We start from the raw sequence: 71,346 nt of genomic DNA, 5'->3' as shown, positions 1-71,346 counted from the left end.
TCTCTCTCCCCCCGCTATAGATTTTGGCCGGGCGGCCTGGTGGCGGCCGTGACACGGCGGTGGTGGCGGGTTGGCTGCGGTGAGCGAGGCGGCATCGGCGCCGCCGAGCCGGGCGGGGCAGGACAACCAGATGGGCGGGGTAGGCGGCGGGGGCGAGCGGCCGGCGAAGTTAGGGGAGGGCGGGCTTGTCCGGCGGGGCTGGTTGGTGGGTGGGAAGGTCGCCGGCGAGGTCTCCGACGGCCTGGGCGGTAGCCGAGGTGGGTGGGAGAGGGGATGGCCGGGGAAGAAGATGAACAGTGTATGGGGATGGCGTGTGCACCAGCAGCGCTGCGAGCGCACGCGCGCTGGGGAAGAGCGCCGTTGTCCACTGTCTGTTGTTATAGTAGTCATGGTCAAAAAAACATTTCTATATGAACCACGGTGAAAAATGTGGCTATAATCATGGCAAATAGCATTGACAATAACCCTTCTGATATAACCTACGTGAATACTCGATACGCAGTTTCAGTGCAAGATAGTTTCAGTGCGAGATAGCAGTTCCTTAACCTCTTTACAAAAAATGGTTCACTAATATTCTCAGACATATAGCACCAGAATAAACCTCCCGCGGCAACGCGCGGGGGGCTGCTAGTGGGTGATAAAATCATGGATCACACAAGTATTAATTAAAAAATAAAACTAATTTTGTTATATTCTACAAACCAGATCTACTCGATATAGGTCGATAAAAATTAGAGTAATTACATAAGTATTAAAAAAGTGAAACTAACTTTGTTAGGTTTTTAAAAAACTGTATCATCGATAAATATCAAGAAACGGGTTTTATATTTTCCACGTAATTAGATTTGTATAGATTTCTTAATATATTTGTTTAAGCTGCAAGTCAATTGCGTCGCTGTATGCATGGTGTCTCCAATGCAATGCACAAGCATATATCTAGTACGGAGTACTAACTAATAAAACAAACGGTGATGTTGCTTATAGGTCATCCGTCCGTCCGGACGCCCGCTCGCTTTGTGCCTTGCTCACGCCGCCCCCGCCCTTGGTCGTGCCTCTACTCCGGAACGGACCCCGCCCTCGGCCGCGCCGCCCTCGACACCCTCCCGCCCCCGCCTAGACTCGCGCCTCCCGTCACGACCACACTCCATCTGCCTGTCCCTGCCCCTGACGAGGTCCGTGCTGTCGACGAGCTCTACACCGGCGTCGACGTCCGCGTCAACGAACCTCCATTCGTCCAAGCAGCAAGCAAATGCTACGCTGAAAGTGCATATTGCAATAGTATATTTCAAGTGTTTCAGAGGTTTGTTGCAAGTGTTGTATATTGATATTGTAAAAGTAGACCAGAGTGGTTGCACATGTTGTAATGGTTATATACATATATTTTAAGTGTATGTTTCAAATGTTTTATCTGTTTCAGACGAATATTGCAAGTGTTTTTATCTAGATGTTATATATACATGCATGTCGCAAGTATATATTTCAAGTGTTTTTAGGTGTTTCATACGTATGTTTGCGAGTGTTTCATCTTGATGTTGCATATGCTTGCAATGGTTTTCAAATATTTTTAGACGTTTTCGCAAGTGTTTTAGACGCATATTTGGGTGTTTCATTTACCTTCTTTTGTACGTTGTAACTATTGCATCTTGATTTTTCAAAAATAGATCAGGTGTTGTACATGGGATGTGTGTGGTAAGCAACCAGCGGCGTGGACGATGTTCAGGGCAGCGTGGGCGATGTCCGGGACGGCGCGGGCCCACTGCTGATGCGCTCCCTCGCAAGCCCGATGCGCTATACACTCAGGCCCTATTCGGTTGGCTGGAAAAACGGCTGATACTGATGCTGATTTATTATAAGAGAAAAATACTCTTATTTCACTGAAACGGTATGGGCTGATAAGTTGTGAAAATTTTACATTTTAGTACTTTCTAAAAACTACTTCTACAAATAGACTCCTCATAAAACCTTTTTCATAAATAGACCAAAGCTCAGCGTCAAATAATAAAACGCCCAGATCTTCACATGGGCGCTATGTCAGACTGCGCCGAAGTCTGCCACGTCAATGCCAACGTGGCGTGTCCAGGCCAAACCTCGGCGTATGGTCAATCAACGCCGACATTCACACACCGGCGTTTAGTCCTCTCACGCCGAGATCTGGGCACTTTGAAACGCGAGGCAGGGACTTCAGCGATCTGCGCTGTCTATTGCCTTCGTGCATGCATAATCTTTCCTTCCATAATGACTGATTTGACCCTTCAACCATACAAAACTTTGCACATTTAGGGTCTGTTTAGTTAACAAAATTTTTCACACCAAAGTGTTATATCGAATCTTACGGCACATGGAGTACTAAATATAGACGAAAAAAAACTAATTGCACAGTTAGGTGAGAAAATCGTGAGATAAAACTTTCGAACCTAATTAGTCCATAATTAGACACTAATTGCCAAATACAAACGAACGTGCTACAGTAGCCAAAATCAAAAAAATTCGTCATCTAAACGCGGCCTTAGCCTGACGAGATAACTTGCTGCGCCTGATGACCTGACACTGATGCATAATAGATTAATCAAAATACTTGTTAATGATCTATTTATCTTGTTCACAAATTAACCTAGCCATTAGATATGTTTCAGGCTTTCATAGGCTAACAAACAAATCTATATCTAATATTAAAGAGGCAAAATTTCCCTCCACCCATTTTTTTCGTTGGCCAATCTGTTGCGAGTTGCTGCCTCCGTGTCCTTTGCTGGATTGTTTTTTTTTCATTTTTTTCCGTTTCCACTTCCCTCGCGTTTAGTATCTTGACCATTTTTTCTTCTTTTTTTGTCTCCTGTTATATTGTTATATAAACAGAAAAAATAAATAATAATGATAGTATTATGTGTCTTTGATCTCTAATTTATCGTTTCCTAATAAATAGATATTTTTGTCACTAATCAATCTAGATCAGCAGATGGTACAACTATAACTAATCTAAAATAGTTTTGTCATCCAAGCTAATCTATATCTATATATTGATGCTTCTATATATACCTTAACAATATCAAAAAAACGCCCAAAATTTTATCTTGTTTCTTCCTACACCCCTATCGGGATATGACTCATACGAGTTAAAATAGCTTCTAGCGATGATGAATACATGGTCTCATTCCAATACGTATTGGGTTACATCCTCCATATCTCATATTTGACCTGGACTTGTGACCCCCTCTACCAACTCGCATCCAGCGATGATGCAATGTTCGGTTCATATACATATTGGATTCCGTTGCAACGCACGTGTACTTTTGCTAGTAAGCTATAAAAGCTGATGTTGGGGGGAGGTGCCCCTAGCAGGGCACCCCGCCTGATGTTTGGCCTTTTTCGGGCCCTCGCAACCTCTTCGCTGCCGCACTAACCCCTTGCGGCGAAGGTTTTCCCGCGTTCTCTTCTTTCAGGCATTCGCACGGGAGATGGCCGAGGCGAGGGTGATGCTTGATGGGAGAACACGAAGCCGACGGAGGCCCAGAGGACCCTCGATGGGCTCTGCGACGAGCGAAAGGTTTCTCCAATGGTTTTCCAAAAAGTATTAGCCTATCATTAATTTATATTTAGTTGATTTGTTAATTATTTAAAAAGTTACTTTTTAAGATATACATATACCTAAGATATACTTTCTCCTAGTGGCCAAAAAGTATTGGGAGCACCAAATAAAGGTTTCTCCAACGGTTTTCCAAAAATCACTCCTAAAAGGTTGAAGGTGATTTTACATGATCCCGAACTATTTCTAAATCACCCTAACCAGTTTTATACTTTGTTTCTCTCTTGTACATTTATATCAATAACCCTATCCTACTTCTTATTTTTTCCACGTCCTTCAACCTTACGTTGGCTCGATGGATGCGCGCATATTTATCCGCACAACTGGGTCGATTTTTCCATGTGCCAAAAAATTGGGAGGTGTGATTAGGAGTTATTGGAGATATATTTTTTAATGTTGGAGACAATCTACCATGCCATAATTTTAGCAACATTAAAAAATATATCTCCAACAACTCCTAATCACACCTCCCAATTTTTTGGCACATGGAAAAATCGACCCAGTTGTGCGGATAAATACGCGCGCATCCATCGAGCCAACGTAAGGTTGAAGGATGTGGAAAAAAACAAGAAGTAGGACAGGGCTCTTGATATAAATGTACAAGAGAGAAACAAAGTATAAAACTGGCTAGGGTGATTTAGAAATAGTTTGGGATCATGTAAAATCACCTCCAACCTTTTAGGAGTGATTTTTGGAAAACCGTTGGAGAAACCTTTATTTGGTGCTCCCAGTACTTTTTGACCACTGGGAGAAAGTATATCTTAGGTATATGTATATCTTAAAAAGTAACTTTTTAAATAATTAACAAATCAACTAAATATAAATTAATGATAGGCTAATACTTTTTGGAAAACCGTTGGAGAAACCTTTCGCTCGTCGCAGAGCCCATCGAGGGTCCTCTGGGCCTCCGCCGGCTTCGTGTTCTCCCATCAAGCATCACCCTCGCCTCGGCCATCTCCCGTGCGAATGCCTGAAAGAAGAGAACACGGGGAAACCTTCGCCGCAAGGGGTTAGTGCGGCAGCGAAGAGGTTGCGAGGGCCCGAAAAAGGCCAAACATTAGGCGGGGTGCCCTGCTAGGGGCACCTCCCCCCAACATCAGCTTTTATAGCTTACTAGCAAAAGTACACGTGCGTTGCAACGGAATCCAATATGTATATGAACCGAACATTGCATCATCGCTAGATGCGAGTTGGTAGAGGGGGTCACAAGTCCGGGTCAAATATGAGATATGGAGGATGTAACCCAATACGTATTGGAATGAGACAATGTATTCATCATCGCTAGAAGCTATTTTAACTCGTATGAGTCATATCCCGATAGGGGTGTAGGAAGAAACAAGATAAATTTTTGGGCGTTTTTTTTATATTGTTAAGGTATACGATGCATCAATATATAGATATAGATTAGCTCGGATGACAAAACTATTTTAGATTAGTTATAGTTGTACCATCTGCTGATCTAGATTGATTAGTGACAAAAATATCTATTTATTAGGAAATGATAAATTAGAGATCAAAGACATATAATACTATCATTATTATTTATTTTTTCTGTTTATATAACAATATAACAGGAGACAAAAAAAAGAAGAAAACGTGGTCAAGATACTAATCGTGAGGGAAGTGGAACCGGAAAAAAATGAAAAAAAAAATCCAGCAAAGGACACGGAGGCAGCCACTCGCAACAGATTGGCCAACGAAAAAAATGGGTGGAGAGAAATTTTGCCTCTTTAATATTAGGTATAGATTTGTTTGTTAGCCTATGAAAGCCTGAAACATATCTAATGGCTAGGTTAATTTGTGAACAAGATAAATAGATCATTAACAAGTATTTTGATTAATCTATTATGCATCAGTGTCAGGTCATCAGGCGCAGCAAGTTATGGCCCAATTTAGATGGCAAAAATTTTGGCAAAATGACACTGTAGTATTTTTCGTTGTTATTTGGCAATTATTGTCCAATCATAGTCTAATTAGGCTTAAAAGATTCGTCTCGTGGATTTCGTCTAAACTGTGTAATTAGTTTTATTTTTTATTTACATTTAATGCTTCATGCATGCGTCCAAAGATTCGATGTGACAGAAAATCTTGAAAATTTTGGCGTTTTGGAGGGGAACTAAACAGGCCCTATCTCGTCAGGCTAGATGTGCAAAGTTTTGTATGGTTGAAGGGTCAAATCAGTCATTATGGAAGGAAAGATTATGCATGCACGAAGGCAATAGACAGCGCAGATCGCCGAAGTCCCTGCCCGCGCAAACAGAAAGTCGCCCAGGAAGCAAACCAAAAGTGCCCAGATCTCGGCGTGAGAGGACTAAACGCCGGTGTGTGATTGTCGGCGTTGATTGACCATACGCCGAGGTTTGGGCTGGACACGCCACGTTGGCATTGACGTGGCAGACTTTGGCGTAGTTTGACATAGCGCCCATGCGAAGATCTCGGTGTTTTATTATTTGACGCCGAGAGTTTGGTCTATTTATGAAAAAAGTTTGATGAGGAGTCTATTTATAGAAGTAGTTTTTATAAAAGACTAAAATGTAAAATTTTCACCTGATAAGTTCAAGCGAACGTGGCCTCGTTTGCTCCATTCACGCGCGGTAGCGTCCGGACTGCTAGCGACCCTAGCAAAGTCCGTAAAACAAATAAACAATAGTGTCTGACCGACTCGCCTACCACTGCAAGTCCGTGGACCAGAGTACGCGGTAAAAAAGGAGTGATGAACAACGGTTTCTCATAGTCAGTCCAGTCGTATTCTCAAATCTCAATCAATGTGATTCGGATACGATCTGTGGCATCGTTCAATCAGGCAAGAAAGATTGTCAGACACGATACAACTGGTCGAGGACATGAATGAACATCGCTAATTCACAATCGTCAACATGACTACAACTCCTCTGCATGCATGTGCATCACTTTCGGTTTCAGAGATTCGATATTTGCAGTGCTGCAATGGTTGCGAATCGCCCCCACTCGGCACGGCCAAACGAGCCGGTTGAGTGGCGATTCATCTAACGGAACTTTCCAAGCAGCCAGCCTTGTTTCATCACTAGCGTCCGTCTGCAAACTGAGAAATGAAGGACTTAGGATCAGTAACAATCAATCTCTTTCGCTCAAGAAAAACGGAATATGGTCATCCTGCCTTTTGCCCGGAAAGGTAACGCTTGTCAGCAAAGCGTTCCCTAATGGGTAATTTCTGATAACTATACACCCATAATTAACCCATGTATGTATTCTTATCTAATAATAATGCCGTCATCGAGTCAATCTCAAATGCAAAATACTCATACGTCATACAGAACAGCAGCATTGGCTGATCTGCAACGTCTCTCTAGCCGCACAAGGTGGTCGGCCAATTCGCCATCCAATACATGATGCCTCGCCTGCGTCAGTAAAAAGAATTACGACTCTCATGGTCGTTGGTTGGTTGCTCGTGCGCTCGTCTTCTCGGGTACCAAATTAACAATGTTTTGTTGCGCTGCATCCATCGAATAGGAGAAAAACAAGGAGAAAATTATGCCATGTAATTGCAACTTGGCTCTTTCTGCATCTCTAAGCCTTCACCGCATAAGTAAAACAGCCGGTGTGATCTCAATCTCTGAAAGAAACACTGGTAACAATGTTTTTTTTTTTTTGAGATGAGCCATATTAAAACGTTGCTAATGTACCTTGTCAGGCTGAGCTTGCCAACGTTCTGTAACGATTGGTGGTGCGTACTTCACTCTTGTCAGAAACACAAGGACACTCTGATCTGATGGCCCTTTTACGGTTTTACCATGCATGTTCTTGGCCATGTGAATTCTGAGCGGCGCACCATTGCTCCGGGCCACAGGTTGGCTAGCTCTGGTTCGTTCCCGGTGCTGTAATTGCAGTTTGAAGACGCCATGGATCCACGCATCTGCACCCTACTGGCGATAAGTGGCGGACCATGGATTTTTATTTCCTTTTTTTTTATATGGCAGGACCGGGTTTTTTTTTTTTGATGATTGGACCAGGACCATGGATGTTCTGCCACTACTTAGCTTCCTTTAACTTTCGAGGTTTTTAGCTGTGTACCATTATAAAAGTTGATAATTATATATAATCTACTAAAAAAGTTGAGTTCTTATAGGTGCCATTGCTCTGAACTCTTTTTCCCTTCATGCCACTTCCGTTAGATTTAGCCCTAGCGGTGTCAAATCGTGGGTGCGAAAAGTCAAAAATACCCTCAGGTCTAAATACACAATTAATTTTTTTGAGCATGTTAATGATCTCAAATGAAAAAACTCAAAACTAGAAAGGCGTAGATCTCAACAATATCTATAATTTTTGTAAAAAATTATCTTTCATTTAATTCCATACAAAAAAAATGATTTGATATGATTAATATGTCTTAGAAAAATCACATTTTTATACATAATTAAATGAAAATAATTTTTATATAAATATTGTAGATCTCAATGAGACCTATAACTTTTTAGTTTTGAGTTTTTTCATTTAAGATCGTTCAAATGCTCAAAAAAATTAATTACATATTCAAATCTAATGGTATTTTTGACTTTTTACGCCCGCAGTTTGACACCGTTAGTGCTAAATCTGACGGAAGTGGCGTGTAGGGTAAAAGAGTTCAGAGCAGTGGCACCTGTGAGAACTCAAATTTTTTAATGGCTTTGAGTAATTATCAACTTTTATAATGGCACACAGCTAAAAGCCTCTTAACTTTCTCTAGGGCGGCGCCTCCCATCCCCAGCCGCCGGGACCGCCCTCCTCAGCCTTTCGCCCTCGTCGTCGCCGGAGCAGGCTACCGGATGCCCGTGCAACTGCTAGGATGGCGGCGGCCGGGCCTTTCTCCTCCTCCTCTCTCTCTTTCTCTGAGGATGGCAACCATGGCGCGACGGCCGCCGGCGGATGGCGGTGACGGTGGCTTCCTCCTAGCCGTCGGAGCACAGATCCACGGCCTCGTCGCTCGGATTCGGCGAGTGAAAGGTCCTAATATGGCTAGAGGGGGATGAATAGCCTATTTAAAAATCTACAAATCAACTAGAGCAATTTGATTAGTATGACAAATAGCGAAATACAAACTTGCTCTAGCTCTACAAGGGTTGCAAGCCACCTATCCAATAATTCTAGTTGCAATGATTACTAGGCACACAACTTGCAATGTTACTACTCACTAAGAGCTCTCAATCTTACTACTCTAAAGAGCTCCACTAGATGAACTTAAAATAACAAAGCAAGCTCTCAATTCTAATTACACTAAAGAGCTTGCCACAACTAGTTTGCAAGAATATAAATAAGTGAGTAGGGTGATTATACCGCCGTGTAGAGGAGTGAACCAATCACAAGGTGAATATTAAATCAATCACCGAGAGAATACAAAATGACAAGAGACAACCAATTTTCTCCTGAGGTTCACATGCTTGCCAACACACTACGTCTCCGTTGTGTCGACCAACACTTGGTGATTCGGCGGCTAAGAGGTGTTGCACAAACCTCGTCCACATAATTTGGACACCGCAAGAACCTACCCACAAGTGAGGTAACTCAATGACACAAGCAATCCACTAGAGTTACCTTTCGACTCTCCGCCGGGGAAGGTACAAATCCCCTCACAATCATCGGAGATGGTCATAAACAATCACCGACTCGTGCCAATCCTCCTCCGCTGCACCAAGCCATCTAGATGGTGGCAACCACCAAGAGCAACTAGTGAATCCTGCAGCAAAACACGAACACCAAGTGCCTCTAGATGCAATCACTCAAGCAATGCACTTGGATTCTCTCCCAATCTCACAATGATGATGAAACAATGATAGAGATGAGTGGGAGGGCTTTGGCTAAGCTCATAAGGTTGCTATGTCAATGCAAATGGTCAAGAGGGTGAGCTTGAGCCGGCCATGGGGCTTAAATAGAAGCCTCCATGAAATGGAGTCATTGGGCTACTCACTGCACTGAACACGGGCCGACCGGATGCTCCGGTCAGATTGACCGAACGCTGGACCTCAGCATCCGGTCGCGCAATACACGCCACGTGTCCCCTTTCTTCAAATACTGAGTGTCTGATCCCAACGGTTAAGTGAAGACCGGGCGCGCTGCTGCGAAGTGGCCGAACGCTGGACCTTAGCGTCCGGCCATTTCCAATAAGGTTCCATTCGCGCAAAATCACGACCGGACGCGTCCGGTCATGCTCGACCAGACTCACTCAGCGTCCGGTCACTCAACATTTCCTCTGTGCACCTCATGTCAGCGTACGTCAGCACTGACCGAACACGGACCCTGAGCGTCCGGTCACTCTTTGCGCCAGCGTCCGGTCACAAGACTGAGACACGTGCACACTGCTACTACTGACCGGACGTAGGACCCTAGCGTTCGGTCACTGCGCCACCAGCGTCCGGTCACTCTGTGAACCCCTATCTTTTCTATATAGGGCATCGATGGCACCATCGGACTGTCCGCACTCTACGGGAGAACACTCCGCCGGTGAAGTTTCTAACCCTTGCTCAAATGTGCCACCACCAAGTGTATCACCTTTGTGCATGTGTGTTAGCATATTTTCACAAATACTTTCAAGGGTGTTAGCTCTCCACTAGATTCTAAATGCATATGCAATGAGTTAGAGCATCTAGTGGCACTTTGATAACCGCATTTCAATATAAGTTTCACCCCTCTTAATAGTACGGCTATCGATCCTAAATATGATCACACTCACTAAGTGTCTCGGTCACTTAAAACAAAATGGCTCCTACTATTTATACCTTTGCCTTGAGCCTTTTGTTTTTCTCTTTCTTCTTTTTCAAGTTCAAGCGTTTGATCATCACCATGCCATCATCATCGTCATGATCTTTGCCATTGCTTCACCACTTAGAGTAGTGCTACCTATCTCATAATCACTTTGATAAACTAGGTTAGCACTTAGGGTTTCATCAATTAACTAAAACCAAACTAGAGCTTTCAGTGAGGCAGGGAACGGATCTGGTGAGTCCGAGTCCTGGTGCGTTCGTGGCACAGCTTCAAGCCATGGAGGCACCTGTACGTGCGGCGGCAGCGAGATGCTCAGTGGACCGGCCGGCGGTGCTTCTGCGCGACAGCCACAGTTCAGGTGGTAGCGGTGGCACGGAGGTGGCAGGAGGTCAGCGGTGCGGCGGCCGCGGGTGTGCAATGGCTGTACGACGACGGTGCAATGATGCGGTGGTGGTACAGCGGGAGGGCGGTAGTGCGGCGGTGGTACAGCGGGAGCACGACAGCGCGGTGTGCCGCGGGTGCGACAGTGGCTACGGGGCGGGCTCGTGGGATTGCGCGGTTGCTTCGGCAGCCCTATGGGTGGCTGCGACGGCCCTATGTGCGCAAAGGCGATGGTGGTCCGGCGGCCCTGTGCGCGTGGAGGCGGCAGAGCTGTGGCAGTTCGTCGACGACACCGTGGTGGCGTGGCCGGCCGAGGTTTGGCTAGGTGTGCTCCAGCGGTGCCGTGGTGGCGCTGGCTGGCAGTGGCCTGGCAATGGCACCCCCGTGGTGCCATGGTGCACCACGACTGGCGGTGCCAGGTCAGGATGGAGGCTACAGATCCGCTACCTCCAAGGACGGATTCGGCGGTCCTTGGGCCGGATATGCTCCGGTGGAGATCGACGGCGGTGGCGATGCGCAGCGGGAGGTTATCGTCGGCACGGTAGCGGCGATAGGCCATGGGCCACATGGCTGAGACGGTGAGGACGCCGATGGTTGCGTGGAGGCCGGCGCGGGTGGCAGGAGCAGTCAGCGTGCGCGGCATGGAGGCTCGCAGATGGCGAGTGTCGCACGGAGACGGCGAGGAGGCGGAAGCGGTGGACAGCCGGCGACGGCGGAGATGTTGTGGTGGAAGAAGCGGGTGGTGGCCAAGTCATGGATTCGAGGTGCAAGTGTTAGCTATGGCGGAAGGCGACAGAGGTCATTCATGCAGTGATTAGGGGCTTGGCTTCTATGCGGCCATTGTTGGGCGACGGTTTTGGGATGGGGTGCCACAAGTGTTCGCAAAGTTGGCGAGGAGGCCGGCGCGGGAGTCTGTCTAGTAGAAGTGCAGTGTCTGATGATCTGGGTGATTTCTGATGGCAGCTAGAGGCCCTGCTTGTCTTTTCTGCCATCTTGATGAAGCGGCTTGGTTGCCAAATGCTACGATGTGGGCAAATCTTGGGGGTGGCGGTCGACTGGGCGACGACCAGAGGCAGCTTTCGACTTGGCGGCTTGCAGCGGACCGCAGTGGCTAGCCTTGCATGGCAAGGGTTAGTCCGGTGCAGAACAACGTCGACAGATGGCGCAAGCGGAGACGATGGCATGACGGCTACATGGCTTGCAGTGGATCATGACGGTTAGCACTGCATGGCAGCGGCTGACTCGGTGTGGTACATCATCGGTAATGACAGCATAGGCGGTGACAATGGTGTGTCTTCATGTCGCGTGTCATCCTTTGTTGTTGTTGCATCGTGGCGGCCAGTTTGGTTTGGCGGTGTTGCACGGCGCGTGTTGAGGTCTCAATCCAACCAACCGTTGTCGATAGTTGAGCTAGTTATTTTTTGTTGTTTTTTGTTGTTGCTATCAATAGTTGTTGTTTTCATAGCTCTGTTGTACTGTCCAGTCTGGGTTATTCTTCTTTTTTAATATGATCGATAGCTCTCCTGTCTGATTCGTTAAAAAAAGACCATGGATTTTTACGTAGTGTACGTCTTGACAATTTTTACATGTATAATGCTTTATTATAATTCTATTAAACAGCTCCAAAACTGCCGTGAAATCCACTACATATCTAATCCACATACACCAGATTTATACGACTCTCTAGTACACTGGTCGATCAAATTTTCGTTTTCCACTTCTCACTCTTGTTATGGAACTTGAACTTTGCCTCCTTTGTCTTCTTCCTTCATACATAAAAGACTTCAAACTCTATAGTACACTGGTCAATCAAATAGTCGAGGAGAATGCTGGCTATTTTTTTATAGGGCAAGTATGAGAATCGCCTATGTTCATGCCATTTGTGCAAGTTTATCCTAAAATTCGGGTTTGTAATTTTCAGATCGTTTTGCATCCATGATTTTGAGCACATGTGCACAAGTCTACTTATCTCCCCTTTTGTTGATGAGCCTGATAAAAGGTGTCTCGGTCACCAAATTTTACAAAAAATAGGAGGGGTAAGCCCAATTTTAGCATGGGATAAGAGAACGAAATTTCAACATGAACAAAATCAAAAGCATAAAAAGAGATATAACTATCTAAACAGGGCACACTACCTGGAGTAAGATCATATCTGACGATCTAATCTAAGAGCCGTGACCTGCGACAAAGAATCGGTTTCCATACACATATGTGATCCCCTCACCATTGCTGCTTCTGCTTGTAGACCAGCGTAACAAATTTCGGCCTCTGCAAGAATCTGTTTTTACTGCCTTATACTTTGGTTTTTTTCCCCTATCCCTATGTAATAAAAAGGCCACGGAAGCGCAGTGTCCTCCGCCTCGTGGTCATGGCTGCCCCCGCAGAAGCTCATGCCGCTGCCGCTGCCGCTGCCGCGGGCCTCCGCCTGGACTACGATGTCATCGTGGTGGGCGCGGGCATCATGGGAAGCTGCGCGGCGCACGCGGCCGCGTCCCGCGGGGCGCACACCCTGCTCCTGGAGCGCTTCGACCTGCTCCACCAGCTCGGCTCCTCGCACGGCGACTCCCGCATCATCCGCGACGCCTACGTGAAGGCGCAGTACCCACCCATGGTGCGCCTCGCCCGCCGCCTGTGGGCGGACGCGGAGGCGGAGTCCGGGTACCGCGTGCTCACCCCCGCCCCGCACCTCTCCATGGGCCCGCGCGGCAACGCCGCGCTGCTCGCCGCCATCAAGAGCGCCGGCGCGGAGGACGTGGACCTAAGCCAGATGTGGGGAGGCGCGTTCCAGGCACCGGCGGAAGGGTGGGTGACCGCGGTGAGCGAGCGCGGCGGCGGCGTGCTGAACGCGACCAAAGCGGTGGCCATGTTCCAGGCGCTCGCCGTCAAGATGGGCGCCGTGGTCAGGGACAACGCCGAGGTCGTGGACATCAGGAAGGGGCCGGAGGGAGGCGTCGTGGTGACGACGAGCGCCGGCGAGGAGTTCTGCGGCGCCAAGTGCGTCGTGACGGTGGGCGCGTGGACGACCAAGCTTCTCAGGTCCGTCGCCGGCGTGGAGATCCCCATCCAGCCGCTGCACACGCTGACCCTCTACTGGCGCATCAAGCCCGGCTGCGAGCGCGGCCTGACGGCGAAGGCTGGCTTCCCGACGTTCTCCAGCTACGGCGACACGCCCGTTTACGGCACGCCGTCGCTTGAGCTCCCGGGCCTCATCAAGATCAGCTGCGACGGCGGGCCGCCGTGCGACCCGGACAACCGCGACTGGGCCTCCGGCGACAGAGAGATCACCGACCGGGTGGCTAGGTGGATCCAGGAGTTCATGCCGGGCCACGTGGACCCCGCCCGCGGGCCGGTCGTCCGGCAGTCGTGCATATGCTCCATGACGCCAGACAAGGACTTCGTCATCGACTGGCTGGGTGGGGAGTTCGGGGAGGACGTGGTGGTCGGGGCCGGGTTCTCTGGGCACGGCTTCAAGATGGGGCCGGCGGTGGGGAGGATCCTGGCTGAGATGGCCATCGACGGCGAGGCCAGGACTGCAGTGGAGGCCGGCGTGGAACTCGGCCACTTCAAGATCAACAGGTTCAACGGTAATAAGGACAATTAGTTTATTATTAATATAAAATAAATAATAGTGACCTCGGATCTTGTGTGCCCTCTACTGGTACTGGGTATGTCGCGTGCTCGACGCATTGAAATTGAAATAAACTTGAACTAATTGGGTGAACAAGTTGCTTGAAGACAAATAAGTCGAACTTGTATTGTTCTCCGAAAGTTGAAGGGAGTGTCTACCTGTCATTCGGTTGTTTCGTAGGCTTTCAACAACCGTGTGATTACAGCTCAAGAAAACAACCGATGCAGTAATAGTAAAGATCCGAGTGTTTCAACAGGTTACAACACAAATTTTGAGCCATTAGATTTTAATCTGATGCCTTCTTGATTTTTACTGTTTTGTTGCTTTTGTGGGCCCGTTGCCTAGGTGGAAAGATCAAATCCACAGGCTTCATGAAGCCCAATTGTGCCATCTAAATATGTTTTGTGCTGTTTTTTTATTGTTGTCTAACAAGCACGATGGTAAAAGACACGCTTGGGCTAGACAGGATGGTAAAAGACACGTTTGAAAACTATTCCCTTTCTCATGTAATATAGTGTATTCTAGCATTTAAAATTTGTCCTCAAATACAATACATTCTAGAGGACAAAAACCAATTTTACATTAAATATTTTTCATTTATCAACCAATTATCATTAATTATGTTGATGATAGCGTCTGATTAGGAAATAAAATAAGAGTACATGCGTTATTTATGTTTTCTCTTAATTTGTCTTAAAATTCCTAGAATGCACTATATTACAGGACAGATGGAGTAAAAGACAAATTAAATTTAGAAAGGCTAAAAATTGCAAATCTCATAGCCCATACTACAAGTGCAGGTTCAGGTATAGGTGGTAACCATTATAGGCAAAACACACCATCAGGCCACACCATCTCACAACCAACCATATCAGGTAAGAGAGATCTGCAATGAGCTCTGAAAACATATAAGGTTCATCGCTGATACACAGTCGACACATTGTTTCCATCCACATGGCCATTAGGAAATCTTTCATTATTTGGTTCATTCAATGCATGGGCATCATCTCTAGAACCGTTCAGTAGAGGAGCAGAATCTGATAGTCCTTGCGCATCTTTTGGCTCTAGTGGGGTCTCTTCAGCGAAGTACAGGGTAATAGACACACAAAACAAAAAGAAATACCTGCAAAATTCAGCTTGCTAAGCTTTGGCATACAAAGTCCTTAAAAGGGCATAGAACATCTAAGAAGGATCCTTAGTGCATAAGTACTAGCTTCAAATTCCAAGGGCAGTTACAGAATTTCTAAAAACTTACAACTGCAACTAAGAAAGCTGCTTTCAAATTACCACAAGCTTCACAGCAGGCTCTTGTCATTAGAAAAGGAAACCACCTGCACAAAGAACAAGCAGGCAAGCTCAATTCTCGTAAAGAAGTAGATTTTGTTGACTAGGGAGAGTTTGGGAGAAATTATACATGAACTTGATGGGCCAAGAAGCACCTAATAAAGAGGACCAAATGTCAAAAGATGACATGAAGAGCTATACATGCCATCATTGTTTTTTATAAGCTTATCTGACTATGCGAGGATTTTCATCATGAAAACGAAAACTGAAAAGGTAAGAGAGCAAACTTACAAGATTGCTAGTTTCCTCTACTACTTTTACAGAATAACAACAACAACAGAGCCAAACTTTAAAAAAATGACAGCAAAAAACTACTAACTGGACACCAAATTATTAAAACAACCCTAAAACAAAACAAGTTGTGACTAGGAATCAAATTAAAAAAACAAAAACAATAAAAAAATCCAACTGGAGGCCAAATTATAAAAAAAATTGATCCCTAGTTATAAAAAATGGCTACCAATTAAGGGTCAAACTTAAAAAAAATTGTGAACTAGGGATCAAATTAAAAAACAACAAAAACAAAAAATAACAACTGGAGGCCAAATTAGATAAAAAATACATACAAAAAGGGCTACCAATTAAGGGTCAAACTTAAAATAAAAACAACAACAAAAAAACTGCTAATTGGGCACCAAATTATAAAAATAAAATAAAAAAAACAAGCAATAAACCAGGGATCAAATTTAAAAACAAAACAACAACAACAACAACAAAAACAAAAAAACCGCTAACTGGAGGCCAAATTATATAAAAAAGGCCTACCAATTAAGGGTCAAACTTCAAGGAAACAACATAAAAAACTGCTAAATGCGCACCAAATTATAAAACATCCCTAAAACAAAACAAGCCGTGAACTAGGGATCAAATTAAAAAGCAAACCCCAATAAAAAACAACAATACAATACAACAAGCTTCCAATTGGGAAGATAAATTTAAAAATAGAACCCCAAAGCAACAACAATACAATACAAAAAACTTTCAATTAGAAAGATGAATTAAAAAACCAAGAAAAAACAATACAATACAACAAGCTTCCAATTGGGAGGAAAAACTTAAAAGAATAACCCCAAAGAAACAACAATACAATAAAACAAGCTGCCAACCTGGGCGGTTTAAAAACAAGCCAAAAAACAGCAATACAACAAAATAAGCTACCCATATCCTCTCTATCTCTCTGGAGATTAAACAACCCAAACAATAACAAAAAAAGAGCCATCCATGAGAGCTGAGAACATAACCATGTGTTGGTTTGAAAAACCAAAGAGAAAGGAAACAAAAAAGAGCTAAGAACATCACCACCACTTCAGCATTAAAAAAAGAATAAGGTGATACATAAGTGGATTCATTTTAGCCACCACTTCAGCATGGAGCAAAAACTAAAAATGCAAGATGGTGCAGTCAAGGAAAAAGAGGGCCTTCTACTTTCAAAGCAACCTATACAATCATAATCACTTTAAGACCAATTTTCATAGATAGAGTAAAAACTGCATACCGAGTAAATAACAAATCTAACCTGTAGTCCAATGCTAGTACAGACTAAGTGGATAGGCTATGGCAAGCAACTCCAACAAATCACTATAGAATAAAACTTCTAAAATAATCTTTTACAAAGCAAGCAAATGATCATTGGAACATTAGGATTTTGTATTTCACAATAGTCTCAGAATAGCATGTACAAATAGCAGCAAAAAAAGCAGTTGGCTTACCTTGCTCTTCGGGATGGAGTAGCTCCCCTGCTGATGCTACAGAAAAACTAAAAAAGTAAACAAAAACATTTATTTAGAACATTAGTGTTTAAGCAACTCTGTTGATCCAAATTTATAGCAGAACCAAGGCAAAACACAGAGGCACACAATTCAAAACATAGAACATACAAATATGAAATATAAAAATATAAATTATAGTAGCACATACCATGGAAATAAAAAAATATGAGAGGTTGCCACCAAAATAAAGATGAATCAAACAATTGGAGAATCAAAACAACTATGCCTACCCAGATCTATGGTCAATAACTAATTTCAACCACAATAGTAGAAGTGGATCAACCATGATGCCAATTAAGTTAGAGATAAATAAAAAAGCCCCAGTCCGTCCATGAACAGCTACTCACAAGCATCAGCTTAGATGGACCAGAAGCAAAACTGAATAAGCTCAACACATCATATTTATGTCCTGCACTTACAATGACAAATACAAGCTGTGTGTTGCAGGCCTGAAAACTCTAGTACTATCACTTATACTCTGATACTGAAAAACCAAGTACAGACACGACACCACACCACACCAGAAACAGTTGGGTAGGGCCAATCTCTGTTTATTTCTAACTAGTTTCTACATACACAGACTCACACTCTGGCAAAGGCAAAAAATGGCAAAATGGATGGATCACAACAAAGCCTAGAAAATGAATTTGCACAACACGCACAAATTTCAACCACAAACAAATTGCACACTCAACTGATTGTGCAAAATCAACAAATATCACATTTCGATAGGAGTGCAAATTCTAATAAATTTGGACACTCAACTGACTATGACAGGAAATTTCAGAAACAATAATAGGTTGCTCATAGGTAGAAAAAAAATCAACCACAGGCAACTCATAGGGCCACACGAGACTAGATCCAACAATCAGTGGCACTTGAGCAGGTTCCTGTACTATACACTAGCTAATACAGAATGTGCAAATAAATTTTAGTTCTACTACTACAGCAATGGGAGGGGCATACGAAGATTGCACAACCACAAGGACGAGTGGATCTAAAAAAATTGAAAGAAAAACAAGCATCCGGCATCCCAAACTACCAGAATGCATATCGGCATCATAACAACACTAGCACATCCTCACAGCAGGAACGTGAGCGCAGGTGTGATGTTTGTGGCTCTGAACTACAAGAGAGGAAGGAGAGCTGCCCTCAACCACTGGCGTGCCAGCGTGGTCTGGGCGTTAGCACCAGAGCAAACGCGTGGCTGTGAGGTGACTAGGTGGCCGTCGCGTCGGGCGGAGCAGACATGCAGGTGCGAGGCCAAGAGGTGGCTGTGGTAGTGACCTGAGAGTGCGAGGAGCAGAGCTAGGACAGGGTGGAGATAGAGGAGGCCATGGAGATGAGAGAAAAAGGAGGGGAGGCAGTCGTACTAGCGTCGGCTCCATGGATCCATGAATCATGAAACAAATCCCCACATCAAACAACACCAAGGGCGCCATTGCCGCCATGGATCCACCGTGCTTCAACCAACACCAAAAACCAGAGAAACAAAGCAAAACAAAACTCAAATCAAAGCAAAATGAACCACATTGCGGGGAGGGAGATTTACTGCAAACCCAAGGTAGCAGAAGCAACATACCTCACCAAACCCTAGAAAATCACCATGTGCCCTGAGAGAAAATGAAAATAGGGAAGAAAACAAAACGGGCACCACAAATGAGCCTTTTCCCTGTGTTCTGTTATGAAAGATATTTCATTTCTACATGCCACTAAAAAGTTCACACGGACCCTAGTGCCATGATGCTAAACTATTTTGTCCAACACGCCATTCCATCTAGTTTTTGCTCCTAACAATGGGTAACGATGCAGCCAAATGATTTAGATGCCCTTAGGCTTGAGAGGCTATGTGAACTAGTTGGTTTGCTTCTATGCCATTCCCAGGCCAGCCCTAGGCCGAGCATTTTGGCGGTGCCAAAGCTAGGGTTGTTGGCACCAACTGAGCCCCTAGGCTTCTCCTCCTATATATAGGTCCTCAGCTGCCACTCATCCAACTTGAGCTCTATCTCCTTCACCTCCCTCTCTCCTACCATAGCCATATCTCAAGCTTCTAGCAGCTATGGTGGTAGGGTCAAGCGGGTGATTTGCGCCAACTATCACATGCTTGCCAATCGGTTCATCTCGATGACCATGAACAACAACCATAAACTAACATTCATCACATAACTGGTGTTCATCACATAACAACAGCTACCTTACTATTTTTCATCACAAAGGTTTCATGGCACCAACATGTCACCAACATTCATCACATAACAACTAAGTTACTGGTTTCCATCTATAGCTAAGTACTATCGTGCCATCGCAGAACATTCATCATAGAGCAAAAGAATAGTCATGCCATCACATGGCAGGTGTTTTTCCAGAACCACATCACCAAAAGAACATTGAGCAGGCACCTTTCACTACAGCTGGAGCTTCTTCTTGCTTCTGGTATTTAAAGCAGGGCTGACTGGGCTAGATGGTCTGGCTGCTGCAACTTAGAGCTTCTTTGGTGTAAGCTTTTTCTTGATCCCTATCTTCCTCCTTGGTGAAGCCTAGGGCAGCACAGTCTCTAGTGGCTCTATCTCTATTATAATGGAGTCTTCATGAAAAGGGGCCAGGTACACAGTTTGGATTGGAACTAGGTCATTGGAACTAGTTCTAGACCTTATGCCAAAAAGGCAGAGTGTGCATTAGCATTAGCAGTCATAATAGAAGTGTTGTGATCAATTGAAGAGCTAGTAAACATACCTGATAGACACACTATTTGGATCTGAGCTTGAAATAGTAGTGGTAGCTGCCCCTTGCTCTTCTTGGCACCAGAAGAAGAACAAGATTTCCTCTTCCTTTTCTTGTGTGTAGCATTGACCACTGCCTCATTGTGTGGGAACACCATCTAGGATGGAGTAGCAACCACAATGCTAGTCTCTGTGTTATAGCTTGCTGCTTTTTTTAGCCTTTTCTTTGGAAGACCCCAGCATAGGAAAAGTTACATTAGTTATTGAAGTTGTACATGTATCTGCAAAGTAATTTAGGTACATAGTTTACCTTTCAGCCTCCACTACAACTATATCTTCTGGATTCCCATTCTTACAAGTGTACCAGTGATGCCCTAACTCATGGCAGATGGGGCACTCATGTTTCTTTGCCCTCTTCTTGTTGCTGCCTCCCTCAAGTGATGATTTCATCCTATTCTTCCTTCTACCTCCTGTGGACCTAAGATAGGGAGGGTGCAAGAAAAAGCCATGAGTAGCTTTGGGCCACATGCTCTTATCAAGAATACAAGGGATGGAACCCTCATATACAGCTCTGAATTTGTTGACAGAGAAGTAATCATCCACATGGTCTTCTAGTTTTTCACCAGGAATTAAAGTAATGTAGGCTATTGCATGCTTGCATGGGATTCCTGACCCCTACCAAATCCTACAGGAACAGGTTCTGTCAGGTAGGCTAACCACAAACCTAAAGCCACTACCTCCCTTAGCACACAGTTCTACCACACCATTAGGGGAGGCTATGATCACTTCAATGTTCAGGTTGTAACTGTCTTCCCTTAGCTTCTGTAGGATGTGAGATAGAATCTTTCCTTCTAACTTCTTGGCTACCTTCTTCCCATGGTTTTATTTGATCAAAATCTTCTGTCTTATAGTGTCCAGCAAATCATCCAAGTGCTTTCCCTTCTCAGGCTTGATCCAATTATTCAATGACTCAACCAAATTATTAGTCACATAATCAGCCTTTGACAATGTCTTGTACTATCTCCTAGTCTAAAGTTTCTTATGAGTTTCTTACAGATACTTCATTGCCTTAGGTTTGGCTATAGCCATTGCTTGATAGTGCTTCTCAAACATATAAGGGCTCCATGAATATGAAGAAGCCCACAAGTGATCATCAAATACCTTCCCACTATACCTCTTCTTGAAATTCTATACTAAGTGATACATACACTCTCTATATTCAGCATTTGAAAAAACTTCACTAACCCCATTCATGACTGGATGGCCATAATCTATGCAGAATGTCAATCCCTCTAGGGTGCCTATTGCTTCCTTCAACCTCTCCATGAACCACACCCAATTCTCATTAGTCTCTGAGTCAATTACACCAACAGCTACTGGATACATCCAGTTGTGCCCATCTACTACACAAGCAATGCATGATTCTCCCCTAAACCTTCTTGTTAAAAATGTGCTATCTACTGCAAGATACGGTCCATAGCCTCTAAGAAATCCATCAACACATGGTTTTAGTGCAAAGAATAGCCTATTGAACCTGATCTTATTATTGATGGTGTGATTATCAATGAAAAGAATTGATCCAGGACTTGATTCATCTAACTAGGCCTTAAGCCTATATAGGTTATCAAAACTTTTGTCCCAAGGCCCATAAATCTTATCCATGGCAAGATTTTTACCTTTATACACTCTCTTGTAGGGCACCATAATTTTGTGTGCATCCTTCAACCTCCTTTGCAGTTCTGTTGCATCCAGAGTTCCATCTTCCTTCAGCCAATCAATCACCTGACTGCACACCTAGAACTATGTTACCCCTACACAGATTCCTTGCCTCCTAGTGCTCTAACACTAATGAGGATAGGGGTTTCTTTTCACCTACAAAACAATCAAGTAATGCACTTATTACAAGCCACACAATGCAAGAAAAACAAGGAGCAGTCAATGAAAACAATGTACTAACATATTACCTTAATAGTGTGCCCATCCCTTTGAGTTGAGGCATGAAGTCTCCACCTGCAGCCCTCACTCTGTTGTGAGTAGTTCACCCTATACCTCCCTGTATCACTCTTCTCAAATGTCATAGTTGAACTCATGTTTAACGGCATGAGTAGCTAAAGCAATCTTAAAAGCATCCATGTCTGAATACATTATTCCTACTAACATAGGAGGGTCCTTCTTGTCATAATCAACATCAGGCATATGTTTAGGCTCCCTATCTTTAACCATATCATCTACGTCTTCTACTTCATCATCAGACTTTGTCTCAGAGGATTCATCAGCACCAGAACTCTCATATTCCCTTTCTTTACTCCTACCTTAGCTCTGAGGATTGGGAGGAGGTGTGGGATATTGGGGACCAAGGTCAATATACAACCCTTCCTCATCAATACCCACATGCTCATTCATTGGGTTTAGGTTAGCCAGGTATTCAGGTTTAGCAGATTGAGTGTGTGTGGCATGGCTTGGTTCTGCTAAGCTTGGACAAGCAATTGAAGGGGTGAATGGGGGTTCAACAGAGTTCAAAGTGCTACCAGAATCCTAATTAGAAATCATAGGGGGCTCACTACTTGGGCTATGATATGCAACAACCAACAAGCAGCATTTGGAAGCCTTATGTTTTGCAAACATTTCAACCAAATCTTGGTCAGTGCAAATTTGGACGTTCACTTTACTATCCATGTAGAAATAAAACAATCTCACTATGTCACTGTAGACATGAGGATACTTGTCGACAACTTCAGCAATCAGGTCTATGAAGTTAGTGCGGTCAGCATCCACCACTTTGTTCAACGAAAACCACCATGCATGAGAATTGGGAGCAATAGTCCGGATTTCTAAGTTGTAGCTACTTTTTGCGTCCATCCTATAGATGAACAAGGAACACGCAATCAACACTACAAACATAGGGCACAAGTGCAGGGCACTAAATAGCAATCAACACTACAAACACGGGGCACCACGAAACCAAGGGGGAAGCAGTGAACTCACCCATCCAAAAGCCAATCCGGTCGCTCGCCCACGACCTTGTTCCCCACCATGCGACGCCTATCCTCTAGATCCACGGTCGAATCCATGCTCCACTACCCCCATGCGCCACCACAAGCATGGGGGATTCTTCATCTTCTCTCCCAGCCGCAGCTATAGCCTCCGTCGCCAGATCCGCCGTCGCTAGCGTTTCTCCGCCACTAGGGTTACAGAACTGAGGGACTCGAGCGAGAAGAGAGAGTGAGAGACTAAGGGAGATGCCGATCAATATCCATCAACACAGCCTCCACATATGCCCATGACTGAAAGGGCAACATGGACATTTTTCATGTCCGGTTCCACATGTAAGAGCTGCCAAACGGTCAAAACCAAATTGAATGGAGATGGAATGGCGTGTTGGACAAAAGAGTTTAGCGTCATGGCACTAGGGTCCATGTGAACTTTTTAGTGGCATGTAGGAATAGAGCATCTTTCATAATGGTACAAAGGAAAAAGGCTCACCACAAATCGGGCGCGACTCCCAAAATTTGAAAAAAATAGCAGACATGTGGACCCCACATGACAAAGACTCACACAAAAGAAAAGGCGCTGGAGACAAATCTGATAGCAGAGGGAGCTACGTGTGTTTGATCCAGTGGACAACAAATCGCGTGTCGGGAGACAACAAAACAACAACGTGTTATTTAGCTTTTCCCAAGTTGATTAGATTCGCTCCTTGTTTCTTCCTTTCCTTTGTGCATGTCAATTTGTCAAATCAGCGCAATCAAATACTCCTGTGTGAAACAAAAAAAACATAGATCATGGTGATCACACGGTTGCCACCACATTCTATAGCTGCAAATAACCGCATTTCATTTCTACCGCAAAGGGCAAACTTTTGTACAATAAAGCGATCTGAGAGTTCAAAATCAGATTTAGAAATTAACTAGAAAACACATTATATATGCCAATTTGTACTTAAGGAGCAGATTGGTACAAAGCCTCTTGTTATGGTTGCCCTATTATGCTGCTTGCACTGATTGTGTAATTATGACGACTAATTACCCAAAATTGGCTACCTGCGAGATAGAATTCACATTGTAACAAAATTATTGAGACCAGAGGGTAATGCCCAACATTATAATAAGATTACGTTGTGATTGACAAATGCAAGGGTTGTCGAGTATAGACTATACTAAAAGATAATATTAGTACAAAAAAATGATGTTTGGCTTATGATAAAGCCGAAATTCAGCGAATGCCAAAATCTAGAGTGGTAAACTGTGTTTGGATGGCAGTCATGCCACAATGTCAAAGCTATGAGTATGACATGTAGGGTCCACATGTTATTTTTTCCTTCAAAGAAGTATTAACATGTGGTATCTTATTTTGTAGATAAAATCTTAAGGAATATTATGGTGAAAACAAATTGCAAATCGTACATACATTAAGCAGAAACCTTAGCATTTGAAGCTTGATTATCTTAAAGTTTCAATCTACGTGCATGCAACGGTTTATGGTTGACACCTCATCTGTAGGTCGTGTCCTGTTCGTTTGAACTTATTCAGCACTACTTTTTAGCCATATAACAATATTTTTCTCTCACAACATTTCAGCATAGGCATCAGCATAAGCCATGAATGGTTGGCCTACGACCTATGAAAGCATCTAGGCCCCTAGTTGGGTTTTGGTGATTAATGACAATATGAGATTACTATAACTAACATGTATTTTGTAGAGGCAATTAAGTTAGGTCATGGTAATAGCAATTGATTGGGCAATCATGGTTGTCATGCCCCTATGATGGAAATCATTTTGGTTTTCAAAGGATGGATGACAAGATTAAGGATGTACTAGTTCTAAGTGTGGTTTGGTGTTGAAGAGACACTTAGAGTAGTATAGGACGTTGTTTTTCCTTTGGCCATACTATTAAGGGGGGTATGGACTAGTAGCTTGACCTAGGTGAGTCTAGTGGGCTAGGTGTGGTGCACACTTGTCAAATCTAGCACTAGGTAGCTCCTAATTAGCTCTTAGATCAATTGGAGCAAACTTTATTCATATATGATTACGAGTTGGAAGTGAATGGAGGGTCAAATGTTGACTAGACGCTGGTTCTGGTGTGATTGGACGCTGGCGTAGAGTCCGGTCAGTTTATTTGATCAAGGTGAAGTCATCTGGATGCAACCAGACACTGAGTGAAATGTGACCGAATGCTGGGTGCTAGAGTCTGGTCAACTCTAGTAAGGTCCCAGAGAGGGAGAATCCTGATCAGACACGTTCGGTTAGTGCTGACCGAACGCTGGTAAGGTTCTAGCTACTGACCGGACGCTGAGCAGCAAAGTGATCGAATGCTAGGTGCTAGAGTCTGGTCAACATCAGTAAGACTCTAGAGAGCAGTTTTTGTGACCGAACGCGTCCGGTCAATGCTGACCGGACGCTGATCAGAGTTCAGTCACAACTTAATGGCTCAGTGGCGGGGAGAACTGACCGAAGCATCCGGTCACCCCGCAGAGGCACATAACGATTCATTTTGAATGAGGGGGTATAAATACTTCCTCTATTCACTCAAGGGATCACTCTTACCCATTTCAACAGCTGAGAAACACCCTTGAGAGTGCTAAGGAGAGCAAGATCCTAGTGTGGAGATTGAGATTTCAGAATCCAAGATTAAGGCCTCATTAGTGAAAAGAGATTAGCTAGTGTGCATCCACCCTTCTCATTAGGCTTGTTGTGGTCAAGTGAGAGTTCTTGCTTGTTACTCTTGGTGATCGCCATCACCTAGATGGCTTGGTGCTGATTGTGGAGAACTTGGTCATCTAGCACATCAATGCCCCCAAGCCCAAGAAAGACAAGTATAAGAAGAAGTACAAGGGCAAGAAAGATGACTCAAGTGATGAAGATGAAGATGAGAAGAAGAAAAACAAGCCATACAAGAAGAAGGATGGCAAGAAGGACTTCCACAAGAAGAAGAAAATGGCAAGGCATACATCATCGGTGATTGGCTCATGGACATTTATTCATCAAGTTGCTCGTCTGATGATGATAGTGACAATAAGAAGGTGGCCGCCATTGTGATTGACTCTTCACTATCTTCACCAACACCACCGCCATCATCCTTTACACACCTATGCCTTATGGCCAAGGGTGAACGAAAGGTATCAAATGATGATGATAGTAGTGGTGATGAACATGCTAGCAATGATGATAGTGATAGTGATGATGATGAATTTGAATCACCTTCATATGATGATCTTGTTAAATTGCTAAATCAATACACTAAGATCATTAGAAAGACTAGAGCTAAGAATGAAAAGCTTGAAATTAAGAATGGCTCTCTTTTAGCTAAATGTGACATAGCGGAAAATGCTAGTGTTGAGCTTAGAGAAGCAAATGATGCTATGTCATCCAAACTCAAGGAGCTCAAATCTTCTAAGAAAGAGCTTAAAGAAAAACATGATAAACTTGAGGGGATACATAGTGAGCTCATCACTAGCTACAAAATGCTAAAGGGAGAATATACAAATCTCAAGATCAATCATGATAATCTTATTATCTCTCATGAGTTTTTATCCAATGAGCCACATGATGTTACTAACCATGTTGTTAAGATTAATATAGCTACATCATGTGATGATTTGATTATTGAGAGCATTGAGCAAGGTTCTAGTAGCAAAGGCAAGCAAGTGGTTGAGTCTGATAATTATGATGAATATGTCAAGGTCAAGAAAGAGAATGAGAAGCTAAAGAAAGATCTTGAGCAGCTATCAACCACCAATACCATTGTGTTAGAGAACCTTGATCATGATTATGATGTAGAGCTCAAGGAAGAGAATGAGAAACTCAAAGAAGAGAATAAGAAACTAAAGATGGAGAAAAATCATGATGAGCTAAAAGAAGAGAACAAGAAGCTCAAGTTGGAGAAAGAACATTTCAAGATTGGCTTGAGCAAGTTCATAAGAGGCAAACATCTTCAAAGTGAGCTACTCATGAACACCGTCATGAAGATGGATAGAAATGGAATTGGATACTTGGCAAATCAATAAAAGAAGGCTCAAGCTCAACAACAACAACATAAGTTAAAGCCAAAGCCAAAGAGATGTTTTAAGTGTGGACAAGAAGGCCACTTTGCCCATGAGTGTCAAACTCTACCACCACAACCCTTGCCCAAGTATGCTAGACCTTTTGCTTTCAATGCTCATTACATGCTTAGAAAGGATTCTAGTGGTAAAATGAAATTCATGTTCTTAGGACCTCCCAACAAGAATAGGCCTAAAAAAATTTAGGTTGCAAAGTCACTTGTTGAGAAAGTCAAGGGCCCTCAACAAGTTTGGGTCCCTAAAGCTTGATCTCTTGTGTGTAGGTGAACTACAAGACCGGTGGAAGTCATTGAGTAATTGATAGTGGTTGCACACAACATATGACCGGTGATCCTCGTATGTTCACCTCACTAGATGAAAAAGTAGATGGCCAAGAAAGAATTACATTTGGAGATAATTCAAAGGGTAAAGTTAAGGGATTGGGCAAAGTGGCAATATCAAATGATCATTCTATCTCAAATGTGCTATACGTTGCTTCCTTGAGTTTTAACTTGCTATACGTTGAACAATTGTATGATCTTAGCTTCCAATGCCTATTTACCAAGAAGGAAGTGGTTGTATCTAAGAAATATGATGATCAAGTGATATTTAAGGGATTTAGATACAACAACCTATATCTAGTTGATTTCACCTCCGAAGATGCTAACTTGAAGACATGTCTATTCACCAAAACAACACTTGGGTGGCTATAACATAGAAGACTTGCTCATGTTGGGATGAGCTCACTCAAGAAGCTTATGAAGAATGAATTGGTGAGAGGGTTGAAGGATGTGAAATTTAAGAAGGACAAGCTTTGTAGTGCATGTCAAGCCGGCAAACAACTTGGAAACACTCATCCTACAAAAGCTTTCATGTCAACAACAAGAGTGCTAGAGCTCCTTCACATGGACTTATTTGGACAAACAACATACAAGAGTTTTGGAGGAAATCTTTACTGTCTTGTGATTATTGATGACTATTCAAGATATACATGGGTGTTCTTCCTTCATGACAAGACCGAAGTTGCATCATGCTTCAAGAAGTGTGCCAAGAGAGCACAAAATGAGTTTGAAGTGAAGCTCAAGAAGATTAGAAGTGATAATGGAAAAGAGTTTAACAACACAAACATTGAAGCCTATTATGATGAAGTTGAGATCAAGCATGAGGTCTCCGCAACATATACTCCTCAACAAAATAGTGTAGTTGAGAGAAAGAACCAGACACTTATCACTCTTGCAAGAACAATGCTTGATGAGTACAACACACCTGAAGCTCTATGGACAAAAGCTATCAACACCGCATGTTATGCATCCAACCACCTATTCCTTCAAAAGTTTCTTGGCAAGACACCTTATGAGTTGCTCAATGGAAAGAAGCCAGACATCTCCTTCTTTAGGGTGTTTGGTTACAAATGCTACATCTATAAGAAGCGGCAACACCTAGGGAAGTTTTAAAGACATTGTGATATTGGTTTTCTTGTTGGTTACTTATCAAAGTCCAAAGCATATCGAGTATTTAATCATGCCACTAGTTTGGTTGAAGAAACATATGATGTGGAATTTAATGAATCTAACAGCTCCCAAGGAGCACATGAGAATCTTGATGATGTAGGTGATGAACCATTGAGGGAGGCCATGAAGAATATTTCGGTTGAAGGCATCAAGCCACAAGATGATGAAGATGATGTACAAGTGATTAATCTACCTTCTTCATCAAATATGCCACAAGATGGTGATAAAGATGAGAGAGTAAAAAATGAAGACACTCATGTCTTCTATGATCAAATGGTGGCACAAGCACAAGATGTTGATGCTCCACAACCTTCTCCTCAAGTGGTTGATAGAAGAAACTCACCTCTACTACAAGCTCATCCACAAGATCTCATCATAGGGAGTCTATCAAAGGGTGTAATAACTCGATTTCAAAAGCTTGATTCTTTCATTGAACATCACTCTTTTGTCTCTTGTGTTGAACCTAAGAATATAGAAGAAGCTCTTCAAGATTCCAATTGGATAAATGCTATGCATAAAGAGTTGAACAACTTCGCTCGCAATGAAGTTTGCACTCTTGAAGAGCGACCACAAGGTACAAGAGTCATTGAAACAAAGTGGGTGTTCCGCAACAAGCAAGATGATCAAGATGTTGTTATGAGGAACAAGGCAAGACTAGTTGCAAAGAGGTTCTCTCAAGTTGAAGGGTTGGATTTTGGAGAGACCTTTGCACTAGTTGCAAGACTTGAAGCCATTCATATTCTCCTTGCATATGCATTGCATCATGAAATGAAATTATATCAAATGGATGTTAAAAGTGCATTTTTGAATAGCTTTATTAATGAACTAGTCTATGTTGATCAATCTCCTGAGTTTGAAGACCCTAGATATCCTAATCATGTTTATAGGTTGTCCAAGGCGCTATATAGGCTTAAGCAAGCCCCAAGAGCATGGTATGAACGCCTTCAGGATTTCCTCATCGAGAAGGGCTTCACCATTGGGAAGGTCGACACCACGCTATTCACCAAGAAGCTTGATGGAGAGATCTTCATTTGTCAAGTATATGTTGATAATATCATATTTGGATCATCAAATAAAGATTCTTACAAAGAGTTTGGTGAATTGATGTCGAAGGAGTTTGAGATGTCTATGATTGGAGAGCTTACATTCTTTCTTGGTTTTTAAGTCAAGCAAATGAGAGAAGGGATTTTCATCTCTCAAGAAAAATATACCAAGGATCTTCTCAAGAGGTTTAATATGGATGAATGTAAGCCAATCAAGACACCAATACCATCTAATGAACATCTCGACCTAGATGAGGGAGGTAAAATGGTTGATCAAACTCTCTACCGCTCTATGATTGGTAGCTTATTATATTTAACCGCATCTAGGCCCGACATCATGTTTAGTGTGTGTATGTGTGCTAGATTTCAAGCTAATCCTAAGGAAGCTCATTTGATTACCGTTAAAAGAATCATTAGGTATCTTAAGCACACACCAAGCATTGACCTTTGGTATCCCAAAGGAGCTCGATTTGAATTAGTTGGCTCTTCCGATTTGGATTATGCCAGTTGCAAAGTTGATAGAAAAAGTACATCTAGAGGGTGCCATTTGCTTGGTAGATCACTTGTGTCTTGGTCCTCCAAGAAGCAAAATAGTGTGGCTTTATCCACCGCCGAAGCGGAATACATTGCCGTGGGTGCTTATTGTGCTCAAATACTTTACATGAAGCAAACTTTGCTAGACTATGGTGTAGTTCTAGAAAAGGTACCACTTTTGTGTGACAATGAGAGTGTGTTAAAGCTTGCTAATAATCTGGTTCAACACTCTCACACCAAGCACATAGATATCTGCTATCACTTTCTTAGAGATCATGTTGCTAAGCATGATATTTCACTAGAAGGTATAAGGACCGAGGTTTAATTGGCGGATATCTTTACTAAACCGCTAGATGAGGCTACATTTTGTTGGTTGAGGAATGAGCTCAATGTGCTTGATTTTAGCAACTTCACTAGAAAATAAGCTTGTGTTGTCCTTTGCATTGCATTGTAATATACAACATGTTTAATTTTTGGTAATGCATTTAGGGCTTGTCTAACATGGTTAAGATAACCGCCGAAAAGCATATGAAGAAGCTTAACCTTGGATCAAACTTGACAAGCAACTAGAATTACTTTTAAGTATTGCATTGCATATGTATGTATGTTGTTTTGTCGTTTCTCTTCAATCACCCTTTTATTGCCTATTTTCTTAAAAAGAAGTATAGCCTAAGGCAAAATACTTTGAAAATTTTGAGGGTTTGAGAGAGGTCACTCACATCAGTCCCAATTGGTGTTTATTTAGGTCTTATTGAAGTTGGGATTTGATTGGGAACATCCAGCATGAAGGAACTTTGAAGATATGCTGAAAAAGAGTGATCGGATGCTGCACTGGACTCTAATGTCTAGTGTCCGGTCAGTTCATAGGTGGTGAACTGTTGCTACAAAGGAGTGACCGGACGCTGAAACAGTTCTTTCCCTACGTCCGGTCAGGTGACATCCCTACGTCCGGTCAAGTGAAGAAGAAGATCCAAGGATCGACCAGACTCTGGCTACGTCCGGTCAGTAAGGATCAGACATGTCCGGTCATGATTTGGGAGGTTTTGGACCTCTCTGTTGTCGACCGGACTCTAGGTGGCAGCGTCCGGTTGTTGCCATCAGAGCGTCCGGTCAGTTGAATTCGTGCGGGTTCTAAACTCCTATTCTGTTTCCTTTCTTAATCCATTGGGGGCCACCATATAACCGTACCGCCGGTTGACCTAATCCCCACCATCGCTCCCACCCGTGCCAACATCGCCGCCGCGCATCCACCGCTTGAGCTTTCCTCATGCCCATGCCCTAGCTCCACCGTACCCATGCAACTCCCGCGCCTCCGCACGCTCCCGCGTCAGTGCCGCTCCCACGCCACCGCACTGCGCCACCGAGCCTGAGCCACCCACAGCACTCCCACACCGCCGCCTATGCCTCCCCTATCGTACTACTCCACGCCACCATGCCCTAGCGCTGCCTAAGCCACGCCGGAGTCCCTGCTGCCTTCACCAGCGCCTCTAGTGCCTACATTGAACCTCCATGGCCGATCCACACCGCATTGCCATAACCCTAACCCTAACCTATCATTGTCGATTCTGGTGGTGCCCCATGACTCTTTCCTTTGCTAATTCATCGTTGGGTCATCTAATTTTGTCAGGTAGCAAGCCCTCGCTTCCAATTTCATATCTATTACTTGCTTCTTAGGGTTTTGTATCTCTAGATGTATATTGAAATTATTCATATATCCAATCTATTCCATCATGCAGTGAGTCAGTGTGTTTGAGATCACTTTGGCAGTTGTCAGTAAACTCGGGGCCAAGCCCATGAGTACAGATCGAGGATAAGCCTCATGAGTGGCAGTGACAGTTGGTTTTTGTTTGTGACAGTTGTTCTTTTTTAGCTCCATCAATGGCACGTGTCAAGAGCGCCGGAGGTGGTCCAGGTGATGAGGATCCGAGGCCTCTGCCTCGCTTGCCTACTAAGGTGAAAGTCAAGGTGATGAAGAAGATTACGTCAAAGAAGCAGAAGTATGCAAATGCTGATACAGCGAGAGCAGCTGCAGTGGTAGCCATCGCAGAGCGTGCAGAGAGAGGAGGTGCTCGGAGTGGAGTCTAGATTACATATCAGCTTTCACCAGCACAGAGGGCAGCTATTGAGCAGGTTGAGCGTCATCATGGTAGTTTAGTTGGGACTGTCATTCTTGAGGGACGGCGTGTTGCTATAGAGGAGACTCAGCCTCAGGGGGAGCCACAGCAGCAGATAGAGCAGACATAGGAGGCAGAGCAGACCGAGGAGATAGAGCAAGCACCTCAGCCATAGTTACGCCGCTCTAGTCATACTCATACCTAGGTGACACCGAGGCCAAAGACATAGAGGAGGGGTTCTTGTCTGCCTCCTAGACCATAGGGTCCATCTCTAGTGACTCATCTGGATTTGAGGGCCGCCATGGCCAAGCAGGTGCAGCAGCTCAGGTTTGTTCAGTTCGAGGACTAGTTTCCATCGAGGAGGGATGAGCGTGCTTCAGAGGGTTTCTATACACCACTATAGGAGGATTTCTATAATACATATCTTAACAGTGGGGTTGCATTTAGACCACAGAGAGTATACTCTATTGAGGCCATTGTTGCAGCAGTAGGAGAGCAGATTCACCCTCACCTATCTTATCTACTAGGGTTGACTGGCCTACTTGGGCGGATAGGCAGATATGTACCATCATGGGTCCGTGAGTTCTATGCTACACTTTGGATTGACCTGGGGCACAGATTCATTCACTTTGCTTTTAGAGGCCGTGACTACAGGCTGATGAGCTTTAGGGTTAGAGAGATACTCAGGCTTCAGGAGTCACCCATCCGGCTACATGAGGTTTGCTATGGTCACACAGAGCCTCCTAGACGCCCTCATGGCGGTCTTGTGCCTCCCACAGATCTCATTCGACCTTGCTTCATAGAGCCATTCAGCGAGGGGTCGAGCAGGACACCCAGAGATCTTACTCTATAGCTAGACTGCTTGATGCTATCATGAAGAGGACCCTGCTACTGAGGATGGGATATCACGAGGGATTGACTCGCATTTAGTTGTGGCTACTGAATGCTCTGATGTAGCAGATAGTGTTTGATGTATGGGATGTCATTCTTTCTGAGATGGAGGATACACTTGCAGAGGGATTTAGAGGTCACAGGCAGCTGTCGTATGCTCACTGGATCACTTTTCTGATCCATAGGGCAGTCATAGTGAGGCCTCCTAAGATGTTGGTAGAGTATTCTGGTGCTACTATAGAGTTTCTAGCTAATAACATGACTCAGATGCTCCACCACAGTGCAGCGAGGACACCTAGCTAGCCGCACCGTCACCTAGAGGTGCCAGAGACTGCTGCCCAGCAGGATGAGATTATCAGGGGCGTAGCAGCTACAGAGGAGGAGCTAGATGCTTAGCAAGAGGGTATGGTCAAGAGCGACCCTAGTGACAGCTCAGATGATGATTATCAAGATATCCCTCAGATGCCTCCTCGGCAACATGACAGTGAAGCCGGTGGCTCCAGCTTAGCTCCACCATAGGCACCGTAGACAGACCCCGCTCTACTTGCTATACTTGAGCGGATGAGGCAGGATCAGGCTCGCTAGGCCTAGGAGACAACAGCTGCTCTAGCATAGGTTCAGGCTAGACAGGACGAGTTCCAGCGATAGCGGTAGGCTATCTAGCAGCAGCAGGCCATACAGTAGCAGCAGCAGTTACTTGGATTCATGTAGCATATCATCTCTACTATTGGGGCTCCACCACCATAGCTTACACCTCAGCTCAGCTAGCCTACCACCACTATAGTGACTCCAGCTTTATAGTCCAGTGGGCTTCAGAGTCAGGGATAGCCAGCTCCATAATTTGCTTCACCGACAGAGTAAGTGTCCCAGTGGTTTGCCTCGCCTTTGATAGCCCAGGGTCTTTCCTTCACACCTTTACATACGGGCTTCACACCGGCTCAGACCTTGTTGATGCTTATGATAGATACCCCAGTTTCTAGGAGCTTTGGTGCCACTTTCAGCGAGTTGACAGGGCAGCCGACACCGCCAGATCTACATGTCCCTAGTCCTTCCACAGTTGCTCCTATTACTAGGACTACAGAGACGCTCCCATCATTAGTTGCATCTTTAGAGCCACCTGCTTCAGTGATACCTGTAGAGTCATAGGCCGCACCAGTCCCAGATCCGACCTAGACCGCTTCAGCGTCACTTCCAGCGATAGAGGGTCAGACTGTATAGAGCTCAAGATCAGATGATGATGATGCCCAGTTCCATATCGCTTATCACACCTCAGCGCCTGACTCGTTCACTGCAGCCCCACCGACAGACCCTTAGGTTTTGGTGTTTGACGCCAAAGGGGGAGAGGGGTCGAGTATGATAGACTTAGGGGGAGCGATATATTTAGGGGGAGCTTATCTATTACATTTGGCTTTTTATGTGTGATACTCTATTATTCATTCATGTTTACCTTCATGCATTGAACTACGTATGTGTGATATTAATGTGATTGTGATATTTATGTAATATGTGACATGTGTGCTCTCTACTTTGATCTTTATATATGTCATGTCACTTGGTTATGCTCATTTGCTTTGCTTTCGCATTTTTACTTCGATGCAAATGAGCTTTATTTCTTGTACTTATGCTTATTTCATATCTATTGAGTACATCATGTTAACTTGGGTCATATAAGCTTGCCTAACTCTTTTGTTCTTATTGTCAAAAGCTTATATGAACCAAGCATGTTGAAAACATCATCTCTTTTACATACTCGAGGTTGTATTGTCATCAATCACCAAAAAGGGAGAGATTGAAAGCATCTAGGCCCCTAGTTGGGTTTCGGTGATTAATGACAATACGAGATTACTATGACTAACGTGTGTTTTGCAGAGACAATTAAGTTAGGTCATGGTAATGGCAATTGATTCGGCAATCGTGGTTGTCATGCCCCTACGATGGAAATCGTTTTGGTTTTTAAAGGATGGACGACAAGATTAAGGATAGACTAGTTCTAAGTGTTGTTTGGTGTTGAAGAGACACTTAGAGTAGTTTAGGACTTTGTTTTTTCCTTTGGCCGTACTATTAAGGGGGGTATGGACTAGTAGCTTGACCTAGGTGAGTCTAGTTGGTTAGGTATGGTGCACACTTGTCAAATCTAGCACTAGGTAGCTCCTAAGTAGCTCTTAGATCAATTGGAGCAAACTTTATTCACATATGATTGTGAGTTGGAAGTGAATGGAGGGTCAAATATTGACCGGACGTTGGTTCCGGTGTGACCAGACGCTGGCGTAGAGTCCAGTCAGTTCATTTGATCAAGGTGAAGTCGTCTGGATGCGACCGGATGCTGAGTGAAATATGACCGAACGCTGGGTGCCAGAGTCCGGTCAACTCTAGTAAGGTCCCAAAGAGGGAGAATCCTGATTGGACTGACCGGACGCTGGTCAGGTTCTGGCTACTGACCGAACACTGAGCAGCAAAGTGACCAGACGCTGGGTGCCAGGGTCCGGTCAACATCAGTAAGGTTCCAGAGAGTAGTTTTTGTGACCAGACGTGTCCGGTCAGTGCTGACCGGACGCTGATCAGAGTCCGGTCACAACTTTACGTCTCAGTGGTGGGGAGAACTGACTGGAGCGTCCGGTCACCCCGTAGAGGCACATAACGGTTCGTTTTGAATGAGGGGGTATAAATACTTCCTCTATTCACTCAAGGGATCACTTTTGCCCATTTCTACAGCTGAGAAACACCCTTGAGAGTGCCAAGGAAAGCAAGAGTCTAGTGAGGTGATTGAGATTTGAGAATCCAAGATTAAAGTCTCATTAGTGAAAAGAGAGTAGCAAGTATGCATCCACCCTTCTTATTAGGCTTGTTGTGGTCAAGTGAGAGTTCTTGCTTGTTACTCTTGGTGATCGCCATCACCTAGACGGCTTGGTAGTGATTGGGAGTTTGGTGATCATCCGGTGAAGCTTGTGGACGACCCAACTTAAGTTGTGAGCGGTTGTGGGTGATTCACCGTGATGGAGTGTCAAAAAATCAACCCATAGAGAGCACTTGATCCTTGCGCGGATCAAGGAGGAGCTACACCCTTATACGGGTGCTCCAACGAGGACTAGTGGGGAGTGGCGACTCTCTGATATCTTGACAAAACATCGCCGCGTTCCTCTTTCTCTCTTTACTTTAAGCATTTACTTTGAGCAATTCAATTCTTGTCTTTACATTTATAGAATTGCCATGCTAGAGTAAGATTGGAACTTAGGTTATAAAACTTTTGTGCGGTAGAACATTAGAAACACATTATAGGCACAAGAGGTGAAGTGGGCTCAGTGTAGGGTTTAATTATTGCAAAGATTTTTAGAATTAGCCTAATTCATCTCTTTCTTGGGCATCTTGATCTTTTCAGCCTGCAAGTGAGAGCAACTTTGGCGACGTTCTCATCGACAGCGAAGCGCGTGTGGTGACTTCGGTGATCTCGTAGATTTGTTGGTCCAGTCTTCGACGATGCTCGTAGGGGTAGAGTTTACATGTGTGTTTATAGTGATGGATGTGCGTGTGTTGTCAGTGTCTGCGTTGTAGTGTCTAATCCGAAATTTTTTTTGACTTGACACCTTAACTTTAGTAGCTACATGAAATTTCAGGCGACCAAACTGTTGGTCTGCGGGAGAGCAACTTTAGCTGTTGACGAAAGCTGACTAGTAACAATTTTTTATTGGCACCACAAATTTTGGTCTTAAACCAAGTATATAACAAATTCCCATGGTACGATAAAAGGTCCTGTTCATTTCTCTTATGAGTCGTACTGTTTTAACGAATAAATAGTATTTTTTTCGTTTCTCTTATGAGTCATACTGTTTTAACGAATAAATAGTATTTTTTACAGCAAATTAGTGAATAGTACTTTTAGCTATGACTTTTTAGCGAAACGAACTAAGCCAAAAGTTGTCATGGACGATTCTTGGGGGCTAGAACCGAACATGCCGTACATGTCCATGATTCCACGAACGGAGCCAGATTCATGAGACAAGCAACACATCATGAATTTTGAACAACAAACCAAGTGTCGGCTCAAATGGTACTCCTTGATTTTCTTTAAAAGAAATAGGTTAATCATAATACAGACTTTTACGTTTATCATCGATGTTCACAGAACTCACTTAGGACTTGGAACATGGCTGCCGGTGTGGAGATCGCTTATAATGTGGGATGGAAAAAGGATAGGGTTGCTCTCTTTTTTGAGTGATTGGTGCACGTTTTTTCTTAATTCGGAATGAAATTAAATAAATGATATGCTGGAGCTTAATTTTCTATCTAGAGTTTGTTTGGATCAATTAGGGTTAGTTATTATTGGAACTAAAAAGTAGTCCAAATCAATTAAGATTGGCTAACAACTAGTTGAAGGTTTGAGCAACAAATTACTCCCTGCTTGTATTCTAACATTCAAAATTTATCCTCAAATATAATATATTCTAGAGGACAAAAACCAAATTCGCATTAAATACTTCCCATTTATCGACCGGTCAACATTAAATGAGGGTGCATACGTCTTTTATATTCTCTCTTAGTCTGTCTTAAAATTCCTAGAATGCGCTGTATTACAGGATAGATGGAGTACTCGTCTATTAGCGTAATTAACCCCTAGTATCAAATAATCCCCGAATCCTCCTTTTTACTGGTTAGTAGCAGTAGTGGATCGAGTCCTCTCGATATTGTTTTAGACCAAAGGCCAAAGGCCCCGCTATATAGAAAGCAAAGAGTTTTGCTGGGGAAACCAGTTTTTACAAGCAACAGGTTCATAGACGTGCTCAAAGCACCACACTCTTACCTCCCAGTTAAAGTTTCTACCCAAGCCACTACATTACAGAACTCAAAAAAAACCAAACATGGATACCATTCCAGACACGGTAACAAAAGAAAGCCACTACATTAGGTGTGACAACATCACCGTAAATGATATAATGCAAGATATGTCCTACACAATCAAAACATTTTCATGCAAATATTTAGGTCTCCCATTGTCACTCAAAAACCTCTGAAGGATGGAGGTGCAGCCACTAATTGACGGGGTGGCATCAAAATTACCAGCATGGAAGGGAGAGTTAATGGACAAGGCAGGAAGATTGACTTTAGTAAAATCAGTGCTATCAGCAATGCCAGTTTACTTCCTCACGGTTTTCTCCTTGCCAAAATGGGCAATCAAGAAAATAGATAAGATTAGAAGATGTTTCCTCTGGAAAGGTGAAGAGAATGCTAGTGGAGGTCACTGCCTGGTGAATTGGAAGAAATGCAAGCTGCCTAAAGAGTTGGGAGGATTGGGCATTCTAGACCTGCAAATGTTCAGTAGAGCTCTAAGGTTGCGATGGAAATGGTTTGAGTGGAAGGACCCGGAGAGGACTTGGGTTGGGTCGTCAACACCCTGTGATAACATAGACAGACAAGTTTTTGTCACTGTTGGCAATGGCGCGGTTGGGCCCCGATTGACATAGCACCAACCTTGTACAAATTGGCATGGAGGAAGCAACGAACAGTTCAACAATAACTCCAGAACAACAACTGGACTCGCGGTCTGTGGCGAATGACAACAGCACAAGAAATGACAGAATTCATCATCTTGTGGGAATTGGTACAGGGCGTACAGCTTAGTGATGAAACTGATTCAATAACCTAGCGATGGACTGCTGATGGATCGTACACAACCAAATCGGCATACAAGATGCAACTGCAAGGCACCTACTCAGATGGCAGCCAGCATAAAGTCTAGAAAGCATTCGCTGAGGGAAAGGTTAAATTCTTTGCCTAGGTTCTGCTACAAAGGAAAATCTTGACAGCCGACCTGCTATCGGCCAGGCATTGGCAAGGTCCAGCAACCTACCCTTTATGGCCCCGTTCGTTGCTCTGAAACTTGGCTGAAAAACACTGTTCTAGCTGAAATGTTGTGAGAGAAAAACACAGTTCCCGCTGAAAAAAAGTCAAACAAGCTAAACTTCAGACCAGCCGAACGGGGCCTATGTGACCAAGAGCCTGAAAACTGCATGCCATCTATGTCTGCAATGCTACTTTACAAGGGAGGTGTGGTTCCTGATTGGCAATTGGATGGGGGTGGGGTGCCGGCTTTCTCTCAACAGTTGTAACGGCTATTCAAGATTGGTGGAATCAAACGTTACAACCATTAAAGAGCAAAGAGAAAAGATCGGCAGCGGCAGTGTTAATGTACGCGACCTGGAACTTATGGAAGGAGAGGAATCGGAGAATATTTGAATCCAAAGCTTTGCGAGCAGATCAAGTCTTCGAGCTCATCAAGCAGGACATCTTGCTTTGGGGTCGGGTGTGTGCCACATCTCTCATTAGCAATATTTTCCTAAACGGTACACGGTCTTTACACGGTTGCCCTTCATTTAGCGTTTAGGCTGTTTACACGGTGTTTAAACGAAGTTAAACGGTCTAAACGGTTTTGTACTTTAAAAAAAATACATATAATTATATATGTGCATGTAAAAAAACAAGTATTCTAGCATTTATACATATTTATCCAAGTAAAAATCAATTATTTTGATATGTATATATATTTATGCATGTAAAAAGAACCAAATATAGATATTTATGCATGTAACATATCAAGTGTACACATTTATAAATATAATAAACTTAAGTATACAAATTTATCCATACAAAACTGAACTAGATTTATCTCGTGTTCGCCTAAACGGCCATTTAAACAGCTATTTAGCCCGTTTAATGCTGTTTATCTCCATTCCGTGTAGGCCGTTTAGGCCTTTTTCTGTTTTTTAACTGTTTAATTTTCGTTTACTCCTAAACAAAACAGTTTACCACCGTTTACCATTTACTGGCCGTTTAAACGGCCGTTTAATCCGTTTAGGCGAACACCGCTCATTAGAGAAGACTTGCATCCCCTTAGCGCTGCACTATTTAGTTGCTTTTATTACTGTGTGTCGAGTTCTTTTCATCAAACTATAATAGTTCGTAATTTGTAATCGATAACTAGAACATCTATTCTCTTCTTAATTGAAGGGCAGCGCTCCTGCCAATAAGTTCAAAAAAAAAAAAGAAGAAGGATCTACGTCACTAATCTTGGGCGCTTAATTCTCATCACACAAATAATGTGAAAACCTCCGTGATTCTCGCACAACATGTTTGGACGTTTGGTTAGTTGAAATCCAACTTCAATCGTTTGGCAACTCTGTTTCTTTGCTGGTGAGGTCGTGACTCGTGAAGGTGAAGTGGAAAGCCGGTGGACGTTGACGACTCACGAGGTGGCTTGCAGCACCTGCAAACCTACCGGTCTACCGTCCATCACCGATCCGACGTCTCATATCATTTCAACGAACAGGTCGTTCGCCTCTCGCATCGCACACGATATAAACCATTTCTTCACTGCTGAGTGCCGACTCCTCCATACTACTACTTCACGATCTGGTCCAAAGCCCCAACTGAAATTTACATCCAGGCCCTTCGCCGGAGATGGCGTCGGAGCTGACCTACCGTGGCGGCAGCGCGGCGCCAGGCTCCGCCTCCAGCGGCGGGGAGTACTCCCCGAAGCCCTCCAAGCCGCTCTCCTGGCTCTCCCGCGCCGCGCGCTACGCCGCCGCCGAGCACCGCCCCGTCTTCGCCCTCGCTGGCATGCTCTTCGCTGCCGCCCTCTTCACTTTCTCCTCCCCCTCCACCTCATCGCCGTCCGAACCCGCCGCGTCGGTCGGATTCAACCACCTTGCCGTCGCCGGACACCCGTCCTTCCTCCAGTCCGTCGGCGGCAAGGTGCCCCTGGGGCTGCGTCGGCGCGCGCTGCGGGTGCTCGTGACGGGCGGCGCCGGGTTTGTGGGGAGCCACCTTGTGGACCGGCTGGTGGAGCGCGGCGACAGCGTGATCGTGGTGGACAACTTCTTCACGGGGCGCAAGGGCAACGTGGCGCACCATCTCCAGAACCCCAGGTTCGAGGTGATCCGCCACGACGTCGTCGAGCCCATACTGCTCGAGGTCGACCAGATCTACCACCTTGCCTGCCCAGCCAGCCCCGTGCACTACAAGTACAACCCCATCAAGACCATCATATCCTCACTCAGTTGCTTCATCTGAATCTGAATGCTATGATCCAAATTTACTTTCGTTTTATTGTTATTATTTTAATGATTGATGGCTGTGACTCAATTCATTGCTAAGTTGTTTTGTGTTATCTTTTCTTTATGGTTTAATTTTGTTTGTTCCTGATGTATTATATGGGTTTGATTATTTTTTGAAGGTAAAGATACGTTTTGGAATGAGGGTTGGTAAAAGTAGAGTATTTGAACGAATTTCATATGTTGTTTCGTAGGAAATGTTGATTTTTTTTTTGTAGGAAATGTGTGGTTCGTAGTTCTTTTATATGGTTTTCATACTTTTAAGTCAGTGTCTCCTTCCTGCATACAAAATTCTATGGTTGGATTGCTCTGAAGAAAGGTTCTTGGATCTGGTGATCTCGGATTGGGTTGCCTGCTATTTCTAGTTTTAATGAACATGATTGCTTCATGTTTTCCTAACTTGTACCAGGAGTAAAGGTCAAAGCTGCAAGCAGACTTTGGACCTAGTTGAGCTGTTGAAAAGTTTGGATTGTAGCTGCAAAAAATATAGGTCAAGGCTGTGGCCTTTCTTCAAAATAGTGTTGCGTATCTATCACTTCACTGTCATATGTCTTTCTTTTTTCCATCTACTAGTGCTGGTGTGCTTAGGGGAGGTGAAGCCTAAGTGCCTAGCTACCAAACTAGATCCTCAAATAGTCAGAACGTCCAATAAGAAAGCTGTTTGACATGTTAGTGCTTGCTCTATCTTTTTGAAATGTTATTGTGAACTTTAACTTTTGAGATGGCACAAGACGAATGTTGTTGGGACACTGAACATGCTTGGATTGGCCAAGAGGATTGGGGCAAGGTTCCTACTTACAAGCACCAGTGAGGTCTATGGTGATCCCCTCCAGCACCCTCAGGTGGAAACTTATTGGGGCAATGTCAACCCTATAGGTAACAACTCTTCTTCAAAATATTATTTTTTGTGAATTCTGTAATGCAACAGTTCCATCAAACAGATCGATTGAGTCGATCATAGGAGATTAGTGGAAAGTACAGGGATATCCTCATTGCTGGCATCAATGTTTTCAAGTCGTCCAGTCGAACCTAGTCATCATGGGACCGACTAGGACGATTAATCACGATTAATCGCAATTAATCGGACGACTTGTACAAGTCGACGGTACCCCTAATCAGTCAGCAGGGACCGATTAGGACGATTAATCGGACGACTTGAAAACATTGGCTGGCATTAATTCTGGTGCTTCTGTTTTAGCAGGTGTTTATTTTCTTTGGAACACGATATTTAAATGTGCCATTATTAGATAGCACTATTATTTGCTCATTGGTTGTGAAGCTACTGCTCCTATGAACTGTTGGGCAAAGAGATGTTTGGCTGGAATTAGAAATGCTGGTAATTGTTGATTGTGGATTCAATGTTTGGCGTACATGCTTTGGATCTTTCTTGTGTAAGTGGACACTTTTGGTTGGTAGAATTAGTTCAAACAGGACAGCCACTATGTGGATCCCTCCCTAATAAAGGAAGAATATGATATAACCGCACTAGGTCAGCTTAGTTTAACCAAACTAGTGCAACCAATGAGCATGAGAGGAATCAAGAGGCTAAAAAGAACCAAGAAAAATAGTTGATCTTGACATGACGTCTGATCATATCCTAATGGGAGCCTTTTCGTATTTTGTTATGTACTGTTTGATTTCATGTACTCTTAAAGCATTTTTTTTATTAATGAAAATACTTCTGTTTTAATGATAGGTGTCAGGAGCTGCTATGATGAGGGCAAGCGTACAGCTGAAACATTAACCATGGACTACCATCGTGGTGCCAACCTTGAGGTTTTATGCCATCCGAATGCTTGATATCAATAGCATTCAGATTAATTTTTGTGGGCTACAGTACAAATATGTTAGCTTGTTTTTTTTATTTAGGTAAGGATTGCCCGGATCTTTAACACATATGGTCCTCGCATGTGCATTGATGATGGCCGTGTTGTCAGTAATTTTGTTGCTCAGGTAGCCACCAGTTGCAGCCTCCTCTTTGAACACCTTAATGTATATGCACTTTGTATTTTGGTAATAAGATGCTCATCATGAATTATGTTATTCAGGCGCTGAGGAAGGAGCCTTTGACAGTCTATGGTGATGGCAAGCAGACTAGGAGCTTTCAATATGTCTCAGATTTGGTGGGTCCCTCTATCACTCTTAAAGGGGCATTTGAATAAACCTGCCAATACCAAATGCCCTGACATATACAACATGCGTCATATGAGTGCTTAATCTTATTTGCATAGTATCTTAGGCATACCATAGAAACTATCTACAAACTTGGTATCTCAAACATGTTGATAAATACCAGCATCCTTGAAAAGATCCATATGCTAAATATATCCGATGCTTTATTGCTCATCAGAGATGGGAGTGCATATTTATGATCTACCAAAGATCGTTTTGTCAGTCATTTCTCGCTAAGACATTCAATTATTCAGAAATCATGCTTGGTGATGAGTATCAGTCATTTGTTCTACTATCCAATTTTGTTGATTCTATAGGTATACTAAACTGGTGTCACATTTTCCGCAGGTGGAAGGGCTGATGAAGCTCATGGAAGGGGATCATATTGGACCATTCAACCTCGGTAATCCTGGAGAATTCACCATGCTGGAGCTGGCCAAGGTGGTTCAGGACACCATCGACCCAGACGCGCGCATCGAGTTCCGTCCAAACACTGCAGACGATCCACACAAGCGCAAGCCTGACATCAGCCGCGCAAAAGAGCTCCTTGGCTGGGAGCCCAAGGTTCCCCTTCGTGAGGGTCTTCCCCGCATGGTCACTGACTTCCGCAAACGTATCTTCGGGGACCAGGGAGAATCCACTGAGGCAGCTGGTGGCCTTTCTTAGTCCTCAATCAACTTGTTAAAGTGACACGTTTGTTCAGTTTGTATGATCACTTGATACAAAAGCGGGCGGGAGCAAGATCTGGACAGTTTGGGTGGTATGCTCTTCGGTTGCTCTATACAACACGGACAAAAAGGTCATGGCTGCATACGTAATATAGGAATATACAAATGTTTGTTACCAAGTACGAAAATATCATGGCACTGCTGTACTGCTGTTCTTTCCTAAATTTGGATGTAATGCTATATACTATGTAACAACCTACTTTTTGTAATGGCATTGTTAACGGATTATCCGCAATGCTAATAACATCTCAAGGTCATAGCGTTATAAGCTTACATATATATTTGAGCATGATGAGTTTCAGTCTGCAATGGAACACAAGACCGAGCAAATGTTCACAGCAATGGAGGGAAGGGAATGACTGGTCATGCATAACTTTGACGAGCATATAAGACCTATATATTTCAAATTTGCACATCATCACTCCTTATTTGCCATTGTTGAAGCAGGCGCTCATCTGATCTGGGACCGGGACGGTAATTCTGTATTCACATTTCTGCATGGTGATGCGTCCGGCCGGCAAGCCCGCAAAGGAGGCCCGGCCGCCGCCTCCGAGGACGCCCTTGTGTCTGCGCTTTGCCGTCGACGGCGTCGTCACCATCGATGAACTTGGCCGTCGCTGGCACCAGCTTCCTGAAGCGGTCCTCCATGGTCCAGCTCCGGCTGCGCTGGTTGAGCCAGGAGACGATGTCGGAGAAGACGGCCTCCACGTTCTCGTCGGTCTCCCCAGCAGTGAGGCCGTGCCACATCCCCGGGTAGAGCTTGATGGTCTTGTCGGCACTGGCCGCGCGCTCGTACAGGGCGCGGCTCACCTCCGGGTCCGTCACCGTGTCGGCCTCGCCGTGCATCACGAAGAACGGCAGGTTCACCTGCCCAAACATTCAGAAAAAGTTCAGAACCAGAGTTGAACTGCTGTGACTGACAGACAGATTCTACCGTCGAATGCAACATTGAGACTGAAAAAAACGTGATCGGGTAAGGCTGGTGGTACCTGTGACAAGCTGTCTTCTATGTACATGCTGGTCCTGAGCATCTCCAGCGCAGTCTTGAGCCGTGGCTTGTCCTGGTAGATCAGCTTGTTTCTCCTGATCTGCTTAGCATGGCAGGAGCATCATAAGAGCGTTTCTTTCAGACAAGACCATTTTTGTAAAAAAGCAAGGCAGTCGTCGATGAGATGACTGACCTTTTCACGCTTGACGGGGTCCTTGAAGGCGGCGTCGATGACGTTCTGCTTGGTGGGCACGATCTTCCACTTGGGGATCACGTCCTCCACCTGCGTCAGGAGCGTGATCACCACAGGGTGCGGCTTCACCTTCTCTGATATCTGAAAACAAACAAATTTGGTTGCGTTCACCGGCAACGCAACAGGCCGGACAAGAGTTTTCAGTTCAGGCAAGCACAAGCATGCAACTGATCGTGCAGACGAAGCAGAGGATTCAGACGAGGACCCACTGACCTTGCACATCGGCGCGACGAGGACGGCACCGTCCCAGAAGGCGGGGTCCTTCCTGTGCAGCAGCAGCGCCACCGCGCCGCCCATGGACTCGCCGTACAGGAACCGGCTCTTGCCCCGGTACTCCTCAAGCTCTGCATCAAGGCATAGGAGCAGGTTCAGAGATTTCAGAAAGCGATCTGATCAGGAAATAGGAATGGCAGATGGAGAAGGTAATCAACGATGCAGCCAGCCTAGGCCTAGCTCACGCTCAGGCTCACCCACCGCAGATGGACTTGAAGAAATGGCTGCAGTCGTCGACGAGGCGGCGGAAGCTGCGGATGTAGCAGCGCGCGCCCATGGACTTGCCGTGACCCTCGTAGTCCATCCCGAACACGCCGTACCCGGCCGCCGCCAGCCGCACGCCGCATTCTGCACTCATCGATCGTCCACGCATTCGTATTATTGAGAAACAATGAGGATCAGTGAGTGAATACACATTATGCTGTGCTTTGCTATAATGATAAACCGTTGTCCTCACTTCACACATAGACATTATTATTCAGGTTAGTTTGTCGGTACGATTTCCACTCAACTGACTAAAACAAGCCAAATGAACGAACACTACTGCATCTCCCATATGTTAAATCTAAACTACAAAACCTGATCCCAAGCATTTGTACAGTCTCTAACTTGAACTACTTGTGCTGTGCTGTGCTGTGCTGCGGAACATTTCCAATCCCAGAAAGTTGCAATGCCAAGGGGAGTTGGGAGCCTTGAAAAGAAGCATCCTAAACATAGCAATAGGGAAGAAGGTGGAGGAGGCCTAAATTCTTTTGATTGACAACGCCTTCAATCCACTATAAATGAGGCCTGTCCACCCTACAAGTACTCCACATGTTCGGCCATTCCCGCCATTGCTGTGCAGTTGTGTGCATCCACCATCACTGCAACGACCTCCACGCAGTTAAGGCTCGATCGGCGCCATCAAACCGACCTGCACGAAGCCTTGGGGCCATCGTCGATCATGATGAGCTTCTAGAAGTTCTCGTTCTTCAAGAGTCTAAATGCCTAACCTTTCGTTATATATTATATATACTATGGATGTATATGTATATCCACTTCCATCCAGATGTGTTGGAGTGGATTGGAATGGAACTTAGTTTAATTCCACTCAAATCCACTTCAACATATGTGGGTTGAGATGGATACATGTGCATCCAAACAAGGCCTGTACGATTATTAAAACTAGAAGAACTTCGATGTTACCAAGTACTATGCCCGTCCAACTGAGTTCCATGTATCAACCAAATCCATCCAGAAAATGAGGTTACGCTGACGAAGCAGGCGATATGATATATGTACTTCAATCATCACCTCATCAAAACATAAAAAGAGGAGAAATATTCTACGTACAATCCAGATATACCAACAGACAAAACTCAAGCACACATGCTTGGTTTAGAGAATCTTTAATATTTCTGTATGGCTTTACAATTTTCAGTTAGGTTGGGTGTACATTACTGTATTAGGGATTTGCAATACAAGTACTCCTACTGATGAGTGGTGACCACTGACCAGTGAGTACTAGTGACCACTGACCACCATCTACCAGTCCACCACACGGCTACTATATATCATAATAATGAAAATGAAATGATCTGACTCCATCCAGCCCTCATATAGCACCTGAACCAAGTACTCCTACACACGAAGCGCAGGCGCTTATTGCGTGGGTGATGGCAACCCGGCCGGGCTGGGCGGTGGTGGTTGGTCGGGGGCAGCTCACCCGTCCAAGCGCCCCCTCTCGCCGGCCAGATCGGTGGTCGCGTTACAAGTACGGCGATCATATCGGCGAGAAAAGAAAATGGTGTTGGTTTGGTGCATGTAGGTTTGGTGGGCTGGTGGCTCATCACCAACAACAACGTCTACTGGCTAGATGGGGAAAGTGGCCGGCGAAAGCTCCGGCGAGAAGCAAGCATCGTATTCAGGCCGTGATATGTATGCCAAACTACAAGTAATCGAGCAGCATGTTAATTATTTGCAGTCAGTTGGTTTTATCTGTGTAGTAAGGCAATCCGAGGTCTTTGCCAGCCAACTGTGAATTCATTAATTAAGGAGGCTGACAGATGACCAGGTGAACAGCTAGACATTTCTGTCACATAAACCACTGTTAAGTAACATGCATGAATGAAGCAACTACTAAAATGCAAAACCTCAGAAGAAGCAACAGTAGTGGAGAGATTGGTGAGAGACGTCCTGAGCTGGGCGCTGGTCAGGCATCGACACTATTAGGCAGGATCGGAGGACACGCAGCACGCCAGCACAGCAGCAGCGAGCGGTGCAGGGAGGTGCCTTGAATTGAGACGACCTACCCTGGACGGCGTTTGAATGCGGAGGAGATGAGCCGAGCCGAGCCAGATCCACTAGCGAGGAGTAACTGCTCATGTCTACCCTTTCAGGTAGCAGGGGTACTTGCACGATGTATACTCCTCGCCGTGCAGGTGCATGCAATGTGATGTGCTTATCAACATCCGTGGACCGGGACGCATTAAATAAATTACTATGTTACGCTGCTGCTTTTGAGCTACGTACATAGCTAACAGATGTTACCCCGGCGACGACTAAGGAACACTACCCAACACATAGCGGCAGCAAGATGTGGTTTGCTAATCAAGACACGTATATATGTTTATGTTTAATAGTGCGTACAACTTTTGTTTACAAGAAAGTACATACGAACGAACTACTATATATTGTCCTTGGTAGTATTTGTTTCACCTGATACTAACTGCTTTTACTGAATACCGGAGAAAAAAAAAACCAAGGTCGTTACTGCACGCACGACGCTGTTCGTTTGAAGTTATCAGCCGACTAATCTATATAGTATTTTTCTCTCGCAACAAAACAGCTTTAGCTAGGCTTATGTATCAGCCGATTGAATAAAAGACGACGCATGTACGGCAACTTTTATGAGAATAATACTAGCAGGATATGGGGATTTTTATTTCATCGACCGAAGAGCGTGGAACAGTGGAGATGAACAACAATCCAAAAGATTGACAATATATATAATGCAAAGTTAGAAAAGGAGCATGAACCTTTCAGAGAAAAAAATGTACACATATATACTGATCTTTCTGTCATTTTTTCCCCAAAAAAATGTGAAAAAGAAACCAACACAAAGAAAGGAAGCACAGAAAAACATGCAACTGCAAGAGCACATCGACCAAAGTCTATGAAGCGATGGAGTAGATGTGACGTACCTCTCATGAAGCCACTGCACTCCATGCCGTAGCCTGAGGCAAGCAACACGATCGAACACAAATGAGAACGAGTAGTAACTGAAAGAGCTGTTAGTGACGACGGTTTGTGTATCTGTATTCTAGTGCAGAGCTAACAGGTAGCTGATGAAACAAGGAACAGCTAAGCTCATTACTCCGCGTGAACGTAATTATTACCGTGGCAGAGGAAGACGAGCGCCTTGGGCGATGTGGTGACGGGCAGCCAGCCGCAGGTGAAGAGCTGCACGCCCCTCGAGTTCCGCACGTACTCCTGCTAGTCCGCCCGTCCGATCCATGGCGTTCCGCGACCAAGGAAGAAGAAGAAGAAGATGAAGATGCGCACCAAACGGAGATCAGCAAGGACGAAATGAAGGCCCGGCGGAAAATCAACCAACAACCAGTCGCCCACCGCAATGCGCGGAGCCGACTCCTCTCGCCCTCACCTCGTGGTATTCGACCTCCATGTCCAGTCCACGGCCGCCGCGCCCCGTCGAGGCGTGCGTGACAAGGGGTGAAGAGATCGAAAAGAACTGCAGGTGCTGCTGGTGAGGCTCGTGTGAGCCAAGAAGAACCGAGGCCCCAGAGGCGTCTGGTTTTTGTAATAAAGTTGGGGGTGCACAGGCACGGCAAGCAAGGGCACTGCATTTACGGGCGCAGGACCCCCGCGATTTGGGACGCGGCTGCAGCTCCGTCCGTTCCTGGGGTGGGACACGGAGAGGAGTTGGTAGCGGACGGGCTTCTAGACGAGAAGACCCGGGGGAAGCATTGCATTGGGCTGTTTGGATGATGCTGTGTGCCAGTCATCGATTCGGACCCCAGGCCGGCAGACCTACCGAACCGTACGGTTCGGATCACTTGTGTGCCGGTAATTTGTTGGAGCCGCCATTGTACATACATGTTACACGCATGAACACCACATTCGCACAAGTGATTAATCCAAACATGGCCCAAAGTATGGAACACGCATGTACCTAATCAACAAAAAGGTTCTAAAATAATTTACACTGAGTACCATCCGGAGGCACCTCAATCACTCTATCTGATCAGAGTGTCCAAACTGAACATCGTTCGTCCATCTGGCAACAAAATCAAGAATTATGAAACGACGCAAACACATCAGTATCAAACGCCTTGGGTTACATATATCAATGCTATATATGCATGACCCTGTTATCTTTCCTTGTAGAGAAACTGCACAGCTGCTAGCAGAAAAAGGAGTTAGCAAAAGGTCGCACCAATGGTTCAATAAACCATGCCATCTAGCAGACTGATTTTATTCTCTCGACAAGAATCGCAGTGAAGTCAGATTTTGATCTGGGCCAGAGGAGTAACAGGGTAACAGCTTCACTGAGTCCATGATACTCGGGTAATATTTGCAGTGATGTAAATTCCCAGCAATAAGTTAACAACTCCAAACTGCACAGGCTGATAATTGATGAACCTCAGCTTATGGCTCCTCATGCAAAAATGACCAAGGCCCCGATTTCCATAGCAACCTGAGGGGGTTTTTTTCCAGTGAGTTCACTAATTAATATCAGAGCATAACAGAGCATGCATTGCATCAACTAAAAAAGCATAGATGTCAGTCAGGGTGTATATTTAATAAGCAGCTCCAAAAATGCGCCTTTTTACCAGCCAAAGCATCATGTTCGTGAAATGGAGACACTCTATGTGCTGCCAGGTGCCAGTTGGTACAAAGCACATGGCGTAGATTTCACCTATCTAGCTGAAGCTAAGAAAAGTGACACAAACAGTGAGGATCTCTGAAAGATCACAGAAAAACAATGCTTCCTGGCATTGATGTAATCTGTTCCTGATGATCAGCAAACATGTTGCACAAATGAAGTCATGATGACAAGTGGAAGATCTAACCAGTATGAGTAGCAGTAATAGTCTTTAACATCTATTAATGTCAATTTTACTGCTAAGCCACATCAATCTTATGAAATCACAGAACATCATAATATGATTTTTTATTATAAAATAGATTAATAGAATGAAAAAATAAATTGCAAGATCACAAATGCATTGTGCGAGGTACAAGGTAGAATAATAAACACAATCACCTCAGAATGCCTGCAGCCATACGCAACCCCATGAGTGTAGTCAAACCAGCCCAAACTCCAGCCAGGCCAAATACAGATGGAGCCCATAACAGGACGAGTGAAGACATAACACCAACCACAATCTATAGAAAGAAAAATACAGAAATGAATAAACAATTGAAAAACAAAGGATACGAAAAAGCTGGAGGACTAGTTAACATACAGTAGCTTGAGCAACATAGTCAAAATCTGATACACCATAGTGTAGACCGTCAAAGATGAAGGCCAGGGCATTAATTGGTTGACTGGCACAGACAAACTGAAACGAAATTTAACATTAGAAAAAGACATAAATCACACAGAAATTAGCAGTAATGTTGGAGGATTTACCAATGCACAAGATTTGACAACCATTAGGACCTCTGGGTCACTGGTAAATAGTCTAGCTATATTGCCAAATGAGGCATACAATCCAATGGCCAAAGCTAATCCACTAAACACTCCTATCTGGAAGAGAGAAAAACATACAAAAAATAGTGAAAACGTGCATCCATATGCATAAATTAAACTTTAAATAAAAAGAAGTGAAATACATTTCACCTGCAATGCAAACATTGCTATCTTTTGAACCCTTTTGTAGTCCAATATTGCATAAGAGCTTGCTATCAGCGCCTAAAAGAAGAAGAAAAGTTAGTTGGACTATAACAACTGATAGATCATGATCAGATCATCAAGCTAGAACAATCTCAGTATATAATACAACAACAACAACAACAACAAAGCCTTTAAGTCCCAAACAAGTTGGGGTAGGCTAGAGTTGAAACCCAATAGAAGCAATCAAGGTTCAGGCACGTGAATAGCTGTCTTCCAAGCACTCCTATCTAAGGCTAAGTCTTTGGGTATATTCCATCCTTTCAAGTCTCCTTTTATTGCCTCTACCCAAGTCAACTTCGGTCTTCCTCGGCCTCTCTTCACGTTACTATCCTGACTTAGGATTCCACTACGCACCGGTGCATCTGGAGGTCTCCGTTGCACATGTCCAAACCATCTCAACCGGTGTTGGACAAGCTTTTCTTCAATTGGTGCTACCCCTAATCTCTCACGTATATCATCGTTCCGAACTCGATCCCTTCTTGTATGACCGCAAATCCAACGCAACATACGCATTTCCGCGACACTTAGCTGTTGAATATGTCGTCTTTTTGTAGGCCAACATTCTGCACCATACAACATAGCAGGTCTAATCGCCGTCCTATAAAACTTGCCTTTTAGCTTCTGTGGTACCCTTTTGTCACATAGGACACCAGACGCTTGCCGCCACTTCATCCACCCTGCTTTGATTCTATGGCTAACATCTTCATCAATATCCCCGTCCCTCTGTAGCATTGATCCTAAATATCGAAAGGTATCCTTCCTAGGCACTACTTGACCTTCCAAACTAACATCTTCCTCCTCCCGAGTAGTAGTGCCGAAGTCACATCTTATATACTCAGTTTTAGTTCTACTAAGTCTAAAACCCTTGGACTCCAAGGTCTCCCGCCATAACTCCAGTTTCTGATTCACTCCTGTCCGGCTTTCATCAACTAGCACTACATCGTCCGCGAAAAGCATACACCAAGGGATGTCCCCTTGTATGTCCCTTGTGACCTCATCCATCACTAAAGCAAACAAATAAGGGCTCAAAGCTGACCCTTGATGTAGTCCTATCTTAATCGGGAAGTCATCCGTGTCTCCATCGCTTGTTCGAACTCTAGTCACAATATTGCTGTACATGTCCTTAATGAGCCCGACGTACTTCGTTGGGACTTTATGTTTGTCCAAAGCCCACCACATAACATTCCTTGGTATTTTATCATAAGCCTTCTCCAAGTCAATAAAAACCATATGTAGGTCCTTCTTCTTCTCCCTATACCGCTCCATAACTTGTCTTATTAAGAAAATGGCTTCCATGGTTGACCTTCCGAGCATGAAACCAAATTGGTTCATAGAGACCCGCGTTATTGCTCTTAAGCGATGCTCGATAACTCTCTCCCATAGCTTCATAGTATGGCTCATTAACTTAATTCCCCGGTAATTTGTACAACTTTGAATATCTCCTTTATTCTTGTAGATCGGTACCAATATACTTCTCCTCCACTCATCAGGCATCTTGTTCGATCGAAAAATATGGTTGAACAGCTTGGTTAACCATACTACAGCTATGTCCCCGAGGCATCTCCACACCTCGATTGGGATACCATCCGGTCCCATCGCCTTACCTCCTTTCATCCTTTTCAACGCCTCTCTGACCTCAGATTCTTGGATTCTCCGCACAAAGCGCCTATTGGTGTCATCAAAAGAGTCATCCAACTGAAAGGTTGTGTCCATATTCTCACCATTGAACAATTTGTCAAAATACTCTTGCCATCGATGTCGGATCTCATCCTCCTTTACCAAGAGATGCTCTCTTTCATCCTTAATGCACTTAACTTGGTTGAAGTCCCGTGTCTTTCTCTCACGAACCCTAGCCATCCTATAAATGTCCTTCTCTCCTTCCTTCGTACTCAAATGTTGGTAAAGATCCTCGTACGCTCTACCCTTTGCCACACTTACAGCTCGCTTTGCAGTCTTCTTTGCCACCTTGTACTTCTCTATGTTGTCCACACTCCTGTCATGGTACAAGCGTCTATAGCATTCTTTCTTCTCCTTAATAGCCCTTTGGACTTCCTCGTTCCACCACCAAGTATCTTTAGCCTCACGTCCCCTTCCTTTGGTTACTCCACACACCTCTGAGGCTACCTTCCGAATGTTGGTTGCCATCTTGTCCCACATATTGTTTATGTCGTCTTCTTCCTTCCAAGAGCCCTCTTTGATAACCCTTTCCCTAAATACCTCTGACGTCTCCCCTTTCAGTTTCCACCACTTTGTTCTTTCAATCTTAGCTTGTTTATCCCTACGGGCACGCACCTGAAAACGAAAATCTGCCACCAAAAGCTTATGTTGAGAAACAACACACTCCCCTGGTATCACCTTGCAATCCAAGCATGCTCGTTTGTCCTTTCTTCTTGCGAGGACAAAGTCAATCTGGCTACAGTGTTGTCCGCTACTGAAGGTCACTAGATGAGATTCTCTCTTTCTAAAGAAAGTGTTGGCTATCATCAAGTCAAAAGCTACCGCGAAGTCCAGAACTTCCTCCCCCTCCTGATTCCTACTACCATACCCAAAACCTCCATGAACTGCCTCGAAACCTGCGCTTGTAGTACCTACATGCCCATTAAGATCTCCTCCTATAAAAAGCTTCTCACTACTAGGTATAGCTCTAACCAGACCATCTAAGTCTTCCCAGAACTGTCTCTTAGCACTCTCGTCGAGGCCTACTTGGGGGGCATACGCACTAATTACGTTCAAGACCATATCACCAACGACAAGCTTGACTAAGATAATCCTATCTCCTTGCCTTCTCACTCCCACCACACCATTCTTGAGGCTCTTATCAATCAAAACTCCTACTCCATTTCTATTCGCAACTGTCCCTGTGTACCAAAGCTTGAAACCTGTATTGTCCACCTCCTTCGCCTTCTGACCCTTCCATTTAGTCTCTTGAACGCATAATATATTTACACGCCTCCTAGTCGCGGTATCAACTAATTCTCTTAACTTACCTGTAAGTGACCCTACATTCCAACTACCTAAACGGATCCTAGTTGGTTCGACTAGCTTCCTTACCCTTCGCACCCGTCGACTCTGATGCAAAGACCCTTGCTCATTTTTCACTACACCCGGGCGCCGATGTAGCGCGCCACTAAGGAAGCGACGACCCGATCCTTGGTTACTTGACACCATGCCCAGATCACGACACGGCGCGTCACGGGGGTGACGACCCGGCCCTTGCCCATTTAACACCATACCCGGGTTCCGATATGGCGCGTCGCTAAGAGGGTTACGCCCCAACGATTTTCTTTCGGGTTTCATCTCCATTTAAGTGGCTAGGTTTTTACATTGGCTCGCCACGCCTAACACAACCCTCCTTGCCACTTAAATGGAGATGAAACCCGAAAGAAAATCGTTGGGGCGTAACCCTCTTAGCGACGCGCCATATCGGAACCCGGGTATGGTGTTAAATGGGCAAGGGCCGGGTCGTCACCCCCGTGACGCGCCGTGTCGTGATCTGGGCATGGTGTCAAGTAACCAAGGATCGGGTCGTCGCTTCCTTAGTGGCGCGCTACATCGGCGCCCGGGTGTAGTGAAAAATGAGCAAGGGTCTTTGCATCAGAGTCGACGGGTGCGAAGGTATAGTTGACCAGCAGAGTTTACGGAAACCAATTTTAACGGGAGGATGACTTCTAGAACTGAACATACATACCTGGGCAGAAACAGCTAAAGCGTCTGCAAGCAAAGATACAGCAAGCCATACTTGCAAACAAATCTGATGAGCGGCCATCGCTGTTGGGCCTTGCCGAGCAGCCATGGATGTACCAATGGTCATAGTTAACAGAATTGAAAGAGTTCTTCCCAACAGCATGCCACCTACATATCCAAGGATACATAGATGATAAGTAAAGATGCCAAAACAATAAGGAAAATAAGAAGAAAATAGGAAAACAGAAAATGAGTGTATTAGTGCCCAGAAGGTTGACATGAGATCTCAAAGGACTGTATGCTGTAGGCATGGATTTTTACAACTTACTTTTTTTTCTCAAACGCGCAAGAGAGCTGTGCATCATTGTATTAAGAAAAGAGGAGCTAAGAAGACTCATACAAGCCCACTAGAGCAAGGTCCAAAAAAATAAGAGAAAAAAATACCCAAAAAAAAAACTTGACCAGCAACCTAACAACAAAATCATTGCCAAATGCTTCTAAGGTCTTTTGCACCCCCATAAACTATAGATTAGCCTCATGATTTTTACCACTTACGGCAAACTTTATGGTGTTTGGAAAAACTGGTTCTCTTTTTCCCTAATTGCATTAATCAGATCCATAAATGTTCGTTCCCAAAACAAAAGATCCATAAATGTTCCTCCTAGAAACAGATAACTAATTTAAAATGACACAATGCCCATATGTTAGCTAATTGATTCGCTGATGGTGAAGATATACAAGTGGCTAGAGAATGAGGAATTCATAAAGGACAATGTGGGCTTTAGCAAGAAGCCTAGAACATAGACATTCAGTGCCCTATTTCTGCTTTTCAGAGTTGAGTTGGACCAAACTAAATGCATCATGCTGGCAGAAATGGAATTATCAATGGGTCAAACTTCTAAATTAAGCAAAATAGCTCAAAGCTCCAAGCAAGAAAGATCCAAACTCTGACAAACCAGACAATGAGTATACCAAAGATGCTACAAAAGCCGGTAAAAACGCATTATGAAGAAGTTTCATATAGAATGCACCACAAATCCACAACTGAACAAAATTAACTAGTGGAGTGGCTGCATCAGACATTCACCAGATTTTAGATATCCACCAAACTCTAACTGATCTATTCCCGGAGGAAGCAAAACAGCTTTTTTACTTAGAGACCGAAGAAGAAGAACAGTAATAATGTACCTGCATCGTGAATGGAAACATTGTTAGACAAACTCAAATTGTAACTAGCAAAAGTTCTGTCAGTGATCCAAATTTATGACTGCATAGTACCACTGATGATAGGAACTTACTGGGACACAACTGTAGAAATTGCAGCACCAGTTATGCCAAGCTGAAAGCCATATATAAGTAGAGGAAGAAGGGCTACAGCGGAAAGATTGCCCAAACCTATAGGGTATGAAAATGATACAGGAATCATGAAGTGGAAGAATACAGGGATTTGGCACCAGACAGTATGGAAGAATAAAGTTCAAATAAAACTTTGCAAATAAACAGCATCCACATTTAAAGCATAAAAGGAATAACATGATTTACAATACTGAGAATGGAACATTATAATAATTTTTTTTTTCTCGAACAACACAAGAGATCTGCATGTCATTCCATTATAAGGAAAAGAGGTACAAACTATATACAGAAAAGGGAGAGGCTAAAGGAAGCCCCTCCCAACACAATGACACACACGAGACTACAAAAAGATGTGCCAAGCTAAGGGACACAAACACAACCACAACCAGCCACCTGCAACCACCCTCAAGGGTCAGGGCCTAGCAACCTAAAGAGGAGCTCATGGAAGGCCGAGGCGCCAGCCAATCCACAGGCTGCTTTCATTAGCCACTGTGAGAAGGAGAGTCTGAATGTTTGGTCCAGCACCTTCAAAGACAATGGCGTTCCTATGTTTCCATATCTCCCAGGCAACAAGAATGATTAGAGAGTTAAGGCCTTGCGCATCTCCTTAAGGAGACCTCTAATAGCACTGCCCCACCACTGGGAGAATCATAAGATATTCCACAGCACAATAGACAGAACTACTCAGAATATCAGGTAAGAATGGTAAAAAAAAGTCAGCCACAACAAGGAACTTAGCTATATGGCAACTCGCTGTTACTTGCATCAAAACGTACTTTGCAGTGCTCATGTGCTAATATAAAAATGAGAAAATTGCAAAAGCCACTCCACGCCAATTTGGTTTTGAGAACACACCCCCTGGGCATTTTGTTGCAAAGGCCCACCACCCTTACCCGGATCCAATGTAAAAAAAAAACACCCCGCCATGCATGCGTTCAGCTGATTCCGCCTGTTTTTGTCAACACAGAGCCAGTACAGGCCAAGGTAGCTGAGTCAACCATGAGTGGAATCGACCAAGCATGGGCATGGTAGGGTGGTTTTTGCAATGGGGCCAAGTGCAGGAGTGGGCTTTTGCTACAACACCTTTTGGGGAGATATCAAAATCAGAGTGACATATGAGGTGGCTTTAGCAATTTTCCCATAGAAAAAAAGGGGAAAGGTGATGAAATTGCAATATATAGTATTTCTTGGTAGTTACCTATATAAAGCACCGGAGTCTTTGTATCCTTGAATCCCCGAAAGATACCTTGGACTGCCAACATAATCACATTTGCAGGTGCTCCGAGAGCTCTCAATGAAAGAAAGAGTTTCGCAGGTCTATACATTGGAGAGACCTGTATAAATACTAATATGAGATATCTAGAACTGCAACAGGTGCAAAATTACTTATTTTTATATTCAGTTAAAGAGTCATTGCCAATAATGTAGTAGAAAAGGCAATATAAAATGTTCCTCCCTATAACACGATGTGAAAACATGAAAACAAGAATCATAATTTAAACATACAGGTGACACGCCCATTAGTTGAAGAAACAATCCTGATCCTAGGAACAATGCTAATGCTTCCATTATACCAATTCCAGCAGCTAAGATCAGGGCAGATGATACAGATGTCAACTCCAATTTGCCTGCAATGATATCAGACGGCAGATACAAACCCTGAATTATAAAGCAAGCACATAAAAAGACACATAACTATATGTGAGGTTAAAAATAATCGGCATTTATCTGACGATTCAGTTACCTGAACTAGGATGCTTGGTAGCACTCCTAGAAATATCCTCTGCCACAAATGAGGTTGCAATGCTCAACAGTGGAATGTTGAAGATCTTTGACACAATATTAAAAATTGACATACCAATACCAGCCGATGCCAATTCCAATGCACCTTTCAGAAAATATGCAAAAGGTGAGAAAGGGAAGAAGTAACAGATGCTTTCATGCAGGCATTGAGAATGAGATGGTTGTGGTTGCAGAAAACAGAGCCAAACCGCCCCTGGGCGCATCTCCCTATTCAGGTCCCTGACCAGGTGAAGGCCTTCTTTGCTGTGGCTGTTATCACCGAAGTTGGTAATGGCGAGCACACCTTGTTTTGGACCGACAGGTGGCTGCATGGTCAGTGCATCGCAGATTTGGCTCCTCGACTGTTTGCTGTCGTTTCTAAAAGAAAGATCAAACAGCGTACAGTCAAGGAGGCACTTAATAACCGGGCTTGGATATCAGACATTCAAGGGGCTATTACTGTTGGACTGATAATTGATGTGTTCCAATTGTGTGATACCCTTTCAGGCATTGTTTTGCAACCTGGAAAGGGGGACAAACATGTCTGGAAGCTTTCATCTAATGGCCAATATTCGGCTAAGGCGGCATATGAGGGTTTGTTCTTGGGAGCTACTCTCTTTGAACCATGGGAAAGAATTTGGAAGACTTGAGCGCCACCAAAATGTTGGTTCTTCATGTGGATAGTGGCCCACAACAAGTGTTGGACATCTGACCGCCTTGCACGACGTGGAATGCTTCACCCAGATTATTGTCCGCTGTGTGATCAAGAAGAGGAATAAATCAGCCATCTCCTTGTGGAATGTGTATTCGCCAGGGAATTTTGGTTCATTTTGCTTCGGCAGGTCGGTCTCCAGGCTTTGTCTCCCCAACCTACTGATAATTCCTTCATGGACTGGTGGGAGAGAGCTAATAATGCTACTTCTGATATGGTGAGGCAAGGAGTTAATTCCCTAATTATTTTGGGGGCCTGGACTCTTTGGAAACATCGCAATCACTGTGTCTTTGATGGAGCAGCTCCAAGTGTGGTTGGGGCTGTTGTAATGGCCAGTGAAGAACGTCGGTTGTGGACCAGTGCAGGGGCTCGAGGGCTCTCCCTCTTGACCGCCCATCTCCCGGGTGATTAGTTCCTGGGATCTCTGCGGGTCAACTTCAACCAGCCGAGCTGCGTTTGTGCCTTGGCTGGTGTAGCTTGTGTCGTGTGTGTGTTGTGTTTGGGGTGTTTGTAAGTCTGGGTTCTTGTACCCTCTTTTCTTCTTAATACAATGAGACGCAGATCTCCTGCGTTTTTTCGGAAAAAAAAGTAAGTACAACACATTTTTCCAGCTCGACAGGCAAGTGTGTAGGGTATTCTTTAACATGCCTAGGTTCTGCATGCCAGTTTACAGAATGCACAATCTTCTAGAGAACAAGGACAGGCTCATGTGCATTTCCACATGATAATGTAATGTGCATCTGTAACTGCCACACTAGGGCCAGAAATCTGTTGTTTCATCTCAGCAGTTATCATGCAGGAGATCTATAGCAGCATTCTGGTGATGAGCTCATGCATTAATATGCGCACTCCATAAAAATTAAAATAGATAGTAAGAGGCATTAAAGGGATTAATATACAGCACAACTGTGACATTCCAAATAGTCTTCTTGATAGAGAAGGAAACAGCAATGTTCTTTGAGTTCAGTCATGCTGTAGTATAGCAAATGTTGCAGTTACAGTAAGTTTCCACCAGATTTTTTTTAGAAATAATGCCACTGAGTTGGGTGTCACTAACATATTATCTTACATAAGGTATAAAATCTACTTCCAATGAAACAGAAGTACTGAGAATTAAGTACATTGGATGGCTTATGGCAATAAACTTAAGCAATGAATAAAAAGCAATGAACGTAAGATATAGCAGTAAAGGAGGTACCTAATCTACCAATGTATGCAGTCTCCATAAGTTGCGCCATTGGATCAATAGCTTGACCCAAGACTGCTGGTAGAGCTAGAAGAATTAGCTCACTTCTGACACCCACAGAATTCAGGCTGCTGTTTATTCATCTGATCGTTAGAAAAGGCACACTATATCATTTGAAATGTAGGACATTAAGATACAGAGCAACATAGCTGTAGCCTACCAGTCTAAAGAACAAGGGACATGTGAAAATCAAAGCGACATAGAGTTATAGTGGAATATATAGTCTTACATGACAGCGTCCTTTACGGTAGCAAAAGAGATGTTGTTGCCTGTTTCAAGGCATTGATCGCCATCATCAGGTGTGTATCCTGGTACTGACTGGCCACTGTCAACAGTGGTGATTCGCCGCCTTGTAGAAGACCACCCCCGCAGGAGGAGCAACTTCGCATTGTTGGTTGATTGCGAAGCAGTGGTTCTGCTGTTTGCCTTGTTACATATGCAAGAACAAGCAACCCTAGTCGGTGGACAAATCGCACCATGCCGAGAGACAAGTGGACTGTACTGGTGCAGGTGCAGCATTGTTTTGCCTTAGATGTCTGGACGAGGTGCTTAGACAATGTTGCTCATTCTTGTATCTGCAATGTGGAGGAGAGAGCACAGCCGAGTGAATGGATCAATAAATAAATTGCTGGCATAGCTCATTGAATTTTCAGAAATTTTGGGGAAAAAACGAAGTTAGTTGGCATAGTAGCTAGTACTAGCATATACCTGCAGTTGGGTCAGATCTGAATACAAATAGCTTACATTAGGGTATGGGAAGGGAAGGGAAGGGGAGGGATGAGCGTACCTGGTGGATGCTCGTCACCGGCGACAGGACCAACGAATCCCTGGCGGCGCCGCTCGCCCAACGTCGCTTGGTCTCTTCCACCCTCTCTGCACGCTCAAGCCCCGGGTATTTCAATCCATTTCACGACTTTCAATCCATATATCACGCTTTGATTTGATGCTTCGTTTCAGAGGAGGGGGAGAGTAAGCAGAGACAGCGAACGCTTCGTTTCGAGCAGAAAAGTTAGTGGATAAGGTCAGGGCAACATTGTCTTTTCACATCTACGTGTATTTGCCTTTCAGTTTTCAGATTTTTTGTCCGACCAAAAGTTTATATGCTTCAGAGGGCCAGTGCGGGCTATGAAGTATGAATGTCCAATAGTAAACGGAAGTTGTGATTTTACTCCACCGTTTTATTTTTACATGTTATACGGAGTATTAGTTTCATCGTAAATTAAACATTAATATATTTAACCGTGTATTTCAAAACAAATCCTTATAGCTTCATAACATATAAGTCATATATTATGAATGATTAATCATGGTGAATCTAAAAAGATAAATTTTATGTCACGAACCTATATAATTTTTTTTGAAATCAATGTTCAAAGACACATTTTTAAATTAGGATAAAGTTAATACGATAGGTAAAAAAAACGTAGGGAGTACTTCCTCCATTCTAAGTGATGATTTACAAATCATTTTATTTTTTTAGAAAAAAATAGTTTTACTACACATCTAAAAATAATATATGTCTAGAAACTTCAAAAGAACTTATAATTTGAAACAAATTGAGTACCTTATTTGCAACTCAAGGTTTTTGATATAAAGTTTCCTAGCTATTCGAGGTTGAGGGAACTGTGAACTTGCATTTTTTTCCAAAGAAAAATGAGGCGGCGGTGACACCAGGTAGTTACAGCATATGCAGGTTTTTTTTCTCATTTCCTAATGCAAATTTTAAGAGTTTTAATCTTATTAAGTTAAATAAAACATCATATAAGCTAAATAGATAACACTATAAAAAGTTTATGGAAAAAATAAGTTTCATTTAGATAAAAGCTTGCTATGCCTATACATGCTTGCCTATATATTGAAACATCACCATAACATAATAGTTTCATCTTGAGTTGGAAACAAAATGTAACTACATTGTGGCCGGTTTGTTCCACAAAATTGGGCCTATTCGCAAGCCCTTATAAGTGGCTGTTGCTGCAGCGGCCTCTCACAGGCTACTGTGCAACACAGCAGCAAGAGCTACAACAATAGCTGCAGCAAACAGGCCCCCATTGTAGGAGGGGTCATGGTGCCTAGATGTATGTGGTCACGAATGAAGAGTAGAGAGTTAAATTGCATCACCGAAAATAATTATGGACTCTACTTATTTTCATAAGATTAACCTAAATGTGCTAGAAATAAGTGCAGCTAGGAATAATCTAGTGCTCTACTTACCCCCCACAAAAGAGTTGTACACCATATAACAGGTACAAGTACTATCAACTAGCCTATTAGTTAACCTAAGAATGGCGAATACATGCGACAACAAGTAATAGGCATAATTGGAGTAAGGCATGAACAATGAAAGGTAAAACCTTAGAGACGCAAGTTTATTCCATGGTATTGGTTGGCAAAATACCACCTCTAATCCAAGTTGATGCTCAAAAAGGAATCACACACCCGATCAATAAGGTTGTGTTATTTTCCATGGATCAGATATAACGGCTTATATTCTGAAAGCATTTGGTTAATGAGTGTTGATGGTCATTTTAGTATAATTTTGTATAGTCAAAACCGTTAACCTTGCCATGCAAACATAAACAAATGAGCATAACATGAACATATTTTATTCAAATGGTAAGTTCCACATGTACATGGAGTTTATTTGGTGTAGGAAGATTTTGGTGATAATTAAATTCGCAATTCTGCTATCAATAGAGTTCACATTTGAGATGAAAAATGTACATTATATACTTAAAATATCCTAAAAATAGAAAATCCATACTTTTTGGAAGACTCACACCTGCAAGGGCCCACTTGCAAAAGATGAGCGAAATGGGCCTAGTACAGGGTCGCTTGGACGGTCAACCAGGCCCAATGGCCCCAACTTTGGTCCACAGCGAAAAAACACAATAGGGATCACATCCCACTGTTGGGATTAAGTCGCTGGAGGATCAATGGAATAGACGAAGTGTCACATGGATCCATGGGCCCATAAGGCAATCAAACGAGATCAACACATCAATCCCCGGCTTAACCCATGTCTATAGTCATGCTAAGACCCACCACACGAAAGATGGTAGTCCTATGCATCAGTGGGGCATTGGCGGATACATGTTGCACCATATCGCCTCAATCTTTTGGACATGCAAGGAAACATAATTGTGAACATCTCTACCTATGGGATTCACGTTGGCTTGATCCAAAGGTGTGCAGGATCCATCACTTGGATTGAAGGGCCTACCTCCTCACTCTCTCCAGGCTATACATAGGAGGTGCCCCTCTCACATGTAACACACACCACAAGGAGCAAGTCTCTCCACTCTCTCAAGACATAGTAATAGTAGTAATAGTATAGTTGGGAGTTAGAGCGAATTGAGCTTAGTCTCGGGTTTCCCGATCTAGTCTTCATGGAGGTATGGTAAAGCTCTTGTAATGTTTCCTTTCTTTGCAAGACTTTTGAATTATCTTATATACTTTGCCTTAGTGTTTTACTTTATCGCAACATACCTAGTTGTGTTGTATTGATTATTAGCATAGTCATAGTTGTATGCCTGTGATATAGAAGTAATATACCTCTGTGCCCGACCTTCTAGCTTTTATTTCTAAGTTCTAGTGGTGCCAACCTTCTAGCTTCACAAACAATACATGGCAAAAACAATATCTATCTCTTATAAAATAAAACCCCACTAGCGAGTCTATTTCACATCATCATCTAATATAATCCGTTTAATTAGATTTGTCAACCAAATCCATCCGCTCATCCGTTCAGCCATTCGTAATATGTTTCTTAATTTCTAGGTACATGCCCACGCATTACAAGTCTGAATAAACCACTTGACCCCCATTGTTCAGTAGCAGATGAAAAAAAAAAGCAAAACAATTACTCATGCCGCCACATACACACTTCTTGCGTTGTTTCGTCTTGGAGAAATGCCGCCGCCCACGGAAAAAAGGAAAAGAAAGCGTCGCCGCCTGCTGCTCTAGTGCTCCACATCGCCGCCCTTCGCCTCCACTTCTTCCCCTTACTGTTGACTCTCATTTCATGTGATTGGTGCTCTCCTCCCATGCCCCACATTCATGCTCTGCTTCAAACTGCCACATCGCCACCATTCACACTCTAACCGCCACTGCCTGCTACCTTCCTAGCACCACATCCATCTTCCTCTTGCCCGTGCCCACCATCTGGTGGATATATTCTCTATGATTGTGGTAATTCATCATATTACATCACAAGTTCATATGTGTTCCTACATTACCAATATCATGCATATACATACTCCTATGATTCAGTGGTTAATGTCTAAATCCATTCATCTATATATCTTGATACCCGCGGCAACGTGCGGGGAATAATGCTTCTATACGATGGGTAGTAATTTTATTTGGTATCGCACATGAATACATGATACACATCATGGACCCAAAATAAAAGAAACACTTTATTATATTTATTATAATAAAACAGCTTTCCTATACTCCTTTAAATCATCATGATGTGCACATGCATGAACAAAAGGCTACATCTAGTTTTGCAATATACATGCTAGTCCCCTACCGAATGTTTGGTGCCGCCGAGTGGACCTGCATGATGCATGCTAGCTCTGTCGCCGGCGTTTGGCGTTATATTTTGCATGCCCTTCACCGCTTCATCATTCATTCATGCATGCAAGCGATCCGTGTTGGCGTTTGGCGCGTAGAACCTTTTGGGGTTAGCCACAACATTAGGCAACACCAGCTGGATCGGAGTGTACCAAAAGTAATCTTGGACTCAGTCATGAAGAAGGGAGGGTGAGTCTTTGAGATCCAGGTCCAGTTTAGTTTGCAAAAAATTTTGCAAAATTTTTCACATTCCCTGTCACATCGAATCTTTGGACGCATGCATGAAGCATTAAATATAAATAAAAAATAAAACTAATTACACAGTTTAGACGAAATCCACGAGACGAATCTTTTAAGCCTAATTAGACTATGATTAGATACTATTTACCAAATAACAACAAAAACGCTAGCCATTTTACAAAATTTTTTGCATCTAAACAAGGCCAAGCAAACTAGCAAGCGCCTGAGCCGTGGTAGCTTTGATAATATACATACAAGTCAACGGATGCATGGCCATTGGCCAATGCCCAAGGTGGCTTCTCAAGGAATCCAGCCCCAAATAAACCACAACTTGCCCGCCACGGATACGTACAGTCTCGGCCTTTATTGTATGAGTATATATCTTTATGACAGGCACAGCTTTGCGCCAATACGCCATCGTATAGTTATCTCTCCATTGCACTCAGCGTCGGCCCAACCGAACCGAACAAACATCGCAATCGCTCACAAGCTCTTGGAAGACCCGTGTCCAGAACTCCAGATCCCAGCCGAGACAACCCACGAGACCCAACCATCCTGCAACAGGAAGCAATTGCTTTTTTTCTCGATTTTTTTAAGATAATAGAACAAATGTTCCGGCTTCAGCTTCTCACAAAAAGAGAAGCACCGGACCAAGCTTATTACAAAGGCTAGTTTTGTCCATATCCTATCGGATATTTGGACACATGTATAGAGTATTAAATATAGACTAAAAATAACTAATTACACATATTGTGGTTAATTTGCGAGACAAATTTTTTAAGCCTAATTAGGCCATGGTTCGACAACGTGGTGCTACAATAACATATGCTAATGATGGATTACTTAGGCTTAATAAATTTATCTCGCGGGGTACTGAAGACTTCTGTAATTTGTTTTATTATTACTATCCGAACACTCCTATATGACACCACGATGTAACACCCCTAAACTTTACCCCTGGATTTAAACACCACCAAATTCACTCACTAACACAGGTGCAAACTAGTTCCCAAGGCGATAACTAAAGTTTCAACCATTTGAAGCAAAACATAAGCATGGCTTTTGACTCTAAAATTCTGCACGCATCTTGGATGTGTTCATCCAGCCGTTGCAATGGAGCCCAAAACCGGAGCCAATATGTCGCCCTGACGAGTACCTGCAAAAAAGTTTTTGGTTGATAACTATTAAACACCAAATCATTCCTTGCGAGCCAAATCACCCAACAAAGGGCCGCTGCACCTGTCAATAATAAGAGATTGTATTTTTGTTGACCCAATTTAAACCAACCTCCAAACATATGGGCTATGTTCCTCGGTGGTCTCAAACCAAAAACACAATGAACCATACGCCATAGAGCCTGAGTGACAATACAATCGAAGAATAAATGTTTTATTTTTTCCAGGCTATTGCAAAAGCTGCAAACCTTACTATCATTCTAGTTTCTTTTGGCCAGATTATCCTTTGTGAGTATAACTCCTTTTTTTTGAAACCACAAGAAAATCTTAATTTTCAAAGGGAGTTTCATTCGCCAAATCTCTTGCGTAACCTTAACCCCATTATTGACAAGGTGATTGTACATTGATTGAACTGAAAAGGATCTATTTTTATTGAGCTGCCAGACAAATTTGTCTGATTCCTCACCCAGGTTGATGTGTAAAAGACGTGTGACTAGCAGCCTGTTCGTTTCGTCGTAAACAATCGTGGATTATTTACTGTTGGCTGGTTTGGTGTGAGAGAAAAATACTGTTCCAGCTTATAATCCACGATCGTATACGATTGTATAAGCCCAGTCGAACAGGCGGTAGATCATGCCATGGTGACAGTTTATTCCCCGTTACAGCCCTTCTAAAAGAAACATTTAGGGGGTAGACTATAAAACCTCAGTGACTGTTGCATGCTTTCTATTTACAATACTGTAAAGATCTGGGTACTGAGTTTTAAAAGCTTGGTTGCCTCACCAAATATCCTCCCAGAAACTTATTTGGGTACCACTATTTAATTTAAAGCAGCCCAATCTAAGGAATCGGTTCTTGACACCCATAAGACTACGGCAAAGATGGGAATCCGTAGCTTTTTTCTCGAATATGCACGGGCACTGCACATCATTGTAATTAAGAAGAATGAAGAGTTTATCATACAAGGATGGCGGTCTCTGGCCGTGTTAGTGAATGTAAAGGACTACATTTTGAAGGTAACTATCCAATAACTTAACATCCTGCTGGCGTGGCCTTCAGGAAACCGCATTGGCCGTGGGGCGAATTGCTCCACAAGCCCAGTGATTGGTTGCTGGAAACGGCTCATCCAGGGCTTCGACTTGGTCTGGCGACAAGTTTCTTGTGAAAAATACGTCGAACGTACCCTTGACGGCGAATGAGACTGGAATGGCCGGTGGCAGGATGCCCATCTTCTTCATGAGTAGCACCTCACCGTGCTTGGAGGTCTGGATGTGCGCCAGCAACTCGGCGGCAATCCGTCTACTCCTTTTTGGGAATGTGCGCTTTTTGGGTGGCGGCGGCTGCTTGGGTGGCGAGGCGATCAGCGGAGACCGTTGCGTCAGCTGGACCTCGTCTGTGAAGCGTGCTAGGCGCCGAGCGGCCTCATGTGGCGTGGGCGTTTCGTCGTTGCGGTGTTGGCAGCACACCTGCAAGTGCACCGTGATCGGCGTCAGAGGCCACCATACCTGCGTGTGCTGCTTCACGAAGCAATTGCTGAAACATATACGCCTAAAATAGTTGAAATATTTGGAACATACGCTTACAACATATTTATATAGCCACTGCAACATATGCAACATCCAGATAAAAGGCACTTGCAATATATGTCTGAAACAACTGAAACATTTGAAACATACACTTACAACATACATATATGGTCATTGCAACATATGCAACACCAGATTTACTATTGCAACATCCATATGAAACGCATGCAATATTCATATGAAACATACATATGAAATGCATGAAACATACGGTTGCAACATATTCTCATTTACTTGCTGCTTGGGCAAATGGAGACTCGTTGACGCGGTGCTCGACGCCGGCATGTATCTTGATGCCACGAAGTGGCGCTGAGATCGCTAGTGCAAAGCTCATCGGCGGTATGGACCTTGGCAGTGGCCTAAATAGGCGGATGGAGCATGGCCATATGATGGGAGACGCGGTGGAGACGGTGAATCCGCGTGGGTGGGGGCGTGTGGCTCGCGCAGTGTGGGCGGGCGGGTCGATCCGTGCGGACTGAAGGACGCCCTCAACCAAGCATTATTGAATTAATAACTCCAAACTTTGTCACGCATAGAAGATCCACATGCGGAGAAAAGAAGCCTTCCAGCCTGTTCGCTGGTTGGTTTCAGTCAGGGCTTATCAGTCACGATACAGTGTTTTTCTCTCATAATAAACCAGTATCAGTCAGGCTTATCAGTCTAGAAACCAACCAACGAACAGACTGCTCGTCTCAATGTCCCATTGAGACGTACGCCACCGTATAATCTTCTTAAGATAATAGGGGACGCCAATACGCCATCGTATAATTCACGCACGAAGCATACCTTATCTCTCCAATCCACTCAGCGGCCCACCCGAACCGAACAAACATCGCAATCGCGCACAAACTCTTGGAACCAAGACCCGTCCAGAATTCCAGATCCCAGCCGAGACGACCTAGCAAGTTCCTGATGGCTTTGCCATCGACAGACGACAGGCACAATGAAGCGTGTGCGGCTCGGGCTCTCTGGATGCTGGAGCTACTACACCTGGCAGGCAAGCCAGCCTTTGAGATTTGTATGGCCATCCATCTGGCATTGCCCGCCCCTTGGACATGTTCCAAGAGCCTACGTTAATCCCGCGGCCATCTTCATTTGGTTCCTTCCGTCTCCTCTCTAGCTTGCTCTATATAACAAGCCACCCTGCACCATCTCTTCTCACATCTGAAACAGAAATAGCTGGAATATTTTCAACAGATTCAGAGAAAGAGCATATAGAGAGAGGTAAAAAGCGAGAGAGCTGCGGATTATCAACCCAGCTAGCTAGCTTCCATATCATGGAGAGAGTTGCATCAAGCTGCGTCAGCCTCCTAGCACAAAGGTTAGTTAGCTCTGACATGAAGCTTTATTGATTTGTTTGTTTCTGCCATGTTCCTAGTCTGTATTGACGAGTTATTCTGGTGGTTACCGTACGTGCAGGAGGGCCTACTCTGTGGCCGCGGCCATGGCGAAGGGAGCCGCACGGAGGGCCGACGAGAAGAAGGCGGCGGCGGTGACCAAGCGCGTGATGGGCAAGAAGGAAGTGAACACGGCTGCCGCTGCGGCAGAGGAGAAGAAGGCGTGGGTGCCGGACCCTGTGACCGGCTACTATCGCCCAGGTAGCGCTGCCAAGGAGGTGGACGCGGCGGAGCTGCGCGCCAAGCTGCTGTCGGAGGCTGCGGCCAACTGATGATTAATCAAACAGTCACTTTGTCGAGCTTGAGCTGGCTCAAAAAACGGCCCATGCTGATTTGTTACCAGAGAATAACGCCGAAACGGTACGGCGCTGTCCACGCCTAGCTTCTTTTGCTTTAAGATCCGCGCTCGTTGATCGCCGGGCTCCTTGGCCTAGAGCATGAGGGTGCCGTCTGCCTGTCGTTTGCAGCATACATAGTATAGTAACGTCAGCGAGTGCTCCATCTTCTTTTTAAGAAGAAGACGGAATAGTCCCGGCTTCTACAGCCATACACGTCAAGCCTTACTATATATATTTTTGTTTTGTCTGGTTCATTTGGCTGATAAGCCATGACTGAAAGTACTGTTGCCTGATTTGTTGTGAGAGTTGGCTAAAAAAGTACGGCTTATAAGCCAAGCAAACTGGGCATTTATGCTCAATCGCTGATTATGTGCACTGTCATATATCTGAATGATACATATATGTAATAAGCATTTCCCTTCTTGTCTCTGGCCACGACCTTCTTGGCTACATCAGTCCACAAGGACAGAACAGAACATTGCAAGGTTCATGGTTAATTTTCAGTTGTTTCATATATTTCAGCTTGATCCGTGCAGTTAACTTCAGAAGCTGAATGTATGTCTGATTTTTTTAATCCTGTACTGTGCTGATGTTTATCTCTTCTGTATGAATAGCTTTACGTTGACCTGGACGAAGAGTCTACAACTAATTAAATGCTAGTACACCACAGTGTCGTCGTCCTATGTGCTACCCCTCTAATTTGCTATGTGCGACATTTACACAGTCCCTTCCCTTTTAACAGTCTGCATCACCCACTAAGTCCAATGATCTGCGAAACCCTTTCTCTCCCGAACCACTTTGAGGAAATTCGATTTGATCTTGTCATATACCTTCTCAAAATCTATTTTGAAAATAAGATCCTTGTCTCTTGTTCTCCTCAATTCATGCATTACCTCAGGAAGGACTACAACCCCTTCTAGAAATATTCCTACCATTGACAAATCCTGTATGGTTAGCCCCAATAACCTTTTTGGCGACTTCTGTAATAAGTCTATTTGTCAGAACTTGAGTGAATGAAACCAGTCAACATTGAGAGTAAACAGATTGACCTATACTTCTTAATTGTATTAGCCTCCTTGATCTCGGCAACTAAAGTAATGACTTGAAAATTTAGCCGTTTGATGTTAATACATCCCTGGTGAAAAGCCTAGAATATGTGCATGTAATCAGGTTTAATGGTCTCTCAGAACTTGAAGCAAGTGACCCCATATCCATTTGTGTCAGGTGGAGAATCTGATCCCATCTCAAAGATGGCTTTGTAAACTTCCTGCTACTCAAAAGATTTGATTAAACCTTTTTTACTCTGTTCTAGGAGGATTTGATTGTCATTCCATAAGATACTTTTTAGAAAGATTTGTGACTTGTCCCGGTGTCCCCAAATAGGTTCTTATAGATACCTACCACATGATTCAAATCGGCCTCTTTTCTATCCCGGCCCATAGCTAACCTAGCGTCCCAGCCCATTGCCTTCATATGTCCTTCGCTCCAGCCTGAGCCGCACGCTCCGCCCATGACGCTTGGCTCGCCCATCCTGTGCCGCGCGCCCCATCTCCTCCCTCACCCCCACC

At 44.0% G+C, this 71,346-nt stretch overlaps 5 protein-coding genes across 5 annotated transcripts; 3 read left to right on the top strand and 2 right to left on the bottom strand.

Moving 5' to 3' along the window:
• The first annotated feature begins 12,951 nt into the window (after positions 1-12,951).
• On the top strand, positions 12,952-14,399 carry LOC136452100 (probable sarcosine oxidase). Its single transcript, XM_066452742.1, has one exon. The coding sequence runs from the start codon at positions 13,044-13,046 to the stop codon at positions 14,274-14,276; it is 1,233 nt and encodes a 410-aa protein (XP_066308839.1). The 5' UTR covers positions 12,952-13,043; the 3' UTR covers positions 14,277-14,399.
• Positions 14,400-40,628: 26,229 nt separating this feature from the next.
• Positions 40,629-44,572, top strand: LOC136449906 (UDP-glucuronic acid decarboxylase 2-like). Its single transcript, XM_066450137.1, has 6 exons — positions 40,629-41,301; positions 42,098-42,244; positions 43,065-43,144; positions 43,238-43,321; positions 43,417-43,491; positions 43,889-44,572. Exons 1-6 carry the CDS (start codon positions 40,716-40,718, stop codon positions 44,204-44,206), a joined length of 1,290 nt encoding a protein of 429 aa, XP_066306234.1. The 5' UTR covers positions 40,629-40,715; the 3' UTR covers positions 44,207-44,572.
• Positions 44,517-49,680, bottom strand: LOC136449907 (caffeoylshikimate esterase-like). The gene is made up of 8 exons (XM_066450138.1): positions 49,426-49,680; positions 49,160-49,253; positions 48,965-48,997; positions 45,984-46,130; positions 45,723-45,853; positions 45,450-45,590; positions 45,258-45,356; positions 44,517-45,135 (listed from the first exon to the last, which is right to left on the bottom strand). The coding sequence occupies exons 1-8, from the start codon at positions 49,444-49,446 to the stop codon at positions 44,755-44,757; spliced, it is 1,047 nt and encodes a 348-aa protein (XP_066306235.1). The 5' UTR covers positions 49,447-49,680; the 3' UTR covers positions 44,517-44,754.
• Positions 49,681-49,900: 220 nt separating this feature from the next.
• Positions 49,901-61,458, bottom strand: LOC136449905 (protein DETOXIFICATION 45, chloroplastic-like). Its single transcript, XM_066450136.1, has 14 exons — positions 61,249-61,458; positions 60,691-61,036; positions 60,414-60,532; positions 58,466-58,609; positions 58,228-58,349; positions 57,920-58,055; positions 56,664-56,760; positions 56,453-56,553; positions 55,370-55,533; positions 51,628-51,699; positions 51,418-51,534; positions 51,251-51,346; positions 51,049-51,170; positions 49,901-50,478 (listed from the first exon to the last, which is right to left on the bottom strand). Exons 2-14 carry the CDS (start codon positions 60,978-60,980, stop codon positions 50,430-50,432), a joined length of 1,629 nt encoding a protein of 542 aa, XP_066306233.1. The 5' UTR covers positions 60,981-61,036; positions 61,249-61,458; the 3' UTR covers positions 49,901-50,429.
• Positions 61,459-69,186: 7,728 nt separating this feature from the next.
• Positions 69,187-70,205, top strand: LOC136452099 (protein SENESCENCE-ASSOCIATED GENE 21, mitochondrial-like). The gene is made up of 2 exons (XM_066452741.1): positions 69,187-69,364; positions 69,463-70,205. The coding sequence occupies exons 1-2, from the start codon at positions 69,321-69,323 to the stop codon at positions 69,710-69,712; spliced, it is 294 nt and encodes a 97-aa protein (XP_066308838.1). The 5' UTR covers positions 69,187-69,320; the 3' UTR covers positions 69,713-70,205.
• Positions 70,206-71,346: the final 1,141 nt, after the last annotated feature.

This window comes from Miscanthus floridulus, chromosome 5 (assembly GCF_019320115.1).
Source record: "Miscanthus floridulus cultivar M001 chromosome 5, ASM1932011v1, whole genome shotgun sequence".
NCBI classification, from domain to species: domain Eukaryota; kingdom Viridiplantae; phylum Streptophyta; class Magnoliopsida; order Poales; family Poaceae; genus Miscanthus; species Miscanthus floridulus.
The sequence above is the reverse complement of the archived record's forward strand: the minus strand, read 5'-3'. Positions and strand labels throughout refer to the sequence as shown.

Bases quoted from the DNA above. Each gene is read 5' to 3' on its own strand.
- LOC136452100 (XM_066452742.1), top strand. From the start codon at position 13,044: ATGGCTGCCCCCGCAGAAGCTCATGCCGCTGCCGCTGCCGCTGCCGCG.
- LOC136449906 (XM_066450137.1), top strand. From the start codon at position 40,716: ATGGCGTCGGAGCTGACCTACCGTGGCGGCAGCGCGGCGCCAGGCTCC. The intron at 42,245-43,064 runs GTAACAACTCTT...TTTTAATGATAG, and splicing joins GGGCAATGTCAACCCTATAG to GTGTCAGGAGCTGCTATGAT. The intron at 43,145-43,237 runs GTTTTATGCCAT...TTTTTTATTTAG, and splicing joins ATCGTGGTGCCAACCTTGAG to GTAAGGATTGCCCGGATCTT.
- LOC136449907 (XM_066450138.1), bottom strand. From the start codon at position 49,446: ATGGAGGTCGAATACCACGAG. The intron at 45,854-45,983 runs GTGGGTGAGCCT...GCCTTGATGCAG, and splicing joins TTTCTTCAAGTCCATCTGCG to AGCTTGAGGAGTACCGGGGC. The intron at 45,136-45,257 runs GTACCACCAGCC...ATGTTTGGGCAG, and splicing joins TAGAAGACAGCTTGTCACAG to GTGAACCTGCCGTTCTTCGT.
- LOC136449905 (XM_066450136.1), bottom strand. From the start codon at position 60,980: ATGCTGCACCTGCACCAGTACAGTCCACTTGTCTCTCGGCATGGTGCG. The intron at 58,350-58,465 runs GTAACTGAATCG...ATATCATTGCAG, and splicing joins TACCAAGCATCCTAGTTCAG to GCAAATTGGAGTTGACATCT. The intron at 58,056-58,227 runs GTATGTTTAAAT...GTATTTATACAG, and splicing joins AACTAATGGGCGTGTCACCT to GTCTCTCCAATGTATAGACC.
- LOC136452099 (XM_066452741.1), top strand. From the start codon at position 69,321: ATGGAGAGAGTTGCATCAAGCTGCGTCAGCCTCCTAGCACAAAG. The intron at 69,365-69,462 runs GTTAGTTAGCTC...CCGTACGTGCAG, and splicing joins GTCAGCCTCCTAGCACAAAG to GAGGGCCTACTCTGTGGCCG.